This window comes from Marmota monax, unplaced genomic scaffold (assembly GCF_021218885.2).
Source record: "Marmota monax isolate L192 unplaced genomic scaffold, Marmota_monax_Labrador192_F-V1.1 WCK01_AAM20220418_F8-fsc00215, whole genome shotgun sequence".
NCBI classification, from domain to species: Eukaryota; Metazoa; Chordata; class Mammalia; order Rodentia; family Sciuridae; genus Marmota; species Marmota monax.
This window is the reverse complement of record NW_026695214.1, coordinates 3,310,058-3,382,146: the sequence shown is the minus strand read 5'-3', so window position 1 is coordinate 3,382,146 and position 72,089 is coordinate 3,310,058. Positions and strand designations below refer to the sequence as shown.

Genomic DNA, 72,089 nt, shown 5'->3' with positions numbered 1-72,089 from the left:
AGGTAGAGGGGAATGTAGGGAGGTGAGTATGGGGGTGGGAAGGATATAGTTAATGAAACAGACATTAATACCTTGTGTAAATATATGACTGCATGACTGATGTGATTCTACCCCATGCACAATAAGTAAGAAATTATTCTCCATTTATCTTTGATATATCAAACTGCATAAATGCATTCTACTATCATGTGTAATAAGAACAAATTAAAAAAATTAAAAATTAACTGAAAAATAAACCAAACAGCTTTATATGGAGTCTAGCAATTTATAATCAGCTTAAAGTATATACTTGTAATGTTATGATGGCTATTGTAAGCCCATTATACAAGAAATAAAAAGAAATGATAGCAGATCAATGCATGCCCCTAGAAAAATCAAGATGAAAAAAAGACTGAGAAATACAGAAAACAATTGACCAAATAGACATAATAATTCCTTTACTTCAGCAATTTCTTAGTTCTACCTCTCTATTTTGGAAAATATTGTTATTAGTGCATTACATAATAGTGGGGTTCATTTTAACATACTCATATATTTATATAACATAATTTGCTTCATATTAATACCTAGTACTTTTCCATTCCCTCCCCTCATTCTTGGCCATGACCCCTTCTACTCTATTAGTTTTCCATTCATTTATTTATTTATCTATTTATTTTTGTTTTTTATTTGTTTATTGGAGAAGGTACCAGGGACTGAACCCAGGAGTGCTTAACCACTAAGACACTCCTAGCCATTTTTTATATTTTATTTAGGGACAGGTCTCACTGAATTGCTCAGAGCCTTGCTAAGTTGCTGAGGCTGCGTTAGAACTTGAGATCCTCCTGCCTCAGCCTCCATAGTTGCTGGGATTACAAGCATGAACCACCACCTCCAGCTTCTTATATTTATTTTTAATAATAGGTTCCTTATCTATTTTTATGATACAGAGTCATCATCCAGAATAGTTGACATTTGCTTATTAATACATGTACAAAACAAAGTGTGATTGGTTTCACTCTCCAGTATCCAAATTGTCATATGAGCACTGCATATTGTTCTGTTCCCACTGTAGGTGGCTGTGGTGGACCTTGGAGGCTTTGGGCTGTGTGTAGAACAGTTTTCTGTATATGGATGGACAGTCATGTCAGGATTTCCTTCAGAAGGCTTCCTGATAGTGCCAGCCAGCTTCTCAAGTTGGCTCCCCAGTACTGCACAGTGATGTTGCACAGTGACTCCGTGATACAGCATCACCTTCTTTATGTGGCTCCCTGACACTACTTTCTGATCTTGTCAGGGAGAGTTACTTAACTGTGACCTTCCCAAGACAGTGCCTAGACTGAAGTATAGACTCTGTGCCTAATGCTGGTAAGTGATGAGAACTCCAAGTTAACTCTCTGTTTAGACTGAATCTCTGCATGGTGCTCAGATCTGAGCAACTTGTGTTCTCTAGATCTGCACCTCACTCCCCCGCATTCACTTCTGCCTCAAGCATCTGCAGTGATGTAGGGTGTTAAGAGCTCTGTTCCAGTCTCAGATGTCACCGGCATTTTCAAAATCTGCCTTGCTCTATTCAAAACTAAACTTCAGTTCCTTTATATAGTCACTCACATTAATAGCCATACTCTCAAGTTGTTTTGATTCTATAAGCAGCTAGTGGATAACTGAGTATTTTCAGATCATGTTCTTAGAATCTTTCGCAATAATTTTAAAATATCAATGGATTAAATTTTACAATCAAATTGCCTAAATTGCCCAAAGGGATTTAAAAAAATAAAAACATTTTTGACCTAGATATTGTCTAAAATAGACTCAATATAGATCGAGGAACACAAAGAGGCTGCAAGCAAAGGAATGAAAAATACTCCCCATGCAACTATGAACCAAACTATAAACCAAAACCATGTTTATTTCATGGTTTACAGTGGTCATTATTATTCTATCATGCAAAGAGCCCTTTAAGATAGAAACTGTAAAAAAAATAAAAGAAAGAAAAGAAAAACAACAGGCCAAAAGACATGTGTTCACTATGAACCTATATAATTATAATATATATGCAGTTTGCCTTGGGTTTCCAACTATCTGAGGCAATTTTGACAGAAATGAATCAGTAGACAGCATCACAGGCACACGAGAAGCCTTAATTATCCTACTTTCCATAGTGGATAAGAAAATCACACAGTATGCATAAGGAAGCAAGGATATAAAGACAATGCTGCCTAACAAGCCTATAGAAAGTGCTCCACCAAACAGCAGAATACACAGTTTTATCAATAGCTCAAGGAACCTCTCACAGCATAGCTCACCACATAGGCCATTAAAATCCTGAAAAATGTTAGAACATTGCAATCCACTAACTCTCTTTTTTGACCAAAATGGAATACGGAAATAAATAGCAGATGGGAACCCTGAGAAGATATAACATGTTGACCATGTGTCCTGTGCAGTGTTCCTTATTAGACCAACCGGAGATGAGAAACTGAGGAAATTGTTCCAGTGTTGGCTCCATGTTATGTTTTACATCATGTGATCCAAGCTTCGTTCCCAGGTGGCTGTGTTCAGAGGTAGGGCCTTTGGAAAGTGATTTAATCTTTAGGCTCTAACACATCAATAAACTTGTTCTTGGGTGGACTTATATGGGCTACTGGGAAGGGTTAGGGAGTGAGGAGAGGGGGCCTAATTGGGTGCTTTTCCGAGGATATATTTTGTCCCTGGACCATGAGGTAAGCTGTTGTGTTCCACTCTTGCTTCCTGACATAATGTTCTGTATCAACACAGTCATAGAAGCAATGGAGCAGTTGATTATGCACTAAATTTGGGATGCATCAAATTTAAAAGCTTCTGCAAACTAAGAAAATAATTAAGAGCATAAAGAGAGAGCCTTCTAAACTCAGAGAAGATCTTTCCTAGCTACTACTCTAGAAGGGAATAAATACCCAGAATATATAAAGAACTTTAAAAAATTAATACCAAACCCCCCCAAATATCCCAATTAATAAATGAGCAGAAGAACTAAATAGACACGTCTCAAGAGAAAAACAAATGGCCAATGGATATATGAAAAATGTTCACCATTTCTAGTAAATTAAAAATACATTGAGGTTTCATCTCGTACTGGTTAGAATGGCAATCACCAAGAATACAAATGATATAAATGCTGGCAAGGATGCTGTGAAAAGGTACACTTGCACATTGTTGTTGGGACTGTAAATTACTATAGTGACTCTAGAAAACAGTATGTTGATTTCTCAAAATCTAGAAATGGAACCACTGTATTATAAACTCTTTAAAGTAAACTATATTAAAAGGCTTAAAAGAATGTGAAAACTATTCAATCTCCTTAGAAATCAGGGAAGTGCAAATAAATCTTCATATTTTCATAAAGAAATAGACCAAACAAAATACCAAGTATCGGTAAGAATTTTGGAACACTAAGAAAACCACACCCTTCCAGTAAATGTGAAAATTGATCAACATTATGCAAAACTATTTTGCAGTTTTACTGAAATCAGATTGGATTTAAACAACAACACTCCAATTCCACTACTATGTGTATATGCAGTACAAATTTGTGTGTGTGTCAACCTAAAATGTTTTCTAGAATTCATGTGTTCTATGACTTTTCCAAATAATTGAACTAACTGGGAAACACATTCCTATCTGCAGAGAATGATTAAGGCAGTGGTGTGACATTCACATAGCATAATTCAGTGCTGAAAAAGGATTTACAAACCGTAAAAAAAAAAATACAGATAAATTAAAGCAACCCGTGGAATTTAAAAGCCATGGTCAACAGAGTTCCTGTTGTATGATGTCTGTATCAAGAACAATATAATATGAAATGCTCTCTGCTTATATTTGTCAGAATAGGCTCACCCTTCAGGTGAGGGACAACAGGAATCATGAGGAGAGCTCTGTGGCCAGCATGTTCTGATTTTTGTCTGACAAGACTCAGAGCCATTCCTAGTGTTTTTTTTTTTTAAACATCATGTGAACACCGTGGATGACATATTAATGGAGCATTAAATATTTCACATGCATGACAATTAGTTTTGTGTTCAGAGGACTGAATCCAGTGCCTCACACACACTAGGTGGGCACTCTATCATGAGCTTCCCTCAAAGCCCCAATATCAGAATATTTCTAAAGGAAGGCAAATATAATAATGTGAAATTACCCAAGTCCACAGATATTAAATCTCTAACCTGTGCTTAGTATATCTTAAAATAAGCAATAGTCTAGGTTGATCACAAAGATAAAATAAACATAAAACTAGTAATGAAACATAAAATGTATCTCAAAGTTATTATAAAAGAAAGATGGAAAAATAAAATATCATGAAGAGCACACATAAGGTGATAAATCATGTCACAATTTTTGTTATAGTCAACAAAAATAGAGTAAGTGTTCCTGTTGAAGACATATCTTTCACTATATTCTGTTATATTTTTGAAAAGATTAACCATTCATAAATACCCTCCTGGCATAGATATCAAAAGCAGATAATAAATGGTATTTTTTTCATGTAGTTAATATTTTATACATTTTATTATGTTTTATTAGTGAATTATAGTTATACATAATAGTGGGTTCATTTTTTGCTTTTTTATTTATTTATTTATTATTGAATTGATTTTATTTATTTAAATACATGACAGCAGAATATATTACAATCTTTATTACATGAATAGAGCACAATTTTTCATATATTTGTATATAATAGTGGGTTCATTTTGACCTAATCATACATGCATGGAACATAATCTGTTCCATTTAGCCCCCTACTGGTCTTTCTGGTATTTAATTATTTTTAATTGGTGCTATATAGATATACATAAAGGAGGAATTCACTGTGGCATATGCAGATATGTACAAAGCAAAATTTGGTCAATTTCATTCCCCAGTCCCTCCCTGCTCCCAACCCTCCTTCTTCCCTTTCAGTTTTCATCAGTTTTCCTAGGATCTGCCTATTCCCCCTCTTTCTTTTCTTTTGCCCTTGTTTCTGCATATGAGAGAAATCATTCCACTCTTGACTTTCTGAGTCTGTCTTATTTCACTTAGCCTGATGTTCTCCAGTTTCATCCGTTTATCCACAAATGACTCACTTCATTTTTCTTCGTGGCTGAGTAAAACTCCATTGTGCATATATACTACATTTTCTGGACCCGTTCATCTGTGGACGGGCACAGTGTTTCATAAATTAGCTGTTGTGAATTGTGCTACAATAATTATTAATGTTCCTGAATCACTGTAGTACAATGATTTTTTGTTCTTTGGATTAACACCAAGCATGGGATGCTGGGAGGTACAGTGGTTCCATTACTAGTTCTTTGAGGTATCTCCATACTGCTTTTCAAAAGAGTCACGCCGTCCCACCACAATGTCTGGGTGTACCTTTCCTCTGCTGCCTCTTCACCAGCATTTAGTAGTATTTCTGTTCTTGGTGATTGTCATTCCCAGTAGAGTGGTTGAAATCTCAATGTAGTTTCGATTTTTTTTTCCTAATTGAGAGGAATGATAAACAATTTTTCATATATTTTCAGCTATTTGAGTTTTTCCCTTTAAGAAATGTCTGTTTAGTCCTTTTTCCCATTTATCATTTGAATTATTTCTTGAGGTTTTTTTGGTATTCATTTTTTCAGTTTTTTTTGTTGTTGTTGTTGTTGTTGTTGTTGTTGTTGGTTCTTAACATTAATCCCCCATAAGATTAGCTGGCAAAGATATTCTTCCATTCTTTATTAATTCTTAATCTACAATCTTACCACACAAGCAGCATAACAAATCATCATACACACTCAACACATATAATGGCTCGTTTACACTCATGCAGATGTCTGTGTTCTGACACTTGCTTGTTTTACACTCTGTCATATTGTGTTCATGAATCCAGGTAGGTAAGTAATAGCAGAACATTTATATGTGCATATAGTTCACATAGTCATGCAGATAAAAGAGAATGCTCTACTCCAGGTGAAGTAGAGTCTGGAGACTTTGGAGTCCCCTCTCATGAGAACAAAGGGACTGAGAGCTGAGAAAGCTATATTGGTTAAGGCAGAGAGATGCTCCAACAACTGACTGGGATTTCCAAAAACACCCAAGCAAACCTGAAAGCTGCAGGAGAGCATGTACAGAGACACAAAGGTGCTCGCCAAAACAAGAATGGTTACAGTCGCTCTGGACTCTGGGGAGGATCTGGGGGCAGGACTCTTGCCATGGAGGTGTTGGAACCTCTGTTTGTGCCTGTATAGAATAAAGACCATGTAGCCACTGGCCCAGGGCATGATCCCCAAACACAGCACATCAGGGAACGACAGCAAGACTACATTTACTGTGTGTACACTTTTTTCATAACCACTAGCAGAACAATATCCAAATTCTTTTCTCTGTGTCATATTAATTTCACCCCTATTCACAGTCATATGCATAGGAAAAATGATATTGACCAGCAGGTGGAGGATCCAGCACAGGAACACAGAGGTGCCAGTGTACCTGGGGGCTTTCACTTGGAGCTCTGCCCACCTGGAGTCCCTGGGGCTGATGGTGATGGCCTGGAAGACACTCAAGAGGCAGGTGCTGCTGAAGGACATACCCCTGCCCACCCTGTGAACATAGAAAACAAGTTTGCATCCAAGATCACTGAAGAAATGTCTAAACCCAAGAGCTGCCATGGTCTGTGGGACTCCCCTGAAGAGCAGGAAAAGGAAGTTGGCTACAGTCAGGTGCCTAATAATCAAATCTGTGCATCTTAACCTACACCCAGAGCAGTAAAGGCAGAGGGAGGAGGAGAGGAGACAAAAATTCCCCAGGATTCCAACCACAGTCTGGGTCAAGAAGACCACACCCATGGTCAGGTGCCCAGAGGCCATTCTGCCAGTTCCCATAGATGATATTTATCTTCAGATCCCAGGATCCTGCATGAGGACAAGAGGTAAGGGGTACAATTAAAAGGTCAACCAATGGCCAATATGTCCACTTATTATTAGTTCTCACTTAAAATATATATGATTTTTCAATTATCAGATTTCAACTGCATTTTAACTTTCTATGTACAAATTTTAAGTGTATGAAAAAAATTATACGTTTTTAAAAGATTCCGACTTTAGAATGTCAACCATTTCAAATGTTTTGTGATATATTTATAATTGATGTAAAGTGAAGCATAAACTTTCATTCCTTATAATTCCCTTCATGCTATGAAGCCAGCACTTGTAATTACAAGATGAGGAAGATTTAAGCTGAGAGATATCTGATTTGTTTATATCCACCCTAGATCAGTAGTATAGGGGTTGATACAGTCTGGCCTGATTTTAAGAAGTGCATTTAGCCTAGTTGTTGTATTTATACCAGTTAATTGTAACTAAGTTCATTATGACATGATTATATTGCCACAGGAAGGTACTAATATTTGAGGACTTGATCACTAAAACTAGTAAAACTTTAAGTTTTATCTACAGTGCTAAAAGAGTGCAGTTAACCACCATGTTCCACCATCAAAGCTAGTTAGCTGAGTTTTCTCAGTAACCCAGACATATATTTAATTTTATGTTTTATACTTTGTCATTCTATTTTTATACCTTTATTTTATTTATTTATTTTTATATGGTGCTGAGGATCAAACACAGGGCCTCACACATGCTAGGTGAGCGCTGTACTACAATGCCACAACCACTGCCCCTTTGTCATTCTATTTTATATCAGTAATATATAATTGAAGTTTCAGCATATTTTCACTGATATGTAAAGCATTATTCTGTAAGCCAATATCAATTAGAAACAAACCTTCAAAGATCTTGATAAAAGGTATATTGCACAGATTGATGTATAGAATTATAAGAAACTACCCCATGACCAAGTTGGATTTCATGAATACAGGATTAGCCCCACATCAAAAGAGCCACAGAAAAACTTGTTTTCTTTTATACCAGGAAGAAAGCTAAGTATCCCTACCACAATCTGATGATACCCTTAGATTATAAGTATTGAAACCCTACCGCATGATAGTGTAGAGTAGAAACTACAGTTACCTAGTGTTAGTTCATATGCTAATCATGTAACATATATGTTAAATAAAATAATGTAAGAGATAAGATGTGTAAAGAATATTTCTGCATGATAGTTAAAAAATTTAATAGTGTGTCATGAAATCCTGTGCATTTTATACACTGAAATGGTCGGCATGGAAGTTGGTATATATTTTCAATTATATTTGTTTTAATTGACTAATGATTTTGTACACTAATAGTATAGAAAGTTATGTATTCATATATACATATATGTATATAAATGCACATTTTTAGAGTCAGTCAAACTCAATAGCATACCTATCAGCCTGTGAACTTAACAAGATTAAGTAACTAAAAATGTAATATTAGGATTTTCTTGTGCAGAAAAAAAATCATCCTAAGAAGTCAATGAAATCTGAAAACTGCTATCTGACACTGATTCTCATGAATTCGACTGTTCCTTCCACACTGCCCCCTGAACCACAGGAATGGAAACAGTCTCATCACCACCAACATCCACTCATGTCCCCAGTACAGATGTAGCCCCTGTACCATTCAGCACCTCTGACAATAGAGTTTGAGGAAACCTTTCTTATCCAGTCACTAATATTCAGATACACTGAATCTCCACACCATTACAGAGTTCTTGCAGGCTTATCATTTCATTATAAGAATGGAGGTATATAGGTAGACCTCCAGTTATCTTAAAAGTGTGTCCATGATTGGTCTGAAGCAAGTTCCACAGAAGAATCATTTCAGAATTACAGTCTTCAGTTACATTTGCATACTCCATTTTCCATGTCACATGGACTACCAGGAACCTTTATTTTAACAACTGCACTAACTTCCATGGAGGTCATCAGGTCTAGGGAGGGGTCTGTTATCCTCAACTCTCTTTACTAATTCACTTCCTGCCTCAGGAATCACTCCTCCTCCTGAGTAGCTTAGGCACTGGACCACAATCAAGCCCATAAAATCCCCTTTGTCATATGTAACCACTTACCTAGATCCCTGATAGATCTCCTTCCCCTACAAATTCTCCTTGTTAGACACAAGTATAACATCCCCACCTTCCTCCATCCTGCTCACTGATGAGCACATCCAGCGGTCCTGACGGGCAGTGCTGTATGGGTGGAGGCAGCCAGACCCTGAGATATGGCTTTGTGATTCTGTGACCTCACCTCCCTGCAGAGCTGCAATTTCTCCTGTCACTAAAATGATGGAGAAGTCTGGGGAATATGAGAATAACTCTGGAAACTTTTTCCCTGTTGCAATTACCAAGGTGAGTTCCTAACTCCCAGCTAGCATCTCCAAAGAGAGTTGAGATTGTCTTGAGACTGTGTTTCCCTCCATCATGATCCGAGGCCATGGGGCACATAGAGAAAAGCAGGGAATATTATGGTGTCCATAGATGGTTGAACAGTTGAAGAAAATGTGGCTCATATACCTGTTGTGATATTATTCATCTATAAAAATATAAAGTATTATCATTTATATCAACATGAATGAACCTGGACGATATAATAAATGAAAAAGGTACACATGAAGATGAATACTGCATGTTCTCAGTTACGTTTTAATCTGCACATTTTAAAATTTAGGGCAGATTGGTGGTTACCAGAGGCAAGGTAGAGTGGGAAGGGGAATGGGAAAAGGATGGGTAACAGAGAACAGCTGTGCCATTTTATAGCAGAAATAATTTTTAGTTTTCTGCACAGTAGGGTGACTAGTTGACAACAATTAATTGTGTATTTGAGAACAGCTAGTAGAGAGATACTGAGTGTTTAAAACACAAAAATGGTTAATGTTTGATTTGATATATTGGTTCCCTCCCCCCTTTTAACACATATTGTGCACATGTACTAAAATATTCCATAGGCCTTAAATAGGCACACTGCTTACATCAACTTCACATGCTTAAAAAAATGTTTCTAGGAAAAAAAATACCTAGAATTGTAGTGTTTATATTCCTGTCTGGTTCACACTGCATGTTTTTGCCCCGATACAGATTGAGCATGATTTCAGATTGAGCATGAATAAGGTAACTTTAGTTAAATGTTGGCATACTTGAGGGCTTTTGTGATAGGATTAGGGCTCTTAAAAGAACAATTCCTGAAGGTGTTGCTGTCCTTCTTATACATAAGGACACAAGAAGGCTACCATGTGCCAGTTTGTAAGCGCTCTCAAGAAGTTAGGGGCCACTTAGCATCATGCTAAGTAAAATTAGCCAAACTCAGAAATTCATATGAAGAAGATTGAGTAAAATAAAGGAAAGGAGATGGAAGGATAAGATGACATAAAGAACTAATCAAATACAAATTAATACAAGAGGGAAAAGAAGTCCAATAGAATAAATGAAGAGTAGAAAGGGGAGGGAAGATGGGAAGGAAAAAGTGGGATCAAAAACAAATCAGGATTAACCCAACTACTATATATAATTATATGGCCCAATAATAATAAAAGAAAGAAGTGGGCCCAGAACTTTGGTGTTGGCCTCCCAGACTTCAGAAATGATAAGTGAACACAAGCTGCTGAAGCACCTGGCGTTGTGTTATGGCTACATGTGCATGGGCTTACTCTCGTCCAGCAAGGAGGTCCACAGGACAGGATAGAGAAGAGTGTGGCTGCAGAGTCATTAACAAAGACCTCCTGAGACCAAGCAGGAAGCAGGTCTGATTTTATTATGCAGTTAATATATATTAACTGCATAATAAAAGCAGTAGCTAGGCAGATTACAGGTGGCCACCAATGCAATTTCTGCTAATACCCTTGCAGCAACCAATCGAGGAGCGGACAGTAGAGCAAGCACAGGGACTACAACACATGCCTCATGCCCAGGGCTGTGCCTACCAAGTAAGCAGCCTGCCACTCATGAAGTGAGTGCCTGAGGCCTGCACTCTCCATACTAGCATAAGGGGAGTGGCCTGCCACTCAGACACCCTTAACCTTAACGCATGCCATGTATGCAGTACTCCATGCACCCGTCCCTACATCTCCCCCCTCTGACTGTGCTGCAGGGACTTCAGCCAGCATTGCTGTTTTTCATTCGGTGGCTTACATGGTTACATAAGTGCCTCACAACACAAGAAAAAATTATCAGTTTTATAAACAGTAGGGCCAGGATAATAGCATTATAAGGATTAGTTAATTTGGCTACAGGTTTTTCCAATATTTAGTTAATCCCTGAAAGAAAGAAGGGGTTGTCAAGATAGACACCCTAGTCTCATTGATTTTGACAATTGTCTTAGTAAGGTTATGCATAGTCATAACATAGTTAGCATCCCAAGCGCCCTTAATATACTAAGAAAAATGGGAGAAGTGTAAGGTTACATCTTCAGATACAGCATATTGGGTGACATGAATACTATGAAATTCAGGGTCACGAGTGAGCCTTTGCAATATAAACAGAATATCTAGTTGTTCTTGGTGGAGGTCTAGTTCTTGCTGAATGACTAAAATAGTGGTTTGGAACAGTTTATTTAAGTCATTTTGAACACCAAAGGCTTCTGCAATGGAGTAGACACATTGTTTACAGTCTGAGCCATCTGGATACTCTGAGCAAAGATGTATGGTGGCAATGGTGGCTACCTGGGCAATAAAGGATCTCATTCAGAAGATTCTTCATCTCCATGTCCCCTGGACTCCTCTACTCTCCGGACAGGTTCATTGGAAGCCAGATTACTGGGGGCAATCTGGGGATAAATATATGTTTAACTTTAGAGGTTGTCTAAATTTAACTTTAAAGGTTAGACAGTTTGTGAGCCAGCAGGATGTATTGACTGCACAAGGTATCTCTGGATGAGTGATATTTATGCCATGAGTATCATTGATTATTAGCATGGCAAAGGGTGGCATAACACAAGCTTGTGCATAGGGGGTATGGGTATAATTTGGCACAAAGGCAAATCCATGGTCAGGGTCTGGACTCAATATCGACCCATTCATCCAGCCAGCTGCTGCCCATTTGATGAGTCTAGCAGCCAGCAATATTGGTGTGATATCCATCATACCATATTGATTTCCTGCATAATGGTTGGAATCAGATTGTCCCACATAGCAGGTACTGCAGTAGCCCATCTGGGTTTTGGGCACATCAGTTACATTCCAGGGAGCTGTGCCCATCCAGCACACAGATGTTTTTCTTCCCCAGAGAACTTCCTCTTATCAAGGAGATAAGCTACGGCAGTGACACTGATACCATGGGATGCTATCATTATCTGAGAGGGGGACTTTCCAAAAAGTGTTGCTGGGCATGTTGGCAGCAAGGGCTTCTTGCATTTGCCATGGTGGAGTCTATGGCTATAGGTAGCATTAACTATACCTCTAAGGTCAGTGAGAGACAGCCCAACATATGGCTTATTATAGTTATCTACAATAGTGTCATTGACAAGAGCAAAACAGAGGGGACTGTCTGGATTATGGGTTTCACTATATACTACGGAGAAACAAATAGGCAGAGTGGTTATGGAAATGTTGGCATTCCAGGTTATGGTCACCTACTGGATGGATAACTCAGGATCAATAAGTTTCGAATTATTAGAGAAGAGCTTAGGTAAAGCTCCTTCCCAATCAGCAACTGCTAAAGATGGTGGCCTAGTGACCAAAGCTCAATTTACCTGATGGGAGGCTTCACTGTTAGCAGTGAGCACTGCACACAATAGGACCATCAACCTAAGCCCAGGGATGGTATTGCCATCAGGCAAAGGAGCCAATCTGGTGGCTTGTTCAACAAGACCTTTAATATCACCCAGGCTACTTTAAGTGAGGTCTGTATGCATTGTTGAGTCCTTTGTTGTGAGGTTTCTCCTCCAGAGTTAGTTTCTTCATCTTCTTGGTTGGTGGTTTTAGGGGTTCAGGGCTTGACTTTCTGGCAGGCTCCCAGATGGGGTGAGATTCCTGTCAACATATGTAAACCCTCCACTTATGGTTAGGAGGGCCCCGGACCATCCTATGCATTTGTTATGGCATCCATGAGACCACAGGTAGATGGGAGGGCCCCATGAGGATGGTCCCAATGCTTATGGGCTGCTGTTTCTGTAGAAAATTTTGAAACTGAAAGAAAATTTAAAGTAAATAAGATTCTTTTCAAGGCATCACAAGGGGACTTGGTATATAGTTTCCCCCTCTGTTTTGTAACATGGTCTTTAATTCCTTGTGTGTTCTTTCTGTGTTGCCTTGAGTCCAAGGGTTGTAGGGGATCCCAGTTAGGTGCTGTTTTTGTCAATCATTGCAAACTGCTTGAAATGTCTTGCTAGTACAGGCTGGCCCATTGTCAGTTTTAATAAACATGGGAACATCCATAATTCCTAAACATTTAAGTAGGTGAGAGATGACCTCTTTTGTGGTTTCTCCTGAAGAGACTATGGCCATTACACAACCTGAATACATATCAACAATTACATGAATTAGATGTTAAATTTCCAAAAGGAGAAACATGAGTGACAGCCATTTATTTGCCATAAAACATTATATCTCAATTCTTGGGGATTCACTCCAGCAGGTTGTAAAGGTCCAGTAGGGAGAAGAGGTGCACATTTTTTGCAGGCTCTGACTAACTGTCTGCAAGCCTCCTTAGTCCTGCTTTTATGCAACTGCCATGGCTGAGGCCAGCAAAGAGGCTTGAACTGCTTGTGTCCCTATATCCTGAGTGGCCAAAATGCAGTCATCCAGTGTGCCATTTTGTACTGGTGCCACTGCTGCTCTATGTTCCTTATTTAGTCCGTCCCAGATCAACTCCTTGGCTAAGGCCACCCTGGCTCCTTCTTGAGACACCTTCCCTTCTACCGCCTTGTTTACTCTGTCAATAAACTGTGGCAAGTCCTCAGTGGCTCTCTGCCTTAAGCCCTGTGTAGAAACTGTCCCTTCCCCAGATGGTAACTTCCTCCAGGCCTTAGAGCAACAGAGTCGCACCTGATCTAAATAATTTCATAGGCCTATGGCTTGTACCACAGGGGAACTGTAGATTCCCTCTCCCTGCAAGCACTCAGCCAGGAGGTTAACATTTGTGGTTACAGACGTCAGTGTGTTATGATCCCCCTGCTGTTCACATTTATCATAGAAGAATGCTTTCCACATCAAAAATGTTGCAGGCTCAAGAGCTGCTCTGGCTAGGTCCTTCCAGTTTTGAGGGCAATTAAGTTCAAGACTGAGTGATTCAAGCATTTTCTCTGCAAACAGCCCCCAAGGTCCATCCTCTTTTACTTTAACTCCTTCAGAGTACCCCAATGCATGTGGATACCAAGTGGCAGGGCACTGTAGTATGGGGGCCGTGCTGACTGGCAAGGCTTGTACTCCCTTATCCCACTTCTCATCTCTTATTCTACACAGATGTTCAAAAGGATCTCTGGACTCCTGGAATGGGTTTCTGGAAGACCATGGCTTGGGCTTGTCCAGTGGCCTGGTCATTTCTAAGCTGTCATAGTCCTTGCTGGTTTTGTCATTGCCTCATAAGGAGGCAGTTGCCATTGACTCAGGGAAGATATAATCTTTGCCTGTCAGTAGAAGGTGCACCTGCACCATTTGTGGTCACCTCTTTCTGCACCATGAAGGATAGAGGTACCATTTCCTGTCTGTCTCCTTCCTGCAGCCTTTGTGGTTGATTGCTTTGAAGTAGATTCTCTCTCCCCCCTTCTCTGCTTGCCTGTCTTTCACACCCTCTTCTTCCCTCAGGGCCATCATTATGTGACAAGAGTTTGTTTCAGGGTCCCCTGAACTTTGCTGAATGGCTGTTACAATAGGAAAAAAATGTAGTGGTAAAGTACAACCCATCTCACTTCAGCTTGCTGTGCATTGCCATTATCTTGTCCCATATCCTAGGATCAAAAACATCAGCAGCACTTATCCATGGACTGGTATCAATTACAACATCCCAGAACTTCTGAGTTTCTCTCTTATTCAGGGTTAAACCTCTGGTATCTAAGAGAGTGCACAGCACTTGCAGCTGCAAGTCTGTGGTGGAACTCAGTAGGTTCCCCATTTCCCCTTCCTCACTGCTTTGTGAGGGGCCACACCCTGTCTTATAGGCTTACCTCAGGTCCCTGTTCAGGCACCAGCTGCATGGGCCCTCTCTCTTGTTCAGTGAGGAGGTCCACAGAACAGGGTAGAGGAAAGTGTGGCTGTGGAGATGCTAATCAAGACCCCTGGAGACCAAGCAGGAAGCAGGTCTGATTTTTTGTGCAGTTTCCATGTATATATACTCAGGCAGTAGCTCAGCAGATTACAGGCAGCCACCAGTACAATGTCTGCTAACTTTCCTTGCAGTGACCAGTCAAAGAGTGGGCTGTGGAACAAGCACAGGGACTGCAACACATGGTCTCATGCCCAGGGCTCTGCCTATGGGGTAAGTGGCCTGCTGCTCACATGCCTATCATGAGGGGAGTGACCTTCCACTCAGACGCCCTTAACATATGCCATGTATGCAGTACTCCATGTACTTGTCCCCACATGCATGAGCAGATTAATACTGTAAACCAGGTCATGACTGGATTTTTCCTTTTTTAAAATGTGTATTGTCTATGTAAGAAAGGATTAATCATTTTTCTTGGATGGTTTTCATATAATTTAAATAATGTTTGATATTTTTTTGCTATTTAAGTGCAGCCTCTTTTCATAATATCTTATAACTCATTAAAATTTGTTAATGAGTTATTTTTATTTCTAAAAATTGGTTATGACTATTCAGAGATAAAATGATTACACAATGAGAGTTGTGACATAATTCGTCCATCTTTGTTTGAATGAGCCAACTGCATGGTAACTGTACGCAGGGGGTGTTGCAGAAGGAAGTGTGTCATTGGGGGCATGCCCTGGTAGGTTAAATCTTCCCTGGGGACCTTTGCCTCCTGTTCCACCATGAGCTGATCATGTTTCCTCCTGCTTGGCCCTTTGGCCATAATGTGCTGCCTCATCTTGGGCTCAGAGCAATGGTTTTGGCCTACTATGTACTGACCCCTGAAACCACGAGCTCCAAATAAACTTTCCCACCTCTAAGATGTTCTTGTCAGTTATTTGGTCACAGCAAGGATAAGCATAAGATGACTAAAACACCCAGTATCATTGTATTTGGGTTTATCTGATACTCATACTGAGTATGGCTTCTTTTACAGACATGAGTGTGCTAATGTTTGGGATATAAGTATTGATACTTATTATAAGGCACCCAGAATAGCCAAAGCAATCCAGAATAAGAAGAGTTATATAGGAGGCATCACAATTCTTGACTTCAAATTATGCTACAGAGCTATATTAACAAAAACAGCATGGTATTGGAAAAAAACACATATGAAGACCAATGGGATAAGATAGAAGACACAGAGATAAACCAACATAGGTACTGGAATGTCATACTCTACAAGGTACCAAAAATATACATTTGAAAAATGGTATCCTACTTCATAAATGGTGCTGTGAAAACTGGATATCCATATTCAGAAGATGAAAATGACATCCCTATCTTTTACCTTTCACAAAAATCAACTGAAAGAAATTCAATGACCTTGAAATTAGGCCAGAAAATTTGCAACTGCTAGAAGAAAACATATTCCTTCACACACCAATGACCATTAAAGCTCAAAAAATAAAACCAAGAATCAATAAGTGAGAGGGCATCAAATTAAAGCTGTCTGCCCTGCAAAGGAAACAACTAAGAGCAGGAAGAGAGGGCCCACATAATGGGAGAAGAGCTTGTTCAGATACCCCAACAACATGGAATTTATACCCAGAATACACATAGACCTCAAAATACATAACACAAGAAAATAACCTCATTAATAAATAGCCAAAAGCACTACAATGTGTATCAAAAGAATACAAATGATCCATGTGTATATTTAAAACGTCCGAGACCTCTAGCAATGAGGGAAAGGCAAATCCAATCCACATTGAGATTCTATCTGCTTCCAGTTAGAGTGGTGATCATGAAGAGAACAACGCTGGAAAAGATGTGGGGGACAGGTCCACTTACATACTTATGGTGGGACTGAAAATCAGGACAGCTCTTTGGGAAGCATGGAGATTCCTGAAAAAACGAGGACTGGAACTGCCGTATGACTCAGCCATCCCACTGCTTGGCATATCCCTAAAATCTTCACACCAGAGTGATACAGGAACATCAATGTCCACAGCACCATAGTCCACAGTGGCCAAGTGAGGGCACCAGCCCAGGTGGCAGTCAACAGACGAGTAGATAATGATAGTGCAGTGTTTTGTTTGGCCATGAAGAAGCAAGCTATCATGGCATTTTCTGGTAAATGGATGGAACTGGATAATTATAGGCTAAGTGAAATAAGCCAGGCAGAAAGTCTGGCCCTGAGAAATCTCTCTCAAATGAAGCAACTAGAGCAAAATAAGAGGGGAAAGAGGGAGCCATGGAAAGAAGATGATCAGTAGAGAAAGGGAGGAGAGGTGGCAGGAGAGAGGGGCAAAGGGAGAATGTGGGATGAAACTGACTGAGTTATGTTTGTGTATGAATAGACCATGCAGAATCTGACATTCCTATATTTCCTTAAAGGACCAATTATAAAAACAATGAATAAAGACAAGTAAGACCACCAGAGCAGAGGAAGGGGAACAGGGGAGGAAGAAGAGGAGACAAAGAGACATCACCAAGTGGAACAAATCAAATTCCATGCATGTGTGATTGTATCAGCATGAACCCCATTAATATGTAACTAATTAAACACAACAGGGAAAAGTGAATGCCCCGATTATGAAAAGGCTAAAGGATTTGGTAGACATTTCAATATGGTTAATCCTTAGGAAAACACAACCAGTGCCACAGTGAGATACTGCCAGGTTTCTGTTCTCGAGACTAAAAGGCTCAGGGGTCACTCTAGTTAAACTGGGCTAACTGGGCTGCACGAAATAACCACACAAGAGACACAAATACCTTCTTCTTTGGGGTTGCTGTGACGGCTCCTCTGACCTTAAGGGTCCACAGGAAGAGAGAGAGCAAGAGCACGTGCTGACCCCTTTTATTGAGGAGAAGCTATTCAAATGAGGCAAGGGGTCAGGTTTCAAGGGCTGAGTCTATCTTCATGATGTCCACTGTCAGCAGGTTGACTGACACCTGGGTAGGCCACACCCAAGGGCACAGTAAGAGGAGGGGACACACACAAGGCACTTCCATGGAAGATTCTATCCTTAACAGGGCAAGGGGTTATATTACAGAGGAACAGGTGAGCATAGCTTCACCCATGGGGCTGTAGCAAGACACACCCATTTCTGTGACTGAGCGCCTCAGCACCCAGCTGGGGAGTGTAACTCAGTCACCCGTAAGGTTGGCCTCCCACAAGATACCTCCTGGCCCTGTTTTGAGGATGGCTGTGATCTACCACAGAACATCACAAGTGCTGTGAGGGGTGTGCAGAAGGAGAAACCCTGCTGCTCTCATGGTGGGAAGGAAATGACCACAGCCATTGTGGGGAGCAGACGGGAGGTCTCTCAAAGCTGACACTAGAGTGGCCATGGGGTCCAGCAATCCCGATGCTGGAAGTAAGCTGAAAGGGATGAACTCAGGATGTCACAGGCATCTGCCTCCCATGTCTACTTGCAGCACTATTCAGTACAGCCAGGATGTTAAATCAACCTAAATGTCCCTGGTTAGATAAATGGAAATGAAACACCGTCCTGCCATAAAAAGAACGATGAAGTCCTTTCATTGGGATCAATCCCCAGGAAGGAACTGGAGAACATTTTATTATGGGAAATGACACAGAATGATAAGCAACACGATCCCAAGTGGAATCTAAACAAACAGATCTATTGAAAGCTGAAAGCATGGTCGTGGATATTTGATACTAGGGAGAAAGCGGTGTACTCTGTGGGTACAAGGTTATTGTCTGATACCAGGAATATGTTCTGTTGTTCTACAGAAAAGAGAGTACATATAGTTAACCACATGCATCGTGCTTCTCCAAATAATCAGAAAAGGGGAAGTTCATTATAGTTATTATAAAGAGACAATAAAATTGGAAGTGCATGCGGCTAGGTTGTAGCTTAGTGGTAGAGCACTTGCCTAGCACATGTGAGGTACTGGGTTTGATCCTCAGCATCACATAAAAATAAATAAATAAAAATAAAGGTATTGTGTCCATTTTATTTATTTAAAAATTAAAAATATTTTTAAATAAATAAACAAATGGAAGTGCATGGATATGCTAATTACCCTGAACTGATCACTATCCAATATATGCACACATCATATTATCACACAATTTCTCATAAATATATAAAAATATTGTGTCAATAGAAACAATCAAAAATGAATTTTAAATGATTCCTTCGACCTACTTCTCCAACCTTCCTTTCTGTTTCTTCAGATCTATGTAATTCAACTCTTTATCTATGCAATTTACATAATACAATGATAGGGAAGAGAAGAGATATAAAATTCTGGAGTGAATTATGGGACACTTAGTACCCACCTCTCTGTGTGTTATAAAGATTAACTCAGAATATAACTGAAGTCCCAGCAGATGGCACCATAACATACTTCAGATCATGCAGTACAAGTTTAGTAAATATAAACATGTTGATTTCCAAAGAGCAGATTTTTGTTAGACAACTGTCTTTACCACTTTTCACACACTAGAAAGCAACAAAAAATGTGGTCATTCAGAATGATGATTAGCATTTTCACTGGGAACAAATAGAAGCAGCATTTGTGTCTGTATAATGGATCTGGGTGGAAGGACCCTGCACAGTACCTGCTTTCTCTAGCTTAGTGTTGCTGACAATGAATGCAGGGGGAAGAACATCACCACCAACAGGGAAGTTCTTAAAGAAGCCAACTCTTGGTATCACTCCAAGTCTGCAGAATTGCAATGCCTTAGAGAAGGCTGAGGACACTAAGTGATTGACAAGCACAAGGAAGTTACAGAGGCAAGACTTGCCCAAATGGTCTCAGCCCAGAGTTCCAACTAGGATCCAATGGCCGGTTGTAGGAAATGAATTTTCCATTGTCACCACTCTGAATACAATCTATTTATCTGGGTTGAAGCATGTTTGAATTAACTGTCGGTTTTGAATGTAAGATGAGTCCACAGTCAACCATGAGGGTTCTGACCATGCTTATAGAGCTGAGTTTTGTATCCATTCCATAGGGAGGTAACAGGCTCTGCCTAGTTTCATTAGGGCAGGGCAGTGCCACCCACAGTCCCATTACTGTAGCAAAAGTTCTTATTTTGGGGGCAGGGGAGGACACCTGGAGGCAGGAAGGAGCTCCCATTTTGGTCTCCACGCAGGTGCTCATTGTTCATGAACCTCTGCTATGACAAAGGACAGGGGAGTTAGGCCTTATCTGGGAGGCCCTTGTGCCCGAGGGTGTGGTGGGATAGGTGAAGAGGGATTGCAGATGCTTTTAAAGGCAGATTCTCAAGAGGAAGGTAGGAATTGTCAAGGTAATCCTGCCTGAGAAAGAAACTTACAACAGGAGGAGGAAGAGATGGCAGCCTCTCAGATAGGAAGTCCCAGGACAAGGGCCCTGTCCATTTACCTCCTGAAACACTATATATTCAAAACTCTCAAATTTTTGCTTCTGATGCCCTTACCCAATGCATCTATATCCAATGACTTGTTTTTATTTTTCTTTGTATTACAGTCAAGGTTACTCTTGGCATGCTAGGCAAGGCTGTACCAACAGCCTACCTGCCAACCCCAAGGTTAACCCTTAACATTTTTTCCATAGCCATCAAAGCCAGCTCTCCATTCTATCTTCATCGGGATCTTTTGTTTGGGACAAATCCTGACCATGACTTCATGAGCTGTGATATTGCCAATGTTCCTGTTGTGACAGATGAAGATGGACACATGCTGACACCCAACGTCCTAATGGCAATGGAGTCTAGTCCTCAGGATCAGTGAGGAAGGAGCAAGCAGGTCCCATGGGTGCTCCATCAGCTCTTTGCAGTCCAGGGTGTGGGAAATGTGCCTGGAAACAGAATGGCCTTCATACAAAACTTTTACAAATCTACTGAGCAGTACCACCTAAAGCTGAAGAGATTTACACACCTCCTCACCACTTCCTCCACACCACTTCCTCCACACCTCTTCCTCCACACCTCTTCCTCCACACCACTTCCTCCCACACCACTTCCTCCACACCTCTTCCTCCACACCACTTCCTCCACACCACTTCCTCCACACCACTCCCTCCACACCACTCCCTCCACACCTCTTCCTCCACACCACTTCCTCCACACCACTTCCTCCACACCACTCCCTCCACACCACTTCCTCCACACCACTTCCACCACACCTCTCCCTCCACACCACTTCCTCCACACCTCTCCCTCCACACCACTCCCTCCACACCACTCCCTCCACACCTCTCCCTCCACACCTCTCCCTCCACACTTCTCCCTCCACACCACTTCCTCCACACCACTCCCTCCACACCACTTCCTCCACACCTCTCCCTCCACACCACTTCCTCCACACCACTTCCACCACACCTCTCCCTCCACACCACTTCCTCCACACCTCTCCCTCCACACCACTCCCTCCACACCTCTCCCTCCACACCTCTCCCTCCACACCTCTCCCTCCACACCACTTCCTCCACACCTCTCCCTCCACACCACTTCCTCCACACCACTCCCTCCACACCACTCCCTCCACACCACTTCCTCCACACCACTTCCTCCACACCACTCCCTCCACACCACTTCCTCCACACCACTTCCACCACACCTCTCCCTCCACACCACTTCCTCCACACCTCTCCCTCCACACCACTCCCTCCACACCACTCCCTCCACACCTCTCCCTCCACACCTCTCCCTCCACACCTCTCCCTCCACACCACTTCCTCCACACCTCTCCCTCCACACCACTTCCTCCACACCACTCCCTCCACACCACTTCCTCCACACCACTTCCTCCACACCACTCCCTCCACACCACTCCCTCCACACCACTTCCACCACACCTCTCCCTCCACACCACTTCCTCCACACCTCTCCCTCCACACCACTTCCTCCACACCACTCCCTCCACACCTCTCCCTCCACACCACTCCCTCCACACCTCTCCCTCCACACCTCTCCCTCCACACCTCTCCCTCCACACCACTCCCTCCACACCACTTTCTCCACACCTCTCCCTCCACACCTCTCCCTCCACACCTCTCCCTCCACACCACTCCCTCCACACCACTTTCTCCACACCTCTCCCTCCACACCTCTCCCTCCACACCACTTCCTCCACACCACTCCCTCCACACCACTTTCTCCACACCTCTCCCTCCACACCTCTTCCTCCACACCACTTCCTCCACACCACTTCCTCCACACCACTCCCTCCACACCACTTCCTCCACACCACTTCCACCACACCTCTCCCTCCACACCACTTCCTCCACACCTCTCCCTCCACACCACTCCCTCCACACCACTCCCTCCACACCTCTCCCTCCACACCTCTCCCTCCACACTTCTCCCTCCACACCACTTCCTCCACACCACTCCCTCCACACCACTTCCTCCACACCTCTCCCTCCACACCACTTCCTCCACACCACTTCCACCACACCTCTCCCTCCACACCACTTCCTCCACACCTCTCCCTCCACACCACTCCCTCCACACCTCTCCCTCCACACCTCTCCCTCCACACCTCTCCCTCCACACCACTTCCTCCACACCTCTCCCTCCACACCACTTCCTCCACACCACTCCCTCCACACCACTTCCTCCACACCACTTCCTCCACACCACTTCCTCCACACCACTCCCTCCACACCACTTCCTCCACACCACTTCCACCACACCTCTCCCTCCACACCACTTCCTCCACACCTCTCCCTCCACACCACTCCCTCCACACCACTCCCTCCACACCTCTCCCTCCACACCTCTCCCTCCACACCTCTCCCTCCACACCACTTCCTCCACACCTCTCCCTCCACACCACTTCCTCCACACCACTCCCTCCACACCACTTCCTCCACACCACTTCCTCCACACCACTCCCTCCACACCACTCCCTCCACACCACTTCCACCACACCTCTCCCTCCACACCACTTCCTCCACACCTCTCCCTCCACACCACTTCCTCCACACCACTCCCTCCACACCTCTCCCTCCACACCACTCCCTCCACACCTCTCCCTCCACACCTCTCCCTCCACACCTCTCCCTCCACACCACTCCCTCCACACCACTTTCTCCACACCTCTCCCTCCACACCTCTCCCTCCACACCACTTCCTCCACACCACTCCCTCCACACCACTTCCTCCACACCTCTCCCTCCACACCTCTCCCTCCACACCACTTCCTCCACACCACTCCCTCCACACCACTTTCTCCACACCTCTCCCTCCACACCTCTCCCTCCACACCACTTCCTCCACACCACTCCCTCCACACCACTCCCTCCACACCTCTCCCTCCACACCTCTCCCTCCACACCACTCCCTCCACACCACTTCCTCCACACCACTCCCTCCACACCACTCCCTCCACACCTCTCCCTCCACACCACTTTCTCCACACCTCTCCCTCCACACCACTCCCTCCACACCACTTCCTCCACACCACTTCCTCCACACCACTTCCTCCACACTACTTCCTCCACACCACTTCCTCCACACCACTTCCTCAGTATATATGTGTACCAGGTTCATCCATGTGTCACCAAAAAGCTTTCTAGAACTCACACGCCCAGCATTCTTCCTGACAGCCCACTGAAAACACTCACCTGTGCATCTGTAGTGGGCAGTTAGGTCAATGAAGCTGACATAAACACTGGCACTCAGTGTTGTAAAAAGACCCACAATTCCATTTAAAAACACACATGAATTTAAAACAACCTGTAAAACGTAAATCCCCCAGAAATATTTCCTGGTTTATAAGAGATGCATAAATTACAAAAGAGTTTACAGTGCTCTCAGCTGATAGATGTCAGAATACTGCTCATCACTGAGGAGAGTCAACAGAGAATCCTGAGGTGAAATCTGTGGGCAGAACATGTCCTGATTTCTTCTAGAAAGATTCTATGGAGTTGTGTCCAGTTTTTAAAATTCCATTGTGCTGTCCAACAATGATCTATCTGTTCATGGGCCTTTAAATAACTTTACCAAATTAGGATTTATTTAATATGGAAGGAATGAAAGTAATTTATTGTTATATTTTCCATAAGTATCAAACTACTTGAAACTGTGATCAGTGTCTTAAAATAAGCTGTCATTTCTAGGTTAAACATGAAAATGTAATAAATGCACAACTTCCAAGAAAAAGACTGAAAAGAAGGATTCTGTTTGGATTATTATGAAGTATGTTAAGATAGAAAAGGACAATAGAGCAGGAATCATGAAGCAAAACAGTAAGTTGATGAATCTAGTTCCAAATGTTTCCATTGTTTACTCAACAAAACAGACAAAAGCCATGCTATTGAGAACAAATATTTCTCTACATATAGAAGCAGCATTTGTGTCTATATAATGGGTCTGGGTGGAAGGACCCTGCACAGTACCTGCTTTCTCTAGCTTAGTGTTGCTGACAATGAATGCAGGGGGAAGAACATCGCCATCAACAGGGAAGTTCTTAAAGAAGCCAACTCATATTTCTGTACATATAGAAGCAGCATAATAATTAAAATAAATATAAACCATTCACCATAACCATACCGATATATACATGACATAAAATGCAGAACAGAATAGGAATTCATTCCTGTCATTAATATTATTTTTTTTGTTTTGACATGCAATTTTCCCAAATTACAGCTTCAAGGTAATACACATAACCAGACACATGGTCACAGAGACACACATACACACACATAGAGGAACACACTCATAACCATCTATGTGTGTACAGTGACAATTTTTATGTTATGATTTGTCATAAACCATTCAGCTCTAGAGAGATGAGTCAATAACCAGCAGGACATTGTACAGGGGCACACATGTCACATGTTCCTGAGGACACTAGGGGACGTTCTACTCCAGCAGAGCCTAGACACATTGGTGTCTCTGCTCATGAGAATAAAGGGGCTGAGAGCAGGGAAAGATGCATTGGTTAAGGCAGAGAGGTACACCAGCAGCTCACTCACATTACCAGAAACACCCCACCAAATGTGTATGGTGAAGGAGAGAGTGTAGAGAGACATAAAGGTGCTCACAAGAAGAAGGACTGTTTCAGTAGCTCTGGACTCAGCCGAGGACCTGCGGGAGGGACGACTGCCATGGAGGTGCTGGAACCTCTGCTTGTGCCTGTACAGGATGAGAACCATGGAGCCACTGGCCCAGGGCATGATCCCCAAACACAGCACATCAGGGAACGACAGCAAGGCTGAATTTATGGCATAAACATTTCTCTCATAATTACCATCAGAACAGTATCCAAATTTTTTTCTCTGTGTCATATTAATGTCACCCCTATTCACAGTCACATGCACAGGAACAATGATATTGACCAGCAGGTGGAGGATCCAGCACAGGAACACAGAGGTGCCAGTGTACCTGGGGGCTTTCACTTGGAGCTCTGCCCACCTGGAGTCCCTGGGGCTGATGGTGATGGCCTGGAAGACACTCAAGAGGCAGGTGCTGCTGAAGGACATACCCCTGCCCACCCTGTGAACATAGAAAACAAGTTTGCATCCAAGATCACTGAAGAAATGTCTAAACCCAAGAGCTGCCATGGTCTGTGGGACTCCCCTGAAGAGCAGGAAAAGGAAGTTGGCTACAGTCAGGTGCCTAATAATCAAATCTGTGCATCTTAACCTACACCCAGAGCAGTAAAGGCAGAGGGAGGAGGAGAGGAGACAGAAATTCCCCAGGATTCCAACCACAGTCTGGGTCAAGAAGACCACACCCATGGCCAGGTCCCCAGAGGCCATTCTTCCATTCCCACAGACGATATTTATCTTCAGAGCAGAAGATCCTGCATGAGGACAAGAGGTAAGGGCTACATTGAAAGGGTCACCTAAAGTCCAGTGCCTCTGCTTACTATTAGTTCACAATTAGGAACATGTACTTTAAGGTGTTTCTGTTATTAAGAGAATTCCAACATTAGAATGTCAGTCATAAAGTGTATAGAAATGTATTAAAGCTATTCTAGGAGCAGACATATGTAACCTATTTATTCTTTAGAATTCTTTACATTCTGTGAGGCCACCACAACTGTTGTCAAAATAAGGACAATTTAAGGACATCTGACTTTTTTTCAATTCCATTTGGTTAGTACTACAGGGAATCGATCCTTCCTGTGTCAATTCCAAACAGTGCATTTAACCCACATTGCCCTACTGTCCAGGCTAGTTAACCAAGTTCCTCCACTTTTCCAGGTATGTGTTTAATCGGTCCTTAACAACCTGTCCTTATGTTTTACACCACATGTAAGTAACTTTATAATTTTTAGCTAGTTACCACTCACATAGAAGTAATTTTTCCCAGCCATTATAATAAATTAAAAGATGATGATGAAAGTCAGATGCACTGATTGTAATATGAATTTGGAAGAAGCTGTGCCAGGATCAGGGTGGCTTAAATCAAGATTATTTATTTAATATATTATCCCCACATCAAGACTGTTGTAATAGACTCATTTCCTTTTATTACATTAAAAAATGGAAAGAGCCCCTAGCACAGGATTTATTAAACTTCTGACACCACACACACTTAACTACAACATGTGAAACAATAGTACGTGAGTGGGTAGGGCAGAAATTCAGTTTGCCAGATTTTCTTCTTACAGACATTAATCAAATGTATGTTTTACAGGAAACAACTGCTCATATAATGAGATACAGGGGAAATACTAATGCAAGACAATTATGGAAAATTTTAAAGCATGGAATCGTGCATTTTACCTATTAAAATGGTAGACTTGGGGTCTACATTTATTTCCAAATGACAGATAATTATATGTATTTGCTAAAATGAAATGTTCTGATATATTTATATATGGGAGAAAGTGTTGATAAGTGAATTAACATATCTATAAGCTCATCAACTAATCTTCTTGGGAAATTGTTAAGGTGAAATTAAAATTTCATAAAGCAAGGAAACTCATAACAAGAACTATCAAGGTCTGACAACTGCCATGTAACACTATCATAAGTCACCTGTTCATTCCACACTGTCTCCTGAACCTCAGGAATAAGGACTGTCTCACCATGACCAACAGCCCCTCATGTCCCCAGTGCACATGCAGTTACTGTTCCACTCAGCACCTCCTACAGCAGAGTTGAGGAAGCATTTCTATTCCAGCCAGCAAAATTCAATGCACAGAAACTGCACGGGACTACACAATTCTTGCAGGCTTATCCTACTATACATTGTAAGAATAGAGATTATATAAGTACACACATAGTTACTCTAAAAGTCATATGGACAATTGATATAAAGCTGGCTGAAGGAGCTGGGGTTGTGGCTCAGTGGTAGATTGCTCACCTGGCATGCATGAGGCACTGGGTTCGATCCTCAATACCACATAAAAATGAGATAAAGATATTGTGTCCACCTAAAACTAAAAATAAATTTTAAAAAAGCAGGCTGAAGAGCAGATTGATTTTAGAATTTTATTCTTTAAGCAATTGACACTCAAGTTTCAATATCACGTGGATTAAAAACAAAAGTATTTTTCACTGATGAGGACACTAACTTCAATTGAGGGCACCAGACATTGGTGGGGGTCTGCTGCTCTCACCTCCCTGCACTAGCTCAGCTCAGGCCTCAGGAATTTCTACTCCTGAGTGGCTTTGGCACTAGAGCACGTCCGAACTCTAAGATCCCCTTTATCCAACACCTCACTTACCTAGACTCCAAAGTGCCTCCTTCCCTCACACATTCTGTCAGGCTCCAGTAGCAAATTCCCCCCTTCCTCCATTCTGCTGACTGCTGAGCACACCCAGTGGTCCTGACAGGCAGGGCTGTGTGGGTGGAGGCAGCCAGACCCTGAGATATGGCTTTGTGATTGTGTGACCTCACCTCCCTGCAGAGCTGCAATGATCATGTCACCTGTCATGGCAATGACCGTGTAGCTGGGGAAGCTGAGATCATCAGAAAACTTTTTGCCCAATTGCAATTACCAAAACAAGCCCCTAGCTCCTACCTGGCATCTCCAAAGAGACTTGGCAGTGTCTGGGGAGGTTCCTTTCCTTGATGCCTGGACACAGACAGTGGAGCACATACAGCAAGCAGGAAATCTGCAGTGTCCATGCATGGATGACTGGAAAAAGAAAATGAGCGTGGATACCTCCCCAGGAATACTACTCAGCCACAAAAAGGAATGAAACATTGTCATTTGTGACAACATGGAAGAGTCCTGGAGTCATTGTATTAAGTAAAAATTGAGAAACTTAAACACAGTTGCTGCATGTTCTCACTTACATTTTAAGCCATATGGCGTAGCATGCACACAGTCAAAAAGTGGTAACCAGAGGTCAGGAAGGGTAGGGAGGGGCAGAAAGAGAGCAGATGCTCCACAGGTACAGGGATGTTGAGAGCCGCAGCCAGGTCGGGATGGTGCCTGGCATTTTGCCAGAAGGAGAGGTTGGGAGGTGACGCCAACGAGCCATTGGGATGATGGTGATTAAGTTAAGCTGTGTATAATTATTGGGATGGTGACTGATTGCTGTAACTGGATGATGCTGGACTGGGGCAAGCTGTGTATTCAGTTGTGTATGTGGACCTCTGCTGTCCAGCAGTGGGGCGGCTCCTGCTGCCTCGGGTGCCCGCTACTTTTGAGTTCTCGCAGAGTTCCCGTTGAGTTCTCGCGGAGTCTCCGTGGAGTTCTGGAGAGTTCCCATGGGGTTCGGGCAATAAAGTAGTTCCTGTTTGAACCTACAAGTGGCTCGTGACTTCCCGGTTATTTTGTGCCCAGCCAGAGTGCGGCACAGGGACACAATCATATTGGAGGAATCACTTCTAAACTTCTGGAGCAATATAAGGTGATGTAGTCCACAACTAATTGTATATATTTCAGAACAGCTATTGGACAGGATTCTGAATGTTTCAACACAAATGATCAATGTGAAGCGCAAAATATTTAACAATTACCCTAAAGTGAACCTACACATTGTATACGCATGTGAAAATATCGCATCATACCCACAAATATGTAGCTATCACAAAATATTTAATATCAAAAAGTGAGTCTGTAGAAAAATTGCATATATTGTCATATGTAGATATACATTAGATAGTTTGGCATTGAGAGATATATGGCTGCCATCTCACAGAAACTTAGTGGCCAGAACTCTAAGAAATAAATATATAAGCATTATTTATGTTCTTATCTGTTAGGCATTGCACTTATTTGTTCCCCAACAGGCATGTGATGGTATTTCAGATGGGTGTACAGAGGGAAACTTCAATCAGAGATGCTAAAGATCTGCTCCCCTTCTTGACCCTCAAGGACACAGAAAGAAGACCACCAAGCACCACAGAGGTAGAGAGCACTCTCAAAAAGGCGGTGACCAGACTTTAATATTGGTTGTCTCAGACGCCAGAGTGGTAAGAAGTAAATCACATTGTTCAAGCTCCCAGTATTGTTATAGCCCCTGAGCAGATTGAGGCAGGTTGAATCTGTATCAGAAGAAATTATTAGAAACTTCCTTTCCTTTAAATCTGCAGTTTCCACATTAGGAATGCTTGATAATTTTATTATTATTTTGTTATTTTTCTAATGCAACCTCTTTTCCATACTATCTTGTAATTCATTAAAACATATGGAGCTGTGCACCATCATCATCATCTTTAGTAGGGGCAACTCCAACCCTGGGACACTGGCTGGGGCCTAGAAGCAATATCAAGGTGCCTATAGTCCCCCACACCCACACACACACAACCACCAACCTGGAAAAGCCCTTGTAGCTAAGTGGCCAGCCCTTAGTTCTCAAAGCCTGGTCCTGATCTGCCTGATCCAGATCAGCACTCGCAACAGGTGCACAGGCCTCAGACCGCAGCCCACAGGACCTCTGGATAGAGAGGTTCCTGATTGGGAAGTAGAAAGGGAAGGGGCAAGAGAAATACAGTTTAGAGACTAAATTAGAGACCAGGAATTGTGGGGCCTACAGGTAATATAAGGGGCTAAGACAAGGTGCCCCCATCACATGAGTGAGCCCCAAAGAGATCCATGGGGACTGATAAGTGCTCTGCCCCACCTCCAAGACCAACCCTCCCACACTAATAACCTTTACCATCCTGAGGGTGGAGAGGCCAGCAAACCCCAGTCAACCCCACCTACCAGATGAGAAAGGAAGCGAGGAAGATACTGAGCTCCAACAGAAACAATTGCTCATTTTTCCTTGAAGATTTTTTCTTCTTCTTCCTTTTTTCCCTCTCTCTTTTCCCACCCTCACATCCCAAACATTTGTGAAACCAAGTACTTTTTATACATTAGGCTACAGAGGACTGCAATGTCTGGATACTGTATTACAGTCTTGTTGCATAGTCTATTATCTTTTATTGTTACATTTTTTCCTTTTTCTTATTTTTTTTGGTTGTGTGTTTTTTGTAATATATTCCTGCTGCCTGTCTCACCAGAATGTCCTTCTGTCTTTCTCCTGCTACCAGCCAACTTCTTTTGATTTCTCATTCATGCCTTCTAAGATCTAATACCTCTATATCCTCACTTCCTACCATCTTAACATCTCATTCTACACAACCTGGTTTTCTCTTTGTCACCATTAGAAATTTGTAGACCCTTTGAAAACCCTACTGTTTATATTATATGTAATAATTGAACAAACCATTTCTGTCTATTGTGACAAAACTGTAAATGCCTTAATAGGAGCTATTTGGTTTAAGGCTGCATACTGTTTGCATTGGGATCTGTTGATATTGATCTTCCCCTTAAAGGAAAGTTATCAGATACCTGCAGGGACACTATAAGTCTATAGGGTAGAAACCGTAACACCTCAAGTCTGCACTGCTAGAAGAGAATACACATGAACAACATGAAAAAACAAGGGAAGAAAGTGCCCCAAACAAACCAAGATACTACACGATTAGAATCCATTGTCAGCACAGCAGAAGAAATGTCAGAGAAGGAGCTCAGGATGTACACCATTAAAATGTCTGCAAAGGAAAGGATGATATAAGAAAGCAATCACGAGCAACAAAACATCACTCTGATAAAGAGCTACATGAGAAAACACAGGAAGCAAAAGATTACTTTAATAAAAAGAGACTCTGAAAAAAAAAGAAATCTTTGAAGTGAAGGAATAAATTAAATTAAAAACTCAATAGAAAGCATCACCAACAGACCAGATCACTTGAAAGACAGAGCCTCAGACAGATACAACCAAAGGAAAGAACAATCTATTCAATGAAATAACATCAGAAAATTTCCCAAACATGAAGAACAAACTGGAAAATCCAATAAAAGTGGCTTACAGGACACTGAATGTACAAAATCACAGATCTACACCAAGGCACATTATCATGAAAATGCCTAGAATACAGAATAAGGATAGAATTTAAAGGCTGTGAGAGAAAGGAATCAGATTCGTGTATAGGGAGACCAATTCAGATCTCAGCAGATTTCTCAACACAGACCCTCAGAGCTAGAAGGTCTGGGAACAACGTACAACAAACTCTGAAAGAAAATGATGCCAACCAAGAATCTTATATCCAGAAAAAGTATGCTTTAGATTTGATGATGAAATAAAAACTTCCATGATAAACAAAAGTTAAAAGAATTTACAACTTGAAAGCCTGCACTCCAGAGGAGGAAATGAAAAACAACAATGAAAATCAGCAAAGGAGGAACTACACTAAAGGAAAAGTCATTTGAAATAGAAACAAAGTCACCTTAAAAACAAAAATGACCAGGAATACAAACCATGTCTCAATAATAACCCTGAATGTTAATGCCTAAACTCATCAATCAAAAGACATAAACTGGCAGATTAGATTTTACAAAAAGATCCAACAATATGCTGTCTTCAAGAGTCATCTCATAGGAAAACACATCCATAGACCGAAAGTAAAAGGTTAGGATAAAAACATACCACGCACATGGACTGTGTAAACAAGCAGGGGTTTCCATCCTCATAACAGGTAAAGCAGACTTCAAGCCAAAGTTAGTCAGCAGGGATGAAGGTCATTTCAGATTGCTTAAGGGAATCTACCTCAGCAAGACATAGCAATGCCCCAAGCAAATGGAGCATCTATGTACATTAAACAAACTCTTAACTTCAAGAATCAAATAGCCCACAACACAATACTGAGTGACCCTAACACACCTCTTTCACCACTGGATAGATCTTCCAAACAAAAACTAAACAAAAAAAACTATAGAACTCACTAATACAATCAATAATTTATACTTAGCAGACATATATAAAATATTTCATCCATCAATGAATGAATACACCTTCTTCTCAGCAGCACATGGATCATTCTCTAAAATACACCATATGTTATCCCACAAAGCAACTCTTAGCAAATACAAAAAATAAAAAAATAAAGATACTACCCTGCATTCTATTGGATTATAATGGAATGAAATTAGAAATGAATGATAAAATCTTTAAAAATAGAAACTATTCCAACACCTGGAGACCAAATGATATGATATTAAATGAACAATGGATGGCAGAAGACATGAGAGCAGAGATTTTAAAATTCCTAGAGGAAAATGAGAACTCTGATAAGACATATCAAAATCTCTGGGACACCATGAAGGCAGTGCTAAGACAATAGTTCATTGCATTTAGTTCATTCCTCAAAAGAATAAAAAGGCAATAAATAAACCACCTGACATTTTATCTCAAAGCCCTAGAAAAAGAAAAAATCAACACCAAAAGTAGTAGAAGACAGGAAATAATTAAAGTCAGAGCTGAAATCAATGGAATTGAAATAAAAGAAATAACTGAAAAAAATGGCAAAACAAAAAAATTGGTTTTTTGAAAAAAATTAATAAAATTGATAAGCCCTTATCCATGCTAACAAAGAGAAGGAGAAAGAAAACTCAAATTACTAAAATTTGTAATGAAAAAAAAAATATCATGACAGACACCATTGAAGTACAAAAAATTATTAGAAACTATTTTGAAATTCTTACTCCAGTAAAATAAAAGATCTTGAAGACATCAACAAATTTCTGAAGTCATATGATCTACCCAAACTTAATCAGGAGGATATACATAATTTGAACAGATAAATTTCAAGCAAGAAAATAGAAGAGGCCATCAAAAGCCACCAACCAAGAAAAGACCAGGACCAGATGGATTCACAACCAAGTTCTACAAGACCTTCAGAGAAGAATTAATACCAATACTTCTCAAATTATTCCATGGAATAGAAAAAGAGCGAACCCTTCCAAATTTATTTGATAAAGCCAGTATGACCCTGATACCAAAACCAAACAAAGACACATCAAGGAAAGAAAACTTCAGACCAATATCTCTAATGGACATAGATGCAAAAATTCTCAATAAAATTCTGGCAGATCTCATACAAAAACATATTTAAAAGATAATGCACCACAATCAAGTGGGGTTCATCCCAGGGATGCAAGGTTGGTTCAACATACAGAAACCAATAAATGTAATTCACATCAATAGACTTAAAGATAAGAATCACATGATCATCTCAATAGATGCAGAAAAAGCATTTGACAAAATACAGCACCCCTTTCATATTCAAAAAAGTAGAAAATCTAGAGATAGTAGGAACGTACCTCAACATTGCAAAAACCTATCTGTGCTAAGCCCAAGGCCAACATCATTATAAATGGAGAAAAATTGAAAACATTCCCCCTAAAGCCTGGAACAAGACAGGGATACCTTCTTTCACCACTTCTATTCAACATAGTTCTTGAAAGTCAAGCCAGAGAAATTAGACACATGAAATAAATGAAAGGGATATGCATAGAAAAAAGAAGAATTCAAACCATCACTATTTGCTGACAACAGGACTCTCTACTTAGGGGATCCAAAAAATTCCACCTGAAAACTTCTAGAACTAATAAATGAATTCAGCAAAGTATCAGGATATTAAATCAACACCCATAAATCAGTAGCATTTCTGTACATCAATGATGGATTCTCTGAAAGAGAAATTAGGAAAACCACTCCACTTATAATAACCTCAAAAAAATAAAATAAAATACTTGGGAATCAACCCAACAAAAGAAGTGAAAGACCTCTACAATGAAAACTACAGAACACCAAAGAAAGAAATTAAAGAAGAACATAGAAGATCGAAAGATCTCCCTTGTTCTTGGATAGGAAGAATTAATATAGTTAAAATGACCACACTACCAAAAGCATTATACAGATTTAATGCAATTCCAATCAAAATCCCAATGACAGTATAGAAATAGAAAAAGCAGGGCTGGGGATGTGGCTCAAGCGGTAGCGCGCTCGCCTGGCATGCGTGCGGCCCAGGTTCGATCCTCAGCACCACATACAAAACAGAGATGTTGTGTCCGCCGATAACTAAAAAATAAATATTAAAAAAAAAAAGAAATAGAAAAAGCAATCATGAAATTCATTTGGAAAAATAAGAGACCCAGAATAGTCAAGGTAATCCTTAGCAAGAAGAGTAAAGCAAGAGGCATCACAATACCAGACCTTAAATTATACTAGAGAGCAATAGTAACAAAAACAACATGGTATTGGTACCAAAATAGAGATGTAGACCAATAATACAGAATAGAGAACACAGAGAAAAACCCACAAAAATAGTTATCTCATACTAGACAAAGATGCCAGAAACATATATTGGAGAAAAGTTAGTCTCTTCAACAAATGGTGCTGGGAAAACTGGAAATCCATATGTATCAAAATGAAAGTAAACCTCTATCTCTCACCCTGCACAAAAATCAACTCAAAGTGGATCAAGGACCTAGGAATTAGACCAGAGACTCTGCAACTAATAGTAGAAAAATCAGGCCCAAATCTTCATCATGTTGGCTTAGGACCTGACTTCCTTAATAAGACTCCTATAGCACAAGAAATAAAATCGAGAATGAATAAATGGGATGGATTCAAACTAAAAAGCCTCCTTGTAGCAAAGGAAACAATCAATAACATAAAGAGAGAGCCAATGGAATGGGAGAAAATCTTTACCACACACATCAGGTAGAGCACTAATCTCCAGAATAGACAAAAAACTCAACACCAAAACAAATATTAATAATGACCCAATCAATAAATGGGCTAAGGAAATGAGCAGGCACTTCACAGAAGAAGCTACACAATCGATCAACAAACATATAAAAAAGTGTTCTTTATCTCTCACCCTTGGAGAAATGCAAATCAAAACTACTCTAATATTTTATCCCACTCCAGTCAGAATGGCAATTATCAATAATACAAGAAATAATAAGTGTTGGCAAGGATGTGGGGGGAAAGGTACACTCATACATTGCTGGTGGAACTGCAAATTGGTGCAACCACTATGGAAAACAGTATGGAGATACCTCAAAAAACTTAGAATGGAACAATGATTTGACCCAGCTATCCCACTCCCTGGTCTATACCCAAAGGTCTATACCCAAATTAGCATACCACAGTGTTGCAGCCACCTCAAAATTTATAGCGGCTCAATTCACAATAGCTAAACTGTGGGATCTACCTAGATGCCCTTCAGTGGATGTATGGGTAAAGAAACTGTGATATATATATATACACAATTGAATTTTACTAAGCCTTAAAGAAGAATAAAATTATGGTATTGACAGGTAAATAGAGTTGGAGAATATCATGCTACACAAAGTAAGCCAGTCCCCAGAAACCAAAGGCCAAATGTTTTCTCTGAAAACTGGATGCTGATCCATATTGCGGGGTGGGCATCAAGGGAAGAATGGAGGAACTTTGGACTGAGCAAAAGGGAAGAAGTGAAGGAGAGTGGGTCTCAAGGGAAAAGATGGTCGAATGAGATAAATATTATTACTCTATGTACAGGTATGATTGCACAAATTGTACAGACTCAACATCATGTACAACCAGAGAAATGAAAAGTTTTGTTCCACTTGTGTAAAATATAAAATAAATTTTAAATAAATAAGGGCTAGGGATGGGACTCAGTGGTAAAGTTCTCCTGGGTTCAATATCTGTAAAATATATATATATATATATATATATATATATGTAAAATATGTAATATATATATGTATGTATTTTATTATCATATTTTATTCTCTTAGAATATTCTATTATTTTATTTTTGGAACAATTTTCCCATTTTTTCTTTAGGGGGTGTTTTTGTGTCCATATGCTCAACAAACACATGATTTTCCCATTGATATTCTGTGATCCATTTCCATTAGAAATGCTTCCAACAAAGGGCTAAATAGTTTAGAAGAGTCTCATAGTGCTTTACATGATTTCAGTGAAAAATAATCTGTTTCTCTCTAGATGTTATATAGGGATGCATTTTATGTATATTTCCACAGTTTAGAACAAAGCCAAATCATTACACATATTTTCTGTGGTGACAAAAAGACACATGACCATTTCTGCTGCTTTCCTAAAGCTGATCCAGGTCCAACTAATTCTCTTTGCTCATAGAATATTATTGAGTGCATCTGTATTTTATTAAGACCTTTGAATCTTTATGTACATATGACATTGGTATATAGAAATATTTATACAATAGTGGGAAAACAGTATAATCAAACTTACTAAGGAACCAGTTCGAAATAGCACAAGTTACCTGCAGGTTTGCATTACTTAGTAGACATACAAGTAATTATGATTGTGTGACACAGTGTGAACCAATGCAGGAAAACACATCTTCCAGACTCAACACAGGACTTCACTGAAATTCAGAGTCTCATAACCTCCTCTTAGCTCAATTATCATTGTATTTGGGGGAGGGGGAGCATGGGGTACTGGGGATAGAACCCAGGGCCTTATGTTTGCAAGGCAAGCACTATACCAACTGAGCTCTATCCCTAGTCCTATCATTGTCTTTAAAGGAAAATATTACTAGGTGCCAACCACAGCCTCCTGAATATTTAATTAAATTTAGAACAGGTAAGCCATCAATAAATATACCTACATTATGGGTATTATATTAAAAAAAAACACATCTGCCTTTGTAAACATATAAACAATAAAAATATATCTAGGAAATAGAAATGAACTATTTTTTAATTAGAGCTTTGTAGTTATGCATAGTAGTGGGGTTCATCCCAACAAACTCATACATGCATGTAATTCCATTTCAGTTTATGATTCTCCTTTTCCCTCCACTCTCCCATTCTCCTTTCTCTGCTCTACTTGAGTTCCTTTTACTATTTCTGTTACCATAGCTCTGTAATATAATTGGAGATCAGGTATTGTGATGCCTCCAGCATCATTCTTCTACCTTTATTGATTTGCATATGATGAGCCAACCTTGCATTCGTAGGATGAAACCCAGTAGATCACGGTATATTATCTTCTTGATGTGTTTTTAAATGTGTTTTGATAATATTTTGTTAAGGATTTTTGCATCTACATTCATCAGGGATATTGGTCTTTAATTTCCTTTCCTTGATCTGTCCTTGTGTAGTTTTAGTATCAGGGTTATACTGGCTTCATAGAATGTGTTTGGGAGTGGTCCCTCCCTTTCAATTTCATGGAATAATTTGAGAGAGACTAGTGTTAGTTCTTCTTTAAAAGTCTGTTAGAATACAGCTGAGAGGGGCTGGGGATGTGGCTCAAGCTGTAGCGCGCTCCCCTGGCATGGGTGCGCCCCGGGTTCGATCCTCAGCACCACATACAAACAAAGATGTTGTGTCCGCCGAAAACTGAAAAACAAATATTAAAATTCTCTCTCTCTTTCTCTCTTTCTTTCTCTCTCTCTCTCTCTAAAAAAATTAAATAAATAAATAAAACAGATGAAAAAGTACAAAGATTAAAAAGAAAAAAAAGAATGCATCTGAGAATCCATTTGGTCCTAGGCTTTTCTTCATTAGAAGGCTTTTAGTTACTGTTTCAACTTCATTACATGATATTGTTCTTTTTAGGTTTTTCTACATCATCCTGATTCAATTTGGACAGGTCATGTATGTCTAGAAATTTGTCTGTGTCCTCTAGATTTTACAGTTTATTGGAATATAAATTTTCAAAAATAGTTCTATAACAATCCTCTAGATTTTAAAAAGGCCTGTGGTTAAATCTCCTTTTTCACCTCTACTTTTATTCATTTGTGTCTTCTCTTTCTTTTGATTAGTTTGGCTAAGGGTTTTTCAATTTTGTTTATATTTTTGAGGAACCAACTCTTTGTTGCATTGATCCTGTGTAGTTTTTTATTCTCAATTTCATTAATTTCAGGTCTGATATTTACTATTTCCTCTTCTACATATATAGGAATCATATGTTCTTCCCTTTCTTAGGCCTTTTTCAGAGCTTAAGATTAACTATTTAGAATCTACTCTTTAATGTAGGCACTCAGTGCTATAAATTTTGCTGTAAGAAGAGCCTTCAAAATGTCCCACAGATTTTGGTATGTTGTATCTGTTCTCATTTGGTTCTAAGAATGTCTTGAATTCTTCTCTCATTTCTTGATCCATTCCTTATTTAAAAGATAATTGTTCCTCTGTTTGTTGTTTCTATTAGTTTGTGGGGTTTTTTTCTGTTAATTTCTAATTTCATTCCATTATGATCTGTTGTTTTAAAAGACAAAAGCATAAAATAATTATAAATCTGTGTGAGTGGATACACAATATAACAAGATAGTTTGTGACATCAATAACATGATGAATGTTAAAAAAATGGGTGTTTCTATGGATTGAGATGTTTTATATAATATCCAAGGTAATCACAAATAGCTATAGAAGATAAAATGAGAAAGAGATCAGAAAGTGACACTAGAAAAATTAACACAAAAGAAGGCAGTAAGAGAGGAAGCAGAGACAAATAGATACCCTGCGTGGCACTTCACTCTGTCCCACAGATAACCAGTTACAATGGTCAAGGAGCAGATTGGCTCCACTCGTCTCACCAGCTGTTGACCTTTGAGGTTTTAGTCTCAGGGCTACAGGTTTTTTTTTTCCTCCCAAGCAACAGTGGGAGCAACTTTTTTGAGGGTTCTGCTCACCTCCCAATGGACCCATTGCAAAAATTTAACCCAACCTCCACCCTTTCCGATGTCTGAAAATGAAGAAGATTCAGTCTCTCCCTCTTCATGAATCTGCCTCAGTGCCTGACATACACAAGTGGACTCTCATCTAAAGGTCCACCCCAATCACTGGACAGGAGTGAGAGGGCCTTACTGGAGATCAGAAGGGGCTTTCCCAACAGGCAGCGAGGAGTCTGGACATTGTTATCCGCAGGAAAGACCGTGTGGCAAGATGGAGATATCTCCTAAGTCTTCAAGAAGAACAAGAAAGAGACAACAATCTTAAGGAACTTCAGAGTAAATCACAAAGTGTACCATTCAAATGTACCTGCAGTTTCTGCATATATCATGGATGGGATCCTTCTGAGAATGCTAGAATAGGGTATGATTATGACACAGAGTCAATACAGGTGTAAAGTGTACTTGTTCTTCATGATGGTAGTTTTAGGCACACTCTTCTATACTTAGACTGCATACCAATGATTTTGAATAGCTTATGTATGAGTTCTGTGATGTCTTCATTCTTTTGCATCCTTTTTTTTTTTTTTTTTTTTTTGGTTAGGGATCCCTTCATGCCTTAATTTATAAGGAATCTGAGCAGTTAAAATGTGCATAAATGATTTCAATATACTTTAGTTTTACTTTCCTGTTTGACTCAAAGAAGTACCAATAGGTCTCAAATCTTCCTGTGGATTTTAAAAGCCTGAAACCTGAAGTAAAACTCAGGAACTGGAAGAGATGTAAAGAGAATATTGGATAGTTTGATTAGAGTGTAATAATTAGAGTAGATAATTAGATTTCCTGGTTTTCAAAAATTTGAGTTGCAATAAAAGGGAATTTTGATGTGCTGTTTTAATTTTCAGTAGCAAATAAATGTGTATATAGAGGAACTTAAAAATAAAAAGGTCAAGGAGCTAAATTATTGCCTGGGATATCTCAGAACTCAAAGCAAGGACTGTGACAATTCCTTGGGTTGCAAAGCACCTTGAGCAGCCAGTAAGAAAAACGGACATCAAGCAGGGCGCAGTGGCGCCTGCCTGTAATCCCAGCAGCTCCAGAAGCTGAGACAGGAGGACGCAAGTTCAAAGCCAGCCTCAGCAACAGGGAGGTGAGAGGCAACTCAGTGAGACCCTGTCTCTAAATAAAATACAAAATAGGACTGGGGATGTGGCTCAGTGGTTGAGAGAAGAGAAAGACAGAAGGACGTCACTAGCGTGCCTATCCCTGACAAAGTTGTCACCAGGAAAAAGTGAGGTTGAGGCAGACAGCAGCCCCTCCACCAGCGAGGGGTCCCTGGCGGGAAAAGGGTCCTGCCTTGGCACTAAGGCAGCATCCCCACCCGGGTGGGCTCCACTCGCATCCGTGGGTGCGCCAAGCATGCTGGAGCAGAGGTCCGCTGGCCTTGGATGGCAGTCCCAGGCTGGCTTTCCCAACTAGGCTGGTCACTTCCTTGGCTCTCCTGGGTCCAGCCAGGCCACACATCTTGGTGAATTCAAAAGTGGTTGAGCTCAGGCAAACCTGGGCTTAGGTCACCATCTAGTGCTCAATTGGAAACAGTGACCCTGGGTTAAGGGATAATCTGCAAAGGATCAGGAGGCAGACATTACAATGCGAACACAGACAAAACAAACTAGACAAGAAGACCTAAGAAATACTGAATTATTCAACATGAAGACGTAGACCTGCCAGGCCTGTGGAGCCTGTAATCCCTGTGGCAGGAGAGGCTGAGGAGAAGGGTCCCAAGTTCAAGGCCAGCTTTAGCCACTTAGCAAGAGGGCTGGGGATTGTGTTCTGCGACAGAGCGCTTTCTTGCCTGCCAGAAGCCCTGGGTCCTATTTTCCAATCATACAACAAAAAAAGAAAAAGTGGGCCGTAAGCCCGGGAGAGCCCCTGACACGCTGCCCGGGGCCTCCATTGCCATGCTGGACACACCTCCGTTAGGTCTCTGGGCTCGGCGCCCTTAGGGCTGTGCCAGGCTGCACGCAGGGGAGAAAGGCGGCCGCTTCCGCTCCCTGGACTCCCGGCTCGGGACTACGATTCCCAGAGGCCTCCGGGGCACGTCCCTGGAGGCCCGGCCGAGTTGCATGTCGGGAAGCCAGGTCGGCTGGCGGGACTTTGAAACGGGCTGCCTCTGGACGGCCTCCGAAGTGCTCAAACCCCGCGTCCCCTCCTCAGGCGGCGTGGAAGGCGAGTCTGCGGGAGTGGGGAGTTGTCGGGATCGTAGGGGGAACACGCACGGCGGGCGGCGAGGATGGCGCGAGGAAGAGGACCCGAGAGAGGAGACCCGAAAATAACCTGGCCTCGGCTTGGGAGGCGCCGAGAAGCCCACCTGCGGCCTTGTGAGTGGCAGGCTCGGGGCGGGCTCGGTCCCGGTCACCCAGACGCGGGTGCGCGGGCAGCGCAGGGGGCTGCGGGGTGAGGCCGCAGGGGCTGGGGCCCTGCGGGGAACGCGCTCGGCGTGTGGCTGGTTAGGAGCGGGGCGGGCCGCGTGTGCCCCGCCGCCAGCCCAGCCGCCTTCTGGGACCTGGCCTCCCACCGTGGGTGCAGCTGGAGCCGGAATTGCCCCTGGTGCAGAGAGCCCCGATTGAATAGGCGTCCTTTGAGGAAGAAGTACTAACACGGGAGGCCAATTTGGCGCCCCAGGCGGCTCTGGAGACGCTCCAATCCCAGTGCTCTCCTATTTGCTGATGGATTGTAATATGTGCGGGGGGCAGGGGTGCCTTCCGAGGATATTTTCTGATGTAGCTTGCATCCAGAAAGGTCCTTGTGCCTCATTCCGACTCCCTCATTCCCCCTGACCACCTGTCCTTCAGAAAAAGCATCCTCAAATACCCCCTAGGGAGATAATGTTGGCACTTTATTTTACGTGTTTTGATAAGAAGTGTTTTGATAAGAAGGGGATTCGTTTCTAGGTAGAATCCAACAGCAGAAATTTTTAGTCTTTTCCATAGTTTCAGTTTCAGAGCACAGCAAAAGTGAAGGTGGTTTGGTTCTTTTTATTTTGGTAAGTGGCAAAGGTGGCAGCTGTGTGGAAGTTTTGAGAATGGGTCTGGGCTGGGGATGTGGCTCAAGTGGTAGCGCGCTCGCCTGGCATGCGTGCAGCCCGGGTTCGATCCTCAGCACCACATACCAACAAAGATGTTGTGTCTGCCGAAAACTAAAAAATAAATATTAAAAAAAAAACTCTCTCTCTCTCTCTCTCTCTCTCTCTCTCTCTCTCATCTCTCTCTCTCTTTAAAAAAAAAAAGAGAGAGAGTGGGGTCTGTGCAAAGGCAGGAATTTTTCCCAGTAACCAATAAGACAGATTTTGCTCTAGCCATGCACAGTTGTACACACCTAACATCCCAGCGACTCAGGAAACTAAGGCATGAAGTTCCTGAACAAATCACAAGTTTAGAGCTAGCCTCAACAATTTATCAAGACTGCGTCTCAAAATAAAAAGAGCTGGAAATATGGCTCAGTTATAGACTCCCTGGATTCATTCTCCAGAACCACACACACAAAAATTTTTTTTTCACCCTGTTAACTCTGCCTTTAAATCTGATAGTCTCAGATATTTTCAGTTGCTTCTCTGTGTGAATTGCAAGAAGCAATATGATTTAAATTAGTTCAGGATCTAAAACCAGAGTTAGAGGTTTTTTCTGTAAAGTGTAGGTGGTGAATATTTTATGCTTTGTGTACTACCGATGGTTGAACATTTTTCTTCTTTTTATAGTTTTTTTCTTTCCAAAACAGTTTTAAATTTGTAGAAAAATTACAAAGATAGTACAGAGTTTCCAGACATCTACACCCAATCCTCAATTAATTTCTGAGGTTATAGTAGGCATGGTGGCCCTCACCTGTAATTCCAACAACTCAGGAGGCAGAGGCAGTAGGATCACAAGTTTGAAGCCAGCCTCCACAACTTAGCAAGCCCTGTCTTAAAGTAAAGGTTGGGGATGTGGCTCAGTGGTTAAGGGCCCCTGGGTTCAGTCCCTAATACCAAAAAAAAATAGGTTAGTAGGAGATATTTTTACAATTAATAGGCCAATTTTCATGTACTATTACTAATTAAGTTTTGTGATTTATCCCACTTTCTGTAGTGTTTACCTAACTTTCTTTGTGCATTCCAGGGTCCCCTCCAAGACACCACATTGCAGCTGTTGTCACATCTTAGATTCATCATGCTTGCAGTGGCTTCACAGACTTCAGTTTCAATGACTTCAACAATTCTCAAGGTGAAGTATTTTGTCAGATGCTCCTCTCTGGAATTTGACTAATATTTTTCTCATGATTAGACTGGGTCTTATGTCTACAGTGAAGATGAACACAGAGGTAATTGCCATGTTTATCTCATCTTAGCAGGGATACTATTAACCTGGTTTATGACTACTGAGCTTGACTTTGACCTCGACCTCCTAGATGAGGTAGTATTTGTCAGTTTTCAGAACTATAAAATTACTCCTTTTTCTGCCTCCCCATACTGTACTCTTTGAATGGAAGTTATTGTGCTCAGCTCACATTTCAGGAAAGAATTATGCTCCCTCTCCCTTCTTCTTGTAGATTTCCATTTATAAACACTTTTAAAATGCTCATCAACTCTGGCTATCCACAGCAGGCTGAGACTGGATTTGGCCTGTGGCCAGTAGTTTGCTATCCTGATCTGTTACATCGATTTCAATCCTGTCCCATCCTTTTCCTGGCTTTTTGAGTTTTGTAAAGATTGTGATGAAGACAAAATGTGTTAATATACCGCAAGCCCAGAGATGAGCCACTGGAGCATAAGTGCTCAGTAAATGCCTCCTGCAGAGGCTATGTGGAAAGCCTTGGTGTTCATAGATGATGAGCCACATCCATGCCTACCACAGGCTTCTACATGCATTCTCCTTAATGATGAAAAGACACCACATTCTCCATAAATCTGGTCTTCCTTCTTTTTTAATCTTTTTTATTAGGTCTTCCTTAAATTACATATTTTATAATAGGACTAATGAATTTCTGCTGCAAAAAAAAAAAAATTGAGGCCCCTAAAGAGTTCATGAAGAATGTCAGAATTGGGCTGGGGATATAGCTCAGTTGGTAAAGTGCAAGTGCTTGCGTTGCATGCACCAGGCCCTGAGTTTGATCCCCAACACCACATAAACAAAAGAAAAAGAATGTCAAAATTACCCATAGTAGAACTATACACTGCTAATCATTGCTATTTTCATATGTGTTTCCGATCCTCACTCCCCCTCTAAGCATGGCTGTGTTTATTTCCAGAGTATAAAATCCTTCTAACTGATCGTGTAAATGAGTCAAAGACTCTCCAGATCTTAGTTTGTTAAAGGAATCCATGCTGCAGATGGGTCACATTATACCTGTGAGCTTGTGAGGGAAGGGGTGCAGCAGGGATATTTCTCTTGCTTTGATAAACCTCATATTCACACCTTATAGGATAAGAAATACATTATTTGAAGCTAATCCCACAGCAACAAATGATCAAGACATCCTTTCAGAATTAGGTTATCCAGGATTTTAGGGGTTTTTTTGATTTTTTTTTTCCCCACAGAACATAATAATTATTGATCTGATGCCTTACAAATAGAAATTTTTAGAAATGACATTGCCGGGATTACATATTTAATAAAAATATATACAAGGGAAAAGTCCAAGATTTATGAAGAATGTTTAAGATGACAATAGTTTAAAATGTTTACATAAGTCTTTCATATCAGTTAGATCACATGATTCAGTCTCTTGCCACAGTATTCTCAATTTAGAATCTTGTCATTCCTTGAGCTAGATTTTTGATGAAGAATCATGTCCCTGTCTCCCTAGTTGCAGATGGAGAGGAAACAATTCCTCCTTCTGTGTCTTAGAATCTGTTTTACTTATTTTACTAATTAAAAAGAATCTCATGCTTAACAGTCATGTTCTGAAAGTTGTTTTTATTTAGCATTGATTAATTAGACAGCAGAATTGGGAAGCATGTCCTTTTTAGCATAAGGGAAATTGAGTTTAATTTCTTTTATAAAAATGGATTAAGACCAGGCACAATGGATCACGCCTATAATCCCAGCAGCTCTGGAGGATCGCAAGTTCAAAGCCAGTCTCAGCAAAAATGAGGCATTAAGCAACTCAGGGAGATCCTATCTCTAAATAAAATACAAAAAAGGCTGGGGATGTGGCTCAGTGGTCAAGTGCCCCTGAGTTCAATCCCTGGTATCTCCATCCCCCCAAAAAATTAATTAAGGAATGTGTGATGTTACTAATCTCAAAATAGTAGCTAACTTACATGAAATTACATATTAATGATCTGAGGATATTAGCATTAGTAGAGCATTTGTTCCTAGCATGCCCAAGGCCCTAGGTTCCATCCCCAGTAGTACAAAAAGAAAAAGAAATGAAAAAAAAAAGTTAGTTTTTTTAGTATCATTTATCCAAAATACTTGGGAACAGAAGTGCTTACGATTTTGGAGTTTTTCAGATTTGGGGATATTTCTATAGATTTTTCCTGGATAACATCTGTAATCCCACCAACTCTGGAGGCTGAGACAGGAGGATTGCAAGTTCAAGTCCAGCCTGGATAATTTAGTGAGACATTGTCTCAAAATAAAAAATAAAAAGGACTGGAGATATGTGTAGCTGACTGGTAGACACCCCTGGGTTCAATCCCCGGTATTAAAAAAATCAAATCCTAAATCCAGAAAATCCTGAGCATTTTGGAATTTTGATTTTTGGACTAGAGATGGCCAACATGAACTGCGTATTTTTTGTAGATTCTTTCACATAATAGTTAGGAAATCCATACTTTGTGGTATTTTCAGCCCACCTTTGCCATTAAGGAAACAATTGGGTTAGTACCTGTCACTACTCAGATTCACATCTGGTCATACCACAAAGCCAGTGTTCAAGCACTCCACAGAGCCACTCCCCAGCTCTGCAGACACCTTTTGCCACACCTTCTTCTGCTGGGGATTCGTGACAAGTCCTTCCCCAGTTAGTGAGCACGTAGGGGGAGCGGGCGGCAGTGCGCCTTTACTCGGGCGGACCCTGACCCATCTGCAGAGCGTGTTTGAAATTCACAAGTCACGGCCGTGGGTGGCGTCCACCTCCCGGGCCAGCTGTGCGGCTGAGATGTCTCCGCGGGTCCCCGACCCACAACCCATGCCACCTTCGCCACCCCGCCTTCTGGGACCGCCGAAACGCCGGCCGGGCGCGTGCCGCGCAGGGTGCCGCGCTCACCCCGCGCTTCCGGGGCCCCTGCGCGGCGCGCCAGGTCGCTGGTGCTCAGCCCCGTTCCCATGGATACGGCCTGGGTTTCTAAGGACACGGTCCCGTGTTCTGGGGCCTTTGGGGTGCGCGGGCGCATGTGTACGGGGAGGCACCTTGCGCATGCGCAGGTTGCCGCGGTGGGCCAACGTGTCGGCGGCCGGTCCCCGGTCGCGGCCAGTGCGCATGCGCGCTAGCCTAGCTGGTGGCAGGCGTGGGCGGGCGTGACGCGGGCTGTCCGCTGTCCCCGTAACCATGGCACAGGTGCGTGAGTGGGCGTCATTGGTGTCCATGGGAACGCACTAGGTGAGCGACTGTGCCTGTGACGCAGCCTCCAGCCTGCCTGGTGCCTTCAAGCCTGGGCTGACCGCCGGGCTTTGTGGCTTCAGCTGCGACACAGGTGTGTGCGGGGCCTCGGGACGACGGGTCCGAGGGCGCAGAGGTGTGCGGGCGAGGGAGCGCCCCCCTCGGAGGCAGGCCGGCCGGGCGGCAGTGGGTGTGACCGGTAGCGGCGCGAGGTCCCGGGACCTGCCCCGGCGTGCGCTGGGTGGCCTGTTCTCCCCCGCGGTCTCTGCCCTCACCTGTGTCCGCATACCTGCCCCAACGATGACCGACAGGGACCCGGAAGGGCTGGAGTGGAGCCCAGGGGTGGAGCTGGTGCTTAGCACGCAGGCCTTGGGTTCGATCCCCCTTCCCAAAATACACATGGTCGGGAGGTGACAAGTTTTGGAGAAGCAAGTGCTCTCCTGCCTCTGTGCAGGATCCTGAGTGACAGGAGAAAGCCCCAGGTCTATACTTCCTGCCCTCTGGGCACAGGTACCTGATGTGGGAGGCAGGCTCAGCCCCGTGCTTCAGGACAGGAACTTTGTCCTGGACCCCAGAGATCTCTGGCCCTCTTATTTCTAGTTGATTTTCCTATGGCCTGGGACAACTCTTCCTTCACGTGTATTTTCTAAGGTGGCCTGTGCTCCAAAAAGTCACTGGTGTTGCTTCATTCTCCTCTTTCTCCTAGGCCAGCTTTAAAAAAAAAAAAAAAAAAAGTCATCATAAGGCAGAACAATTTGTACAACTGAAAGTCAAGGTTCAGGTGAGTTTCCTTTTTGTTCCTTAAATGACTTGTGTTAAGATTACTTTTAGGACTTTTACTTTCCTTGGTCTTAAATGTCTTTCCTAAAAGCATCTTATCCCAGTAATTCCTCCCCAGGATGTGTCAGGGCCATGCAGTGGCCTCAATGTATTCTCCTCTGACCGACTCTCTTCAGGGAATATTCACAGACTCATTTGGAAAATTGTTCACATTTCCTGGTGAGCTCTGCCTTTCTAAGAATCTGAAGGTATTTTCTATACCTCCTAGAAGCTAATTCTAGTGCTTTATATTAGTGTGTGGTTTGAAGGGGAGGGGACTGGATTTTAAATGGAACCAGCATTAGATTTCTTTGACATGAGAGTAATGGGTTATTGTAATTGTTTATTTTTTTTAGTAACATTGGTGTTTCAAAATTTTTATTTAACTGACAAATGACAAGTCATAAATATGGTGTGCAACTTGATGTTTTGATTAGTGTATATATTGTGGGAATGATTGAATCATACCAGGCTGTTCCTGTTATGTGTGAGTACAAAACCTGTACCTTTGTAGTGGATTTCAAGTCCAGGTAGTGTGAAGGCTTCACTTTGTTCTTTTTGCTCAATGTTGCTTTGACTATTTGGAATCTTTTGTGATTCCTTGCAAAATTTAGGAAAGAGTGTGTGTGTGTGTGTGTGTGTGTGTGTATGAGAGAGAGAGAGAAGTGGCAGGGTTGTAGAAACTGTGGATCACTTTGGTTAATGTGGCCATTTCAACTATATTGATTTTTCCAAACCATAAATGAGGGCTATCTTTCTGTTTATTTGTGTTTTCTTCCATTTCTTTCAACCATGTTTTATACTTTTCCACATACAGGTCAACTCCTAGATGAGATTTATCCCTAAGTGGATTTGTTTGTTTGTTTTGGTTTGGTGTTTCTGTATTTTGATACTATAATGATACTGCTATCTTGATTCCTTTTCAAACAGTTCATCGTTAGTGTATAGAAATGGTACTGACGTTAGTGTATAGAAATGCTACTGACTTCTCTGTTATTTTGTATGCTGTGCCTTTACTGAATTCATTTATTATTTTTAATACCTTCTATTGTGTTTTTTAAATTTAGGGTCATGTCATTTGCAAACAATTTCTTCCTTTCCAGTTTGGATGCCTTTTATTTCTTTTTCTTGCCTAATTTCTCTGGGCTGATACAACTAGTCCTGTTTTGATTAGAAATGGTAAGAGTGGGCATCTTTGTCTTGTTCCTGATCCTGAATGGAGGCTTTCAGCTTTGCTCTTCATTATGATGTTAGCTGTGTGCTTGAGATATATAACCTTACTGTGTTGAGGTATTTTTTTTTTTTTTTTTTGCATCTTTTGAGATAATCATGTGGCTTTTGTCCTTCCTTCTGTTAATTTGGTGTATCACTTTCATAGATTGATGTATGTCGAACCATACTTGTATCCCTGGGATAAATCCCACTTGATCATGTTAAATGTTCCTTTTAATGTGCTTGTGAGTTCAATTTGCTAGTCTTTGGTACTAGGGACTAAACCCGGAGTCATTTTACCACTGAGCAACATATCAGCTGTTTTTTTAGGGCCTCACTGAACTGAGGGGTTGGCCCAAACTTGTGTTCCTGCTGCCTAAGCCTCCTGAGTCTCTGGGATTACGAGCATGCACCACCACACCCAGATTCTCAGAATATATTTTAATTTCACTTTTATTGTCTTCCTTGAGCCATTAGTGTTTATGATCATGTTTTTTTAATTTCCACATAATTTAAACTTTTCTAGCATTCTTCCTGTTATTGATTTCCAGGATCATAATGCTATAGACAGAAAGGATACATTATTTAATTTCAGTCTTCTAACATTAGCTAAAACTTGCTGTGTGACTAAACATATCTTGGGCAAGGTTTTGTGTGCACTTGAGAATGTGTATTCTGCTGCTGTTGGATGGGGTGTTGTGTATGTGTCTATTAGATCTGTTTGTTGTAAAGTTAATTCCAGCCTAAAGTTTCCTGACTCTTCTGTCAGGATGATCTGTCTACTGTTGGAAATAGGGTATGGAAGACCTTGCTATTGCTGTATTGCTGTCTATTTTTCTCCATATTCATTAATATTTGCTGAATTTATTTAGGTGCTCTGATGTCAGGGGTGGCAAATATATTTACAAATAATAAATTATCTTGAGGAATTGATACCTTTACGATTATAGAATGACCTTTGCTTTTTCCACAGGTTTCAAATTCTATTTTGTCTCATAGATGTAGCTGCTCCTGTCTGGAATATTTTTCCCCTCCCTTTACTTTTCTATGTCTGTCCTTAAGGCTAAAGTGTGTTAGTGTGTTTCTTGCAAGGAACATATTACTGGAATTTTTTTTTTTTTTTTTTTTTTTTGTACCAGGGATTGAACTCAGGGGCATTTAACCATTCGGCCACATCTCCAGCCCCTTCTCTTTTGTGTGTGTGTGTGTGTGTGTGTGTGTGTGCACGCGCATGCGTGTGTGCTGGAGATTGAACCCAGGGACTTGTGCATGCTAGGAAAGCACTCTACCAACTGACCTATATCCCCAGCCCCTCACCAAGTTTTTAGGGCCTTGCTAAATTGCTGAGGCTGGCTTTGAATTTAGGATCTTCCTGATCTTTGTTTACTATTGTATTTCTTTTTTCCAGTCTTGGCTGTTGTTCTCTATATGTTCAGTTTTTCTGGTAGTATGTTGCACTCCACCACTGAGCCACATCCCCAGCCCTATTTTGTGTCTATTAGGTCTGTTTGGTATAAAGTTTATTTTATTTAGAGGCAGGGTCTCACTGAGTTGCTTAGCACCTCAATCCTCCTGCCTCAGCCTCCGAGCCACGGGGATTTCGTGTGGCTGGTAGTATGTTTTGGTCCTTTACCTTTTATGTATCTTCCAGACACTCTGTTATTTGTCATTACCATAGGACTACATAAGCATCTTTAATAGTTGTAATATTGTAGTTTAAGCTGATAACAACTTAGCACTGGGGGGGGGGAATTATAACATTATGCCCATATTATGTTAAGTCAGATTTTACACCTTCTAAATTGTGTACCTTTCAACAGATCATTGCAGCCATCTTGCAGCTATCTTTTGTTGGTCGGGGTATTTGTTGCCTCCAACTCGGCCCCTCCTACCCCACTCTCCTGAATATATCACCATTCAGAATTAGAGTTTTGTGCACTTACCTTTATTAGTGAGTTGTATACTTTTCTGTGTTTTCATGTTGTTGCTTAATATCCTTTTGTTTTCACTTAAACTCTCTAGTATTTCTTATAAAGCAGATTGCAGGGTGTTGGACTCTCAGCTATTCTGTGTCCTGAAATGTCATCGTCTTCATTTATGAAGGACAGCTTTGCTGGGAATACTCTTCCTGAGTGGACGTTTTTTCTCTCTGTTTTGAACATATCATTTCGCTCTCTCCTGGCCCACAAAGTCTCTGTCACAGTGTCTACTTTAGCCTCACAAAGTTTCCCTTGAATGTGATGAGCCTCCTATTTGTCACCACTCTCCAGTATCTTTGTATTTGATTTTTGATAGTTTGATTATTATAATGTATTCCAAAATATTCTTCTTTGGATCAGTCTTGCTTAGAGTTGTTTTAATTTCCTGAACTGGGGACCCAAATCCCAACCAAGATTTGGGAGGTTGACATGTAGAATTTAAATTGCTTTCTGCTTCTTTCTTTCTCTCTTTCTTCTCCTTATCGAATGTGAATAATCTGTAAATTTTTTACTTTGATAGTATCTCAAAGGTACCTCATCTTTTTTTTTTTTTTTTTTTTAGTTGGGCAGCAGTCATTTCACAGGGTTCCATGGATCTAGGGGCAAGAGTGACAAGTCAGGAGGGCCACTTGAACCCTCCCCCTAAACAACCCTCCTGCCTTGGAGAGGCCAGACCTCTGGTCCTCCATTCTGCCCCTTCTGGACCCAGCTTTCACCCTGACTTTCTTCCTGTTCACCTCAGGACTTTCTTTCATATCCTTCTTCCTAGGAAACCTTTCTCCTCTTTCCTTTCTCTTGCTCACCTGCACAGTTTGCCAGGACAGATCCAAATTTCAGGCATACGCATGCCCTCCCAGGTGCCCTCAGCGATGCCTACACCTCCTTTTTACAAACACCTCATTCCAGCAAACAGTTCTTCCTGACATCCTTGTTTTGACAATTGTGATCCTCTCCTCTTAATATTTATCCACTCCCTAAAAATATTTGTATGTCCCCCTCAATTCTTTTATTTTTTTTTCCCAGTACCAGAGTTTGAACCCAAGGATGCTTAACCACTGAGCTACATCCCCAACTCTTTTTTTAATTTTGAGACGGGTCTCACTAAGTTGCTGAGACTGACTTTGAACCTGTGATCCTCCTGCCTCAGCCTCGAGAGCCACTAGTATTATAGGCATGTGCCACTGCGCCCAGTCCCTCTCAATTTTTTTTCTTTATGCATTGTTTGCCTGATGGTATTTTGGGGGGAGGAAGGGGTACTGGGGCTTGAGCCTAGAGGCCCTTTACCACTGAGCTATAGCCCAGGTTGCCCAGGCTGGCCTGGAACTTTGTGGTCCTCGTGCCTCAGCCTTCCGAGTCTCTGGGATCACAGGTGTGGCCACTGTTCCCAGCCAGCTCTCCATTTCTTCTGGGTGGTAACTACAGCTTTATTCCTTTCATTGGTTGGTGTCATATTTTCCCAATTCTCCCTTCTCCTTGCAGCCTGGGGTCTGTGCACTTGAGAGAGCATACACCACTTGCAGTCTTTACGTGGCGTTTCTTTACATTACACTAATCCTTAGGACTCCAGGCTGAGTGACTTCCTCGGGGCACTGTGGAGTGGAGGATGAGCCAGGTGACTCGGCCACCACGGAGTTCCCACTGGGGTCTGTGCTTGGCAGGCCTTTCTCCAGGTACTCTACAGCCCACAGGTCCTCTCTGCCCCTAGGTATATCATCTGTCTCCACGACCCTTGCCCTTTGAGGTGGCACCTGAAACTCTCCAGGGTTCACAGGCTCAGTCCTATTACTGAGTAACAGATGGGTGTGGCATTGTCTAGCCCCTGGGTGGACGAGCAGTATTGGCATGGTGTACAACTGAGTGTCTGGAACCAAATGTTAGGGCTGCTTCAAGGTCAACAACCAAGATCCAGGCCTTCAGACCTCTCTCTGGGGCAACAGTGGGTGTGTGTCCCAGAATTTCCTGCACAGGTGAGCCTCCTGTGTTACTGTAGTTGAAATGATCTGGAGCTGATTTCTGTGGCTGCTTTCAGGTACAACAGTGCGAGCGAGCTCAGCAGGTCAGCCTACAGGAGCACTGACCAGGTATACCTCCCTCAAGGTCCCCAAACTGGCAGAACCACTCCACAGCCATAGCAGAGAGGGGCCGGGTAAGAGACTCAGGGCCAACACCTCATCTGCTGTGTTACCAACATCTGCAGACTTGCAAGATACACAGCCAGGACATGAGGCGCTACTGTGCCCTACTCTGCCTGAGCCCATCTTCAGCAAGTTTTAGCAACAGAATCAAGGCCAGAGGGGAATGTGGCAGTCCCCACATAGTGACAGGGATGTTTCCAGTTCTTGAGCTGAGACACTCTTTCTGTCTTGGGCTCCATCAGGGTATCACATATTCCTGCTTGAACTTGTAAGCACCCACAGAGCCTGCTGCCCATGGTGGCTGTGGCATAACGGGGAGGAAACACAAAGCAGGGACCCCCTATCCAGCCACATTGCTGTCATCACTCTCCTCTTTTCATGAATGTTACTTGGCCACTTTTAGATCAACCAATATTACAAAGAGTTTCCTACACCAGAGTTAAGAATATGGGGCATAGTGACAATTAACAGCCCACTTTCTACTTGTCATATAAGTTAAGCTCCATGCTTTACTCAAGTTTCCCTTCTTACCTAAAGTTCATCTGTTCCAGCTCCCTCTCCAGGACAAAATGTGACATTTCATTGTCAGAGCTCCTTAGATTCCCCACTGTGTCTGTTATTGGGACATTTCTTGTTTTTTATGTTGACATTACTTAGAGGTGAAGTGTTAAACAGGATAAAATTATGGAATGTTAATAGTCATAAATCATAGTGTGCATGAAAATTTTTAACCATCTGAAATTCTCCTTTCATGAGACACTTTGGTAGGTATCAGACCCAGCGTAACATTTACTTGGTCTTCAGTACAATTAGGAAAGGAGGGTGGCCAGGTGTGGAGAGACCATTCTCATCACTGAACACCCTCTGTCTGCTCCGCACAGCTCCCTGGCTCAGTCTGCTCAGGCAGAGAGTTGCTCTATGATGTTCAGGGTCTTATTCAGTAGCTGAGATGTGGTCAAAGATGTTCAAGTTCAGGGAGAAAACTTGTTTGAATCAGTTTTACAGTGTTAGAGCTTGTGTTCATTTCCTTTGCTGCTGAAACAAACACACACAGTTGGTGGCTTAAAACATCAGTAATTTGCCAGGCATGGTGGCACATACCTGTAATCCCAGCAACTCAGGACACTGAGGGAAGAGGAAGGAGCACAAGTTCAAGACCATCCTGGACAACTTAGCAAGATTCTGTCTCAAATTTTAAAATAAATAAATAAAAACAACTGGATATGTCAATCAGTGATAAAAAAAAAAAAAAAAAACAACCCTGGGTCAATCCCCAGTACTGCAAAATTTAATTAATTAATTGAAAAGGGCTAGGGATATAACTTAGTGATACAGTGCCATGGATTCAATCTCTAGTACCACAAAAAAATAATTAATGGATTAGAACAAAAAAAAAAAAAAAAAAAAGATACCAAACCCAGGCAACTTAGCAAGCTTCTGTCTCAAAATGTTTCCCTACCTTCCCAGCCTCAAAAGGCTGTAGCACTGCTTGGCCTCTGCCCTTCAGTACTAGTACTTTGTCTTCTCATCAAAAGCACTTACATGGGCTGGGGCTGAAACTCAGTGGTAGAGTGCTTGCCTAGCATGTGTGAGGCACTGGGTTCAATCCTCAGCACCACATAAAAATAAATAAAATAAAGGTCCATCAACAACTAAAGACAAATTTTTTTAAAAATCACTCACATGTTATACCTTATAGGATTAATGTCATGGTTTGAAACTAATCCCATGATAAAACATTAAAAAATACAGCCTTTCAGAATTAGATTTTCTATGATTTTCTAGTTTGTTTCACAAAACATGACAATCATTACTGGGGCCTGGTGCTTTAAATATATACACTATACAAGTAGTAAATTTAGAATATGTAAAAAAGAAGAGGGAGTAATTAAAAATATTCACACAAACCTCCCTCATCAAAGGGAGTGCACAATTCAAGTCTCTTACCAATGTTCCCAATTTGATATCTTCTCAAATTAGAATGTCTCAGCTTCATTTCTGATGCAAAATCATGCCTCTGCCCCCTGCTTGCTTGTGGAGAGGGAACATTTCCTCTTTGTGTGTCATAGAATCATTTGTGCCAATATTGCTAAATAAAATGAATTTCATTCTTAACATGCTCTGAAAGTTGTTTTTAGTTTGCATTCATTATATTGGCAGCTGGTTTAAGAAGCTCATACATATTCCGATGCAAGAAAAAAAGGAAAATGGCCAGGCAGACGTGGTACACACCTGTAATCCCAGCAGCTCTAGAGACTTAGGCAAGAGAATCACAAGTTCAAGGCCAGCCTCTGCAACTTAGCAGGCTTTTGTCCCAAAAATTAGTAAAAATGACTGGGGGTATAGCTCAGTGGTAAAGCACCCTGGGTCCAATCCCCAGCATAGAAAGGAAGGAAATGGTGGCTTGGATTTTATTCATAAACATATATTAAGGGATGTTTAATGTTACTGATTTTTAGAATCAGCAGCCAATTTGTACTGAATAATCATAGTGTTCTGTGTAGATTATCTCAATCTTCATAGCGTCTTATCGTAATTATACTAGTGAGGAAGCAGACACAACTTAGTACCTGTCAGAGCTTAGAATCACATCCTGAAAGTCAGAGCCTGCATTCTTTTTGTTTTGTATTGTTTTTGTTTTTGTTTTTTTGTGGTGCTGGGGATTGAACCCAAGACTTTGGGCATACAGGGCAAGAACTCTACCAACTGAGCTATATCCCCAGCCCCAGAGCCTGCATTCTAAATTTCACCACGGTATCCCTTACCAAATTATCCAGACCTTTCACAATCCACCTCCTTCACTTGGGGATTCATCTTGAATTTCACAACATTCTTAGTAAACACATTTATAACGTTACATAAATCTGTAGTTTATATATTCTATCTCTTACTGTGAGATATTTCTCTTTTGTTTGTTTGGTGTTTTGTTTGTTGTTGTTTTGGTTTGGTTTGATTTTTGTACTGGGAATTGAACCCAGGGGCGTTAACCTCTGAGCCACATCCCCAGCCCTTTTTAGGGTCTTGCTAAGTTACTTAGGGCCTTGCTAAGCTGCTGAGGCTGGCTTTGAATTCATGATCCCCCTACCTTAGCCTCCCGAGCTACTGGAATAATAGGCATGCACCACTACGCCTGGCCTTGATTTTATTTAAAATTTTATTTCCTGGAGAACTGGAGGTATGGCTGAGTGGGAGGTATAGCACTTGCCTAACATGTTTGAGGCCCTGGATTTGATGTCAAGCACCACAAAAATTTTTTGAAAGTATATATACATGTGTATATATGTAATTTATTCATTCTCTGGAAAATCTAGGTTACATCAATGAATTATATCACTGGTAGCATCCTGGTCGTGATATTAAACTATAATATAATTACTAGTTGGTATAAATGGGTGAAAGATACACAGGATATCTCAGTATTCTCATAACTGTATATGAATCTATAATTCTCTTAATTTAATAAGAAGCCCCCTAGCCAATCACATATGCAATCCCAGGTACTTGGGAGGACAAGGCAGGAGAATCTCAAATTCAAGGCCAGCCTCCACACCTTAACAAGTCTGTCTCAAAATAAAAAGAAGCAGGCATGGTGGCACACACCTGTGGTCTCAGAGACTCAGAAAGCTGAGGCAGGAGAATCACAAGTTCCTGGCCAAGCAAGGCAAATTAGACTCCATCTCAAAATAAAAAGGGTCGGGATACAGCTCAGTGGTCGAGTGCCCGTAGGTTCAATCCTCATGTCATAAAAGTAAGTAAATAAGTAGGAGAAAAAGGGCTGGCATTGTAGGTAAAACAGCCCTGGCTTCAGGTGCCAGTACTGCAAAAAATAAGTAAAATAAAAAGAAGCCCAAGAGCTGTGGCATACTCCTACATTCCAGTCACTCCGGGAGGCTGAGACCGGGATCACAGGTTTGAGGCTAACCTAGGCAACAAAGCATGATTCTATCTCAAAACCTAAAAATTTCAAAAAATAAAAATATTTTTTCACAAAACAAATTAATCCTCTAAGTAAGCTTAAGCATACATTTGTGAACTACAGTTATTTCCTTGATGATTTTCAAACTGTAGAGTCTTTAGTCAGATTCCGGCAGCTAACTGCCTGAGGTCTCCAGAGCCCGTGACATTCCAACTTGGAGATGAAGGCATGATGCCAGGGCATAGCTGCTCCCTCACATGGTCTTAACCCACCAAAGGGGAGATGCTGAGGAGGAAGCTCAGGCAGCCCCTGGTCGAGGCCTGCGGAGAATGACAGGCCTGGTGCTCCAGGAGCTGCTGGAAGGGACACTGTTGTGAGGATTGCGCAGTAACAGGGCTACCGCCCCAGCCCTGTGCAGGTGGAGAGCTGGTCTTCAGGTCTCCCTCCTTATCTCCTCTCTCTAACATGTCCGACCACAGGTGCAGACTAATCAGGTGGTGACAAGTGCAGAAGTACAATCCACACTCCCTTCACCACCTGAAAGGAGGCAGCACCGAAGGAGCCGTCAGTGTCCACAAGGCACAGTTTGGAATTGAAGCCACATTCCAGTCAGTGCTCCACATGTGACCCTGGGTAGACATCAGAGAGCTGGTTTGGGTATTGCTAGGTGCCAGGGAACAAAGGAAAGGTTTTCAGCAAATTAGTCCAAATTAATATCTTCTGAACTCTTCCTGCACACTCAAGGCTAAACTTAAAAAAAAAAAAAAGTTGGGGGTTGGGGAGGTAACTCAATAATGGAGTGCTTGCCTAGACTCCAAATCTTTTAATCATTTACAAGTACATGCACACATGTTAAAGGAACACATCACTTGTTTGACTCATGAGGTATACAGTTGTCCAGCAGTATCTCAGTGGAATTGGTCCCAGTACACACACACACACACACACACACACCGTCCCTCCTCTGCAAGAGCAGATATCAAAATCCACACATTCTCACGTCCCTTGTCTCGCCCTTTGCCCAGGTGTGCCAGGGCAGTGGAGTAGGTTGTAGACATGCCAAAGAAAGTGCCTGGAGACACCATGGGAGATGGGATCACTCCGGATGCAAAGCTGTCATTGTGAAGATATTGATGATGGCACATCAGATCGTCCCTACAGCCATGCTCTGGTGGCTGGAATCGAACTGCTGTCTCCACAAAGTGACAGCTACCATGGGCAAGAAGAAAAATCACCAAAAGGTCAAAGATCAAGTCTTTTGTGAAATTTTATAATTACAATCGCCTCATGCCCACAAGGTACTCTTCAGGTATCCCCTTGGACAAAACTGTCGTCAACAAGGATGTCTTCAGAGACCTGCTCTTAAACGTAGGCCCGTCGGGAGGCCAAGATTAAGTTTGAAGAGAGGTACAAGAGGCCAGAGACGGCGCCACAGAGAGTTCCGTGGTGACAGGCTGAGTATACCTCTGACCCTTGTGCTGCTTTGGCAAACAGAGCCCCTCCCCCCCGCCGCTTCACAGCACTCTGCCCAGGGCAGCTAGCTGGACAAGTGACACAGTGCCCTCAGTTCTGCAACCGTCCCCACTCGGGGGTTTTACCTGTTAGGCTTCAGAAGCAGCAACATTGTTGGCATCAGTTTGCTGAGCTTGCTTGTATGACCAGCATCCCAAGGAGCACCTGTTATGCACATGCAAGAAAGCAGCTTTTGCCCGGCATGGTGGCATGCACCTGTAATTTCAGCAGCTCAGGAGGCTGAGGCAGGAGAATTACAGGTTCAAAGCCAGCCTCAGCAACATAGTGAGGCCTTAAGCAACTTAGTGAAACCTTGTCTCAAAAAATAAAAAGGGCTGGGGATGTGGCCCACTGGTTAAGCACCCCTAGGTTCAATCCCTGGTACCCCTCCCCCAAAAATAAAGAAAAAAAGTAGTTTCCACAGGTAACACAGACTTGCCCTAGTTCCCAGTGTGCATAAGAGAAATCTAGTATCCTCCTAGATAGTGTATCTGGACGTTCCTACCCAGATTTGCTCTCATTCACTTGGCTAGGATTTGGGGAACAGAAAGGGGGCAATCACATAAACATATTGGAGAAAAGACAGTCTCTTCAACAAATGGTGCTGGGAAAAGTGGATATGCACATGTAGCAAAATGAGATTAAACCTCATTCTCTCACCCTCCACAAAATCAAAGTAAATCAAGGACATAGGAATTAAGACAAATGATGCTGCACCTGCTAGAAGAAACTGTAGGTCCAACTCTCAATCCTGTCAGCAAGACTCCTAAGGTGCAAGAAGTAAAATCAAGAATCAGAGAGCCTGCAGAATGGGAGAAAATCTTTGCCACCTGCACCTCAGATAGAGCATTAATCTCCTGGATATATAAAGAACTCAAAAAACTTACCACAAACCATATAACCCAGTCAAAAAATGGGCAAAGGACCTGAACATGCACTTCACAGAAGAAGAAATACGAATGACCTACAAATATATGAAAAAATTCAACATCTTTAGCAATTAGAGAAATGCAAAATAAAACTACACTGAGGCTGGGGATGTGGCTCAAGCGGTAGCGCGCTCGCTTGGCATGCGTGCAGCCCGGGTTCGATCCTCAACACCACATACAAACAAAGATATTGTGTCCGCCGAAAACTAAAAATAAATATTAAAAAAAAAAAAAACTACACTGAGATTCCCTCTCACTCCAGTCACATGGCAGTTATCAAGACTACAGGTAACAATAAGTTGGCAAGGATGTGGGGGGAAAGGTACACTCATAACACTGCTGTTGGGACTGCAGATTTGTGCAAGCACTCTGGAAAACAATATGGAGAGCCCTCAGAAAACTTGGAATGGAACCACCATTTGACTCAGTTATATACTCCTCAGTATATACCCAAAGGACTTAAAATCAGCATATTTCAGTGACACAGCCACATTAATGTTTATAGCAGCTCAGTTCACAATAACCAAGCTATGGGACCAACCTAGGTGCCCTTCAACAGATGAATGGAGAAAGAAATGTGAGATAGACACACACACACACCTACAATGAAATATTACTCAGCCATAAAGAAGAATAAAATTATGGTGTTTGCTGGTAAATGGATGGAACCGGAGACTATCGAGCTATGTGAAATAAGCAATTCCCAAAAAACCAAAGGCTGGTTGTTCCCTCTGATATGAAGATATGCAGATGCTAACACAATAAGAGGGGGTGGGGATAGAAGTTCATTGGATTAGACAAATGGAATGATGAGAAGGGAAGGGGGATGAGAATCGTAGAGACAGTAGAATGAACCGCACATCACTTTCCTATGTTCATATGTGAACACACGACCAGTGTAACTCCACATCATGTACAACCCCAGGAATGGGAAGTTATACTCTATGAATGTATGTCAAAATGCACTCTACTGTCATGTATATCTAAAAAGGACAAGTAAAAATACATAGGTTTAGAAAGGGGGGGGGGGCATTCAGGGACACGGTGTTTTACTGCCCCGCCCCCTTTTCCAGGATGATAGTCCTTTATAGAAAATGTGGCGTTTGTATAAACCTGTACACATCCCCTTGTGCACTTGATATGGCCTCCCGATGAGTCACACCTACTGCGACGTGGACGCGGTGGGCGCTGTGGCACTGGAGGTCGGGTGCACTGGGCACCGCCGCAGGCTGCACCGCCTGGTTTGTTAGCCCAGCGTCCCCCTCGCTGGCCAGCCCCACCTGCCGACGGCCGCCTGTGCACTGGCCAGGGCCTCGCTGCGTCACAGTGGCCCTGTGTCTGGAGCCCTCTTGCTTCTCGGTGGGCCCCCGCCGCCTGGCGCTGGGGGTGGGATGTCCCGCGCAGCGTCTGCTGCTGCCCCTCCGCCTCTGCCCCTCCCGCGCGGCCCCCGCTGCATGCTGGGAAGCGGTGCGAGGCCTGGGTGCCATGGAAACGCACACTCTGCAGCGAGGGTAGTTCCGATGTCACGGGGCAGCGTCCCCAAGAGGCCCAAGACAGGAGTTGGAAGGAGCGCGCGCTCGTGTGTGTTGCTGGGTGTGTGCGCGCGCACAAGGATGCCCGAGCTCTGCGCATGCGCCTGTCCTGGCCCGGGGTCGCAGGGACCGCAAGCAACATGTTGTGTGGGGGCGTGCAGCCCTGACGCGGAGCTGTGTCCCGGTAACGGTGACGCAGGTGTGCTGTGTGCGTCACCGGGATGCGGGGCGCCAGGCAGAGGTTAATGCACTTGCTCCACCGTGTGGACTGCTGTCCATTTCTGCGCAGGCAGCGGGAGGCGGGAAGCATCCGTCAGGAGCCACCACTCCACTCCGGGAGCCACAGGTGTGACAGGCTGAGCCGGTGGGTGTGACGGGCCGAGGTACAGTCCGTGGTGGGGTGTAGGTTTGTGAGACCATGTCTGGCACGGATTTGTGCTTCTTTGGTGGCTTTTCAGCAGATGGCAATTTTGGTGATGACAGATGTGTGATCTTGCAACCTATAGTTTGTTTCCTTCCTGCTTCTACTGAGTAGTACCTACCTGAGAGCAATGGGCCCCAGGGGACAGAGATCAGAGCCTGAATCTCCTTATGAAAATGACCAACAAGGACAAAGACATGGTCGTGAGATGACAGTTTCAGAGTCCTAAGTGTTCTCCCCACAGGCTATCTGGACGAAAAAAGATGGCCTAAAAGTGCGGGTTTTTTTAGGTGGTGGGAGATCACCCTGAGCCAGCAGAGCTGCGTCATGTTCCAGAACCTGAGTGTTTGAGCCTGGTGCTCAGGGAACTCTCAGACGTTCAGGACCTAGGGACAGATGTACCTCCGAGTGTGTTTTCTATGTTAGCTTGTGCAGCAGAAAGACCCTGGTGCCTCATTCTTGTTTTCCTCTCTCCCCAATCCAGCTAAAGAGAAAGCATCCTCAGTTGGAAGACTAATCACACATCGTGAAGTCAAGGTTCAGGTGAGTTACATGTCTTGGTTTTGAATGATTTTCCCCTAGATCTTAACAAGAGACTTAAAGGTGTTGATCAAGAGCATATTGTTCTTGCCTCTGCTTTTTTTTTTTTTTTAAACCAGGGATTAAACCCAGGGACACTTAACCACTGAGTCACATCCTCAGCCCTTTAATTTTGAGACAGGATCTTGCAGAGTTGCTTAGCACCTAGCTTTTCGTGAGGCTGGCTTTGAACTTGCGATCCTCGTGCCTCAGCCTCCCAAGCCACTGGGATTACAGGTGTGTGCTACCACACCCATCTTTTTCCTACCTTTTTTAGCTTTCTGAAAATAGAGTTGTGATGAGGATGAAATTTTTCATACACTTAAAAACATATTGTGGCCCCCTAAAGCATAAGTGCTCAGGACATGCCAGCTTTGGAGGCTGCGTGGAGAGCTTGAGTGTTCACAGACAGTGAGCCACATCCATGTGAATGTGACTGTATACTAAGAGGTCATACAGTGAACAGAGCTTCAGACAGCCCAGCACAGGAAGCTCAGCTTGAGGCCCTTCCTTGAGCTCCATCTTTAACTTTCCAAAATTACAAAATGCACTCACACATATACCATGTTTATGATACAGTAGTGTTTGTTATACAGTAATGTGTCAGTGTTTCCCCCCTTAAAGAAAAACTGTGATTCCATGGCATTAAGAAAGTGTATCTTTGGGCCAGGTGCAGTGGCGCATACTATAATCCCAGCAGCTAGGGAGGCTGAGACAGGAGGATCACGAGTTCAAAGACAGCTTCAGCAATGGAAGGCACTTAGCAACTCAGTGAGACCCTGACCCTACTAAAATACAAAATAGGGCTGAGGATGTAGCTCAGTGGCCAAGTGCCCCTGAGTTCAATCACTGGTATCAAAAACAGAAAAATCTATCTTCAGGCTGGGGTTTTAACTCAGTAGTAGAATTCTTGCCTGGCACATGTGAGGCACTGGGTTCAATTCTCAGCACCACATAAAGATAAATAAATAAAGATATTGTGTCCAACTACAACTAAAAAATAATAATAAAAAAAATTAAAAAGTGCACAGTCTGGATGGCTAAAAAAAACCAGATGTGTGTTTTGCACAGTTTTGAGGCTGGAAGGCCAAGATAAGGGAGTGAGGCCTTCAAATTGCAGACTGCCCTTTCCTACCGTGTCCTCACAGGGCATAAAGAGAGCTCAGGGCTTGAGGATCCTTTCTGTAAATGCATTAATGCCATTTATGAGGACCCCACCTTCTTGACATAATCACTTACAAAGGCCCCACTCCTGGTCCTTCACCTTGGGGGACAGGATTTCAATTTAGGCATTTTGATTGGACACAGCATTCAGTCAGCGGGGAGTCTGCAGAGGCAACTTGGCTACATTACTTGCTCAGGGTCTGATTTGTGTTCCAAAGACAGGGAAAAGATAATCCAGGACAGGAAGGTGATAATGATTTTAGCAACACCCTTTTTGCAATATTAGGCCTTATATCGAATTTCTTTGTTGCTGTAAAAAATTACCATAGATTTATTGGTAACAGAGCCCTAGTGGTCACACATCTGAAATCAGCATCCCTGAGCTGAGACCAAGGTGTTGGCAGAGCTCTGGACATGTTCCTAATAAGGGTTCCTGCAGCTGCTGGCCCTGTGTGGCTTCTGACCCTTCTTTTACCAACAAAGACAAGTCAAGTCCTTCCTGTCACCTCATTCTGACCCTGCTTCTGCCATCACATCTTTCTCTTCTTAACCCCCACCCCCACCCCGCCTTTGCTTATGGACCCTTTCGGTTACATTGGGCTCACTGAGATAATTCTGGATAATCATCCCTATTTTAAAGTTCAAAGGCTAGCAATTTTAAGTCCATCTGCAACTTTAACTTCCCTTTGCCATTAAGGTGACATTCACAGTGCCAGAATTACCATGTGGATATCTTTGAGACAATGATGCCTGACACAGACCTGTCTATTCAGAGTTTGACCAGTGACTCCAGTGTACCTGCTCCCTACCAATGTGACCCTTTTTGTAGGCAAGTTGTGTGAGTGTGTGTGTGTGTGTGGCTGAGAACTGAACCCAGGGCCTCCCACATGCTAGGCAAGTATTCTACTACTGAGCTACACCCCAAGGCTCCTTTTGATTCTTCATGTTGTTTCTTACAATGGAATTAACACTGACCTGCTATAAAATAATTGAGACCCCTAGGGAGCTCATAAAGAAGAAATTTAAATTATCCACAATCCTTAGGTACAGTGGCCATGCCTGTAACTCTAGCTACCTGGGAAGCTGAAGCTGGAGAATCACAAGTTCCATCCCAGCCTAGGCAACTTACAAAACCCCATCTAAAAAAAAAAAAAAAAAATTCTAATTGTACCATTCAGAGAAAAACGTTTTTAAAATGTTGGTATGTTCCAGACCTCCCAACAATCTTTCATAATTAAATTCAGGATTTTAATGTTTTTTTTTTTTCACAGAACATCCCAGTATGTGCTGATGAACAATGCTACAATATCACTGGGTACCTTACAAGTAGGGACTGAACAAATTACACCTGCAAGATTCATGAACACAAATAATAGATGTGGGCAATATAAGTAACATTTCCAGGATAAAAGAATAGGGTTGCAGCAGTTAAAATGTTCATACATACACCTGTAACCTTGGCAATTGAGGAGGCTGAGGCAGGAGGATCCCAGATTTGAAGGCCAGCCTGAGAAACCTAGTGAGATACCATTTAAAAATAAAAACAGCTAGGATATAGCTCAGTGGTTTGGCACTTGTCTAGCACATATGAGGCCCTGGGATTAATCCCCAGCATCACAAAGGAAACAAACAAAAGTCACACTAGTCTCCCTTGTCACTTTAGAACACTCGATGCAGCTGTTCACTCGATGCTAATTTCTCAAACTGTCATCTTCTCAGATCAGTCTCTGAGCTTGATTTTTGATGCAGAATCATGTTTCTGTTCCCCTGGGTGCTTGTGGAGAGGGAGCATGTTTTCTGTAATATATCAGAATCTCCTGTGCTAATTTGATTAAGAGTTTATTCTTGAGATCAGGTTCTGAAAGTTTTTAGTGTTGATTCTATAGGCAGCAATTTTGAACAGCACAAACTTCAGCCTAAGAACAAATGGGAAAGGGCAGACTTGACTTTCTTTTATGAAAACATTAAATGGGGCCTGGGATATCACTGGCTTACCATGAGCAAGGCCCTGGGTTTAATCCCCAGCACCACAAAAAAAGAAAGAAAGAAACCTAAATGGATGTGTAATGTTCTTGATCCTCCATAACAACAGCTACCTTACATTCATCATTATGTATGACTAGGTGTTTGGGTTGATTATCTTCCTTATAATTGAGACGGTCATGGCTTATAATCTTTTTATTCCACTTTTAACCGTGAGGAAACACACACTATGAGTTGGTACTGTCACTCCAGCCTTGGGTTCAGCATTGTGGTACTGTAGTGGACTTCAGCCTGGAGACACAACTGATCTTCTGTATGGTTAATTTCAGTCTCCAGGTCAGCTGCTTCCGTGTCTCCCAGTCCACCCTGAATCGCCGGTTGCTCTCTCCAGTGTGGTCAGCTCCCACCTGAAACAAAGAAAGGCATTGCTATCAGGTATGACAGGTACCTCACAGAACAGAATCTGGTGGCCAAGGCCATGTGCAGCTGGGCTCTGGGCTCCTGGAGGGCCTGGGTTTGTCCAGTACCCCTCCACCTTCCCCAGGGAGTCATGTGCATGTGCATGTTGGGAAGAAAGGGTGAGGAGCGAGGTCACATTAGGTCATTAGGAAACCCAAACTGCAGGTGGTTTTTATGTCTCTCTTTTCATTCCTAGCTCTGATTCTGTGTCTTCAGTGGAAGAAATCCCGAGATGACCAGTCAAGCCCAGAGGTCTGACGCCATGGCCCACGTAAGAGTGTATTACTTTTCACTCTTGGAATATGACAGTCAGGCTTGAGGGATCGTTGTGAATTGTGCTGAGCTGCTTACTCGGTCTCCCGTACACTCAGTTTTTTCTCCAGAGAACTGTTGAAGTGATGCAGGAACAAAGCCCCTTGAGGGGTGCTCAGTCCTGTCTGTGGCTTGCTGCCTTAAATATGTTGGTCCCACTTGACCTCAAGAGGAGACAGATTCTCCGCTGATCTTGTTTTCCGGGTGCACAGGAGGGAACTTTCAGATCCGCTGATCTCAGTCTTAGCATGCAGTGAGATGCCCGTCTGGGGGGCTTTCACAGCTGGGCAGAATTGGATGTGGCTATGAGGAGGGCCTGTGGACACAAATCACGTTCCCTCCCCCAGTATTGGAAAGTGAGCCAAGGGCGCTCTACCTCTGAGCTATACCCCCAGACCTATTTTATTTTTGAGACAGGGTCTTGCTATTGCTAAGGCTGACCTTGAACTTGCAATCATACTGCCTCAGCCTCCCAAATAGCTGGAATTACAGGCATGAGCCACTGTACCTGAATCAGCTTTTGTCATTACAGAGGAACACTGTTTAAAGTCTGCTCTGGCAGGATGGTGAATTCGAGGCTTGGAAACATTAAAATATGCCAAGCCCTGTCTTCTAAAATAAAAGACCTGATATTACAGGCAAAAATCTCAGGATTTTAATTTTCTTTTTTAAAAAAAAAAAAAAAAAGAGAGGCTGAGGTTGTGGCTCAGAGGTGGAGCCCTTGCCTAGCACGTGTGAGGCCCTGGGTTTGATCCTCAGCACCATAAATAAATAAATAAAGGTATTGTGTCCATCTGTAACTAAGAATATTCCCCAAAAAGTGTGGGGGGGGGGAATACTGTGGGAACCCACACTGGTCGGGCATTTACAAGACACTGGCAGGCTCTGCTGTGAATTCAAGGACAGCTGGGACTGCCTTGTCTACTCCTCCCGGGCAGGTGCCAGTCAGGGTGTGGGCTGCTTCCCGTGCCTCAGCAGCGCTCAGTGTGGGGGCACCCAGGGTCCTGCCCCCAGGCACTGGTGCCTCAGCCTTCCTGTGACCCACTGTATTTATCCCACCCCAGGGAAGCCACTGTCTCTTCTCTCATCCTGAAGCCCTTTCTGTCTCTCATCCTGTTTGCAGGGTTCGGTGACATTTTCAGATGTGGCCATAGACTTCTCTCAGGAGGAGTGGGCCTGTCTGACCTCTGCCCAGAGGGACCTGTACTGGGATGTCATGTTGGAGAACTACAGCAACCTGGTCTCACTGAGTAAGTCGTTGCCTCGCGGTCTTGGACTCTGCTGCCTGGAATGTCTGATTTTCAGGAACACCTTTCAGGAGACTAGCCAAATGTCTGCCTCCTGCTCCCAAGGGAACGTTCTGAGTTTCGCAGTATGGAAGAAGACATTACACACCTTCATCTTCCCATCTGCCACTTATCTTCCCACCTTTGTCTGGCCTCCTGTGTATCTCTCTGCCTTAGTGACCAAGGGGTGAATTGGAATTCTGGGGTATTTATTCCATGGCCATCTTCAAAGAAATGAAGCTTTATCTTAGGCTACCATGTTAATTGCTCTTAATGGTCTTTGGTACTTTGAGGATCTACCTCAGACCCAAGGTTATTTGTTTTTGTTTTTTTTTTTTTGGGGGGGGGGTAGTTATTGGGGATTAAACCTAGGAGCACTTAACCACTGATTCACATCCCCAGCCCTTTTTTATATTTTATTTAGAGACAGGGTCTCACTGAGTTGCTTAGGACCTCGCTAAGTTGCTGACAGTGACTTTGAACTCACGATGCTCCTGCCTCAGCCTCCTGAGTCGCTGGGATTATAGGCACACACCCCACACATGGCTCCAGGGTGATATTTTGATACATGTATGTGGTAATAGTGATCAGATCAAGATAATTAGCACATCCATCACCTGAAACATTTATCCTTTGTTTGTAGCCAAAGCATTTAAGTCCTCTGTTCTGTGTCTACTTTGGCATATACAATAAGTCATTATTAACTATGGTTCCCCTATAGTGGTGTGGAGCACTAGAACACACTCCTCTTGTCCAACGGCAATCTTGTGCCCCTTTGCCAACCTCACCTACCTCCCTCCACCCCCCGCCACCTCTGGTACCCACTGTTCTACCCTCTACTTCTGAAATCGCCTCCTTTAACTTCCACGTGAGAGAGAACGTGTGGCATTGATTTTTCTGTGCCTGGCTTATCTTAGGCTCCTCCGTGTTGCCCAAATGTTAGAAGCTTATTCTTTTTTATGGCTGAGTATAAAAGCACAACTCTCCAACTACATGTTTATGTTGTTTCATAGTCGTTCTGCGTTTGATTTTCTTGGATTTTCTAGGAATGCCATCACATCATCCACAGAGTATTCTTGTTTCATCTTCACTTTTGAGATTTTTCCCTCTAATTCCTTTTACTGAAATGTGTCAGCTGACAGGAAACAACGGGGCTTGGCCATCAATATGCTCTTCCTATTTGATGTTAGTGGCAATGACTCCGGTGCTTCCCCTTTGACTGTTGAGGTGCCAGGAGTAGAATCTGCATTACCAGGAGCTCTGGGTGACCCTTATTTGTTCTACTGAAGGCCTTTAGGTTTTGGCTTGGGTTTAGGTTTGATTTTGTTTTCCTGTAAAGAAAATATGTTGTTTTTCTTTCAGATTTGGAATCATCCTATGAGGCTAAGAGTTTAGCGATACAGAAGAATATCTACAGAATGAATCTTCACAAAAGGAATTCAGGTAGCAAAAGTAAGTCTCATCCCCCGAACAGGATGCGTGAAGGTGAGTCTGAAGTCCCACAGGGCTCTCAAGAGAGAAACCGCAGTCGAGTAAAAGTCAACTCGAGAAAGGCGCCTGCCAGCAGAGACCGCACCCCTCCGAGACCACACGCACGGCCGCACAGCAAGGAGAGCTCCTACGAGTGTAAGGAGTGCGGCAAGGCCTTCAGCCGTGGCTACCAGCTCAGTCAGCACCAGAAGATCCACACGGGCGAGAAGCCCTACGAGTGCAAGGAGTGTAAGAAGGCCTTCCGCTGGGGTAACCAGCTCACTCAGCACCAGAAGATCCATACCGGGGAGAAGCCCTACGAGTGTAAGGACTGCGGCAAGGCCTTCCGCTGGGGCTCCAGCCTCGTCATCCACAAGAGGATCCACACTGGGGAGAAGCCCTACAAGTGCAAGGATTGCGGCAAGGCCTTCAGGCGCGGCGATGAGCTCACTCAGCACCAGCGGTTTCACACCGGGGAGAAAGACTACGAGTGCAAAGACTGTGGGAAGACCTTCAGCCGTCTGTACAAGCTCATCCAGCACAAGAGGATCCACAGCGGGGAGAAGCCCTACGAGTGCAAGGACTGCGGCAAGGCCTTCATCTGCGGCTCCAGCCTCATCCAGCATAAGAGGATCCACACTGGCGAGAAGCCCTACGAATGCCAAGCGTGTGGGAAGGCCTTCACGCGGGTCAACTACCTCACTCAGCACCAGAAGATCCACACTGGGGAGAAGCCTCACGAGTGCCGGGAATGTGGGAAGGCCTTCCGCTGGGGCTCGAGTCTTGTGAAGCACGAGAGAATCCACACAGGTGAGAAGCCCTACAAGTGCACAGAGTGCGGGAAGGCCTTCAACTGCGGCTACCACCTCACTCAGCATGAGAGAATCCATACCGGTGAGACGCCTTACAAATGTAAGGAGTGTGGGAAGGCCTTCATTTATGGGTCGAGCCTTGTCAAACACGAGCGAATTCATACAGGAGAGAAACCCTATAAGTGTAAGGAGTGTGGGAAGGCGTTTAGTCACGGCCATCAGCTCACACAGCATCAGAAAACACATATTGCAAAGTCGTACACATGTAAGGATTGTGGAAAGGTATTCAACCATGCGAACCATCTTAGAGAGCATCAGAAGACACATAACAGCTGAAACCTGCCAACATACACGACACACCAAGGCCTCCCTCCTGCATTCACTCCTTCCTCAACATGAGGGAAACCCATGATTTAATTTAACATAAGAAAGCCTTCACTGGTCATCCTTCTAACTACAGAACATCACAAGTCATACTAGAGGCAAACTTGGAGAGTTGGAGAAGTCACTTTTCTTAATGAGTACGACATGCTCAGTCATTTTTACTGGACAGGTTGGCTGAGCAAATGCACAGAGCTTGCCGATACCATTCCATCTTTTTTATGTTTGAGGTTCATTCTAGGAACAACTCTGCTGATGTAATGTGAGGAGGCCGTCAGCCATGACCCGTCCCCTGCCAGTTATCACCGTCCACCTCTACCCCCGGTGAGACACACAGCACCCTGCTCATGCTCATCGCCTGTGCATTACAGATGCTCCTTGGCACACAGTAGGCTCATATCCCAACAAACCCACCCTACTTGAAAAGACATTCACAACTGCATTTAATACACCTGACTCAACAAACATGGTAGGTCAGCCCAGCCTACCTGAAATGTGCCCAGAACACTCCCATTAGCCTAAGTTGGGCAAAATCATCTAACACCAAGGGTATTCAATAATAGTGGTGAATGTCTCACCTAACTTATTAAATATTATATAGAAAGTGAAAATCAGTGGTTCTATTGGGCACACTTCCCACCATCGGGAAGCTCTAAAATAGTGATTCTTTTGGGCACACTTTCCACCACTGGTAAGTTCTAAAATCAGTGGTTCTCTTGGGCACACTTCCCACCATTGGGAAGCTCTAAAATCAGTGGCCGTATTGGGTAGCTTTCTGCCATCGTGAAGTTCTAAATCAGTGGTTCTACTGGGTAGCTTTCTGCCATCGTGAAGTTCTAAATCACTGGTTCTATTGGGTAGCTTTCCGCCATCGTGAAGTTCTAAATCACTGGTTCTACTGGGTAGCTTTCCGCCATCGTGAAGTTCTAAATCAGTGGTTGTATTGGGTAGCTTTCCGCTATAGTGAAGTTCTAAATCAGTGGTTCTACTGGGTCTGCTTTCCGCCATCGTGAAGTTCTAAATCAGTGGTTCTATTGGGTAGCTTTCCGCCATCGTGAAGTTCTGAAATAAGTGATTCTACTGGGTAAGTTTCCGCCATCGTGAAGTTCTAAATCATGGCTCTACTGGGTACGCTTTCTGCCATCGTGAAGTTCTAAATCATGGCTCTACTGGGTACGCTTTCTGCCATCATGAAGTTCTAAATCATGGTTCTACTGGGTAGCTTTCCGCTATAGTGAAGTTCTAAATCAGTGGTTCTACTGGGTCTGCTTTCCGCCATCGTGAAGTTCTAAATCAGTGGTTCTATTGGGTAGCTTTCCGCCATCGTGAAGTTCTGAAATAAGTGATTCTACTGGGTAAGTTTCCGCCATCATGAAATTCTAAATCATGGCTCTACTGGGTACGCTTTCTGCCATCGTGAAGTTCTAAATCAGTGGCTCTATTGGATACTCTTTCGCACCATCGTGAAGTTGAAAAACCTTGGCTGTTTTGGGTACACTTCTTGCACATTATGTTAAAAAGATGAAAGTTGAAATATCTGTAAATCCAGACCGTCTATATTTGTAGAATGTATGTTATGTGCTTTGTTTGTACACAGGGATAATCACACCTACGTAAAACTGCTATGTGGAAATTAAATGTTCGGTACATGTAAACTCTCTGAAAATGTATCTGGGGTATTGTTTCAGATCAGTATTTATCACCTATTGTTCTTGTGATCATCACCATTAGTGTTCTTAGTGAGTTATCAAGACCACCTGGAGTGCAGTGAGTTTAGAAGAGATAATCGAACATCTAGGTTTCAGAGAGCACAGAAGATGACTGTCACATCTTGGGCTGGACAGTCATGTCGGTGCACAGAAGGCATGGACATAAAAGGTTAAGTGCAAGGCCTGTGAAATGATGCCGCAAGATGGAGAAAGGGCAAGCAGATGCTCACTCTGCATGCACCTACGAGGGACTCAGAAAACAGATCAGCTAAGAGGGGAAGAGTAAGCACTTCACAGAGAAGGCTCAGCAGCGGGGGAAGCACATGGAAACCAGCTCAGCATTGTGGCTCTCCAAGTACAGTGCCAGTGAAGACGGGGGCGCCGGATGGCACAGGTCAAAGTCACAGCAGCTGAGACTGTACTTCAAGTGTCTTACCACGAAGGACAAGTGAGGTGAGGACGTGTGTGATTCAGTCATTCCACATTGTATACATGTATCAAAACATCCCTTTGTACTCTGTAAATATAATATAAACAGTAAAAAGTGTAATTCAGTTGTTTGTCAAAAAATACTAATAAAGAAATTTTTAAAGGCACATTTGAGCTGGACTCTTGGGGAGGAGCTAGGGCTGTCCATAGCCTTGCAGAGGAGGCAGGCAAGTGGCTGTCCTGGGGAAGGAGCCAGGCCAGCTCTCCCTGGAGGCCTGAGAGAGCAGTCAGTCTCAGAAGGGACCTGAGCCACCATAAGCTCCTGAAGTGAGGTACAGGTTGTCTCTGGGGAAAGCCAAGCACCGAGCAGGAGCTGAGACTGCGAGGGCTGTGTACGGGGCATGGGGGTCGGAGAGAGGAGAGCGAGCCTGGCCATGGGGACCAACTACCAGAGCTCAGGGCCGGGTTCTGGGAGACTGATGAGGGCGGGCTGGGGGTGGGGCTCAGAAGCTGGGAGGG

The 72,089-nt window shown here is 42.8% G+C and overlaps 2 protein-coding genes, 1 long non-coding RNA gene and 1 pseudogene across 4 annotated transcripts; 1 reads left to right on the top strand and 3 right to left on the bottom strand.

Moving 5' to 3' along the window:
• Positions 1-6,025: 6,025 nt before the first annotated feature.
• On the bottom strand, positions 6,026-6,845 carry LOC124084166 (vomeronasal type-1 receptor 4-like; annotated as a pseudogene).
• Positions 6,846-24,894: 18,049 nt separating this feature from the next.
• Positions 24,895-25,824, bottom strand: LOC124084165 (vomeronasal type-1 receptor 4-like). The gene has a single exon (XM_046431142.1). The coding sequence runs from the start codon at positions 25,822-25,824 to the stop codon at positions 24,895-24,897; it is 930 nt and encodes a 309-aa protein (XP_046287098.1).
• A 20,585-nt stretch (positions 25,825-46,409) lies between these two features.
• Znf331 (zinc finger protein 331) lies at positions 46,410-71,737 on the top strand. Of its 2 annotated transcripts, XM_046431175.2 has the most exons (7): positions 46,410-46,625; positions 47,238-47,312; positions 61,471-61,529; positions 65,042-65,147; positions 65,368-65,442; positions 66,607-66,733; positions 68,132-71,737. In XM_046431175.2, the coding sequence occupies exons 5-7, from the start codon at positions 65,404-65,406 to the stop codon at positions 69,385-69,387; spliced, it is 1,422 nt and encodes a 473-aa protein (XP_046287131.1). In that variant the 5' UTR covers positions 46,410-46,625; positions 47,238-47,312; positions 61,471-61,529; positions 65,042-65,147; positions 65,368-65,403; the 3' UTR covers positions 69,388-71,737. The 2 variants fall into 2 exon arrangements, with proteins under 2 accessions (XP_046287131.1, XP_046287132.1); XM_046431176.2 differs by lacking the exons at positions 46,410-46,625; positions 47,238-47,312 and adding an exon at positions 60,549-60,911.
• On the bottom strand, positions 57,329-60,453 carry LOC124084192 (uncharacterized). The gene is made up of 3 exons (XR_006849054.2): positions 58,822-60,453; positions 58,191-58,269; positions 57,329-57,801 (listed from the first exon to the last, which is right to left on the bottom strand). It is a non-coding gene; the product is annotated as an uncharacterized LOC124084192 (long non-coding RNA).
• Positions 71,738-72,089: the final 352 nt, after the last annotated feature.

Coding starts and splice junctions, on each gene's coding strand:
- LOC124084165 (XM_046431142.1), bottom strand. CDS start 25,824: ATGGCCTCTGGGGACCTGGCCATGGGTGTGGTCTTCTTGACCCAGACT.
- Znf331 (XM_046431175.2), top strand. CDS start 65,404: ATGACCAGTCAAGCCCAGAGGTCTGACGCCATGGCCCAC. Junction 65,443..66,606: donor GGTCTGACGCCATGGCCCAC/GTAAGAGTGTAT, acceptor TCCTGTTTGCAG/GGTTCGGTGACATTTTCAGA. Junction 66,734..68,131: donor CAGCAACCTGGTCTCACTGA/GTAAGTCGTTGC, acceptor TTTTTCTTTCAG/ATTTGGAATCATCCTATGAG.